Source organism: Drosophila hydei, unplaced genomic scaffold, assembly GCF_003285905.1.
Source record: "Drosophila hydei strain 15085-1641.00,03,60 unplaced genomic scaffold, DhydRS2 tig00008114-arrow-pilon, whole genome shotgun sequence".
Lineage (NCBI taxonomy): Eukaryota > Metazoa > Arthropoda > Insecta > Diptera > Drosophilidae > Drosophila > Drosophila hydei.
In genome coordinates, this window is record NW_022045827.1 from 7030962 (window position 1) to 7103050 (window position 72089).

The 72089-nt window shown below is 41.9% G+C and overlaps 4 protein-coding genes across 11 annotated transcripts; 1 reads left to right on the plus strand and 3 right to left on the minus strand.

The window, feature by feature from the left end:
• Positions 1-9912: 9912 nt before the first annotated feature.
• On the minus strand, positions 9913-11026 carry LOC111601193. 8 transcript variants are annotated; one of them, XR_002751527.1, is made up of 6 exons: positions 10822-11025; positions 10543-10693; positions 10393-10487; positions 10197-10335; positions 10042-10145; positions 9913-9939 (listed from the first exon to the last, which is right to left on the minus strand). XR_002751527.1 is itself a non-coding variant. In XM_023317674.1 (6 exons), the coding sequence occupies exons 1-5, from the start codon at positions 10888-10890 to the stop codon at positions 10070-10072; spliced, it is 534 nt and encodes a 177-aa protein (XP_023173442.1). In that variant the 5' UTR covers positions 10891-11026; the 3' UTR covers positions 9913-9939; positions 10042-10069. The 8 variants fall into 8 exon arrangements, 7 of the variants coding, with proteins under 7 accessions (XP_023173442.1, XP_023173444.1, XP_023173447.1 ...); XM_023317674.1 differs by having other exon boundaries at positions 10042-10149; positions 10822-11026; XM_023317676.1 differs by having other exon boundaries at positions 10042-10141.
• Positions 11027-11595: 569 nt separating this feature from the next.
• LOC111601134 (serine palmitoyltransferase 2) lies at positions 11596-16673 on the minus strand. Its single transcript, XM_023317601.2, has 4 exons — positions 16286-16673; positions 12494-13612; positions 12166-12428; positions 11596-12106 (listed from the first exon to the last, which is right to left on the minus strand). The coding sequence occupies exons 1-4, from the start codon at positions 16541-16543 to the stop codon at positions 11890-11892; spliced, it is 1857 nt and encodes a 618-aa protein (XP_023173369.1). The 5' UTR covers positions 16544-16673; the 3' UTR covers positions 11596-11889.
• Positions 16674-33149: 16476 nt separating this feature from the next.
• LOC111601165 (mitochondrial import inner membrane translocase subunit Tim17-B) lies at positions 33150-34145 on the minus strand. Its single transcript, XM_023317643.2, has one exon. It carries the CDS (start codon positions 33942-33944, stop codon positions 33411-33413), a length of 534 nt encoding a protein of 177 aa, XP_023173411.1. The 5' UTR covers positions 33945-34145; the 3' UTR covers positions 33150-33410.
• A 7630-nt stretch (positions 34146-41775) lies between these two features.
• On the plus strand, positions 41776-42984 carry LOC111601196 (protein snail). Its single transcript, XM_023317683.2, has one exon. The coding sequence runs from the start codon at positions 41776-41778 to the stop codon at positions 42982-42984; it is 1209 nt and encodes a 402-aa protein (XP_023173451.2).
• Positions 42985-72089: the final 29105 nt, after the last annotated feature.

The following is a 72089-nucleotide window of genomic DNA, read 5'->3' on the forward strand; positions in this document are numbered from 1 at the left end:
CCAAGGCACAGCGCGAACAAGAGCAGAGTGTGCTCGGATCGGGAGTCCTAGTCCTGGCCTGGTCTAGAAACATTGCTAGCAGACGGCGCGCCGCATAAAAATTTATGATTATGTTAAAATGCAAAAGTGCCAACAGCGCCGAGCGCGGCAGACATAGCAGCGCAGCAGGTGAGCGAATTTGTGTTAATGCTCCGACACTGCGAAAGGAATCGTCCTGCCCTAAGGCGTTGCAGATGTCTTGGCCCAGGCAGTCGGTGTCAAAGAAATGGATCGCTCGGCTCCGTCGCTCCGTCGCTCGTTTGCCTTGGCACAGAACATAAAATATGATTTTTGTGCTCAACGAAAAATGCGACAAAACTGATGACGACAACGTCGCGGGTATTATGGCAAATAATGACACAACAACACTAGCAACAACAAAGCTGCTAAAACAGCTGACAACAGTTTGCTGCAATTTGCTATTTCACATATTTTTTTTCTATACCTCACACCTTGGCAGCGTGTGATAACGGGTTTGATCAACTTATTTACAGCTAATTTGGGAGCAGTTTAAGTGTTCTAAATGGCGAGGTAGGGATACATATATATACATATGCCTATACTGTACACTTATGAATAGGCTGAGGTATAGGAAGTATAGAAATTCCTCTATCAACATACAGGGTATTTCCTAGTGACATCAATGCACTGCGCTAAATTTCTCTAATATTTGCTTTCCTCTGTACCACGTGACTATCATCTTATAATAAAAAAAAAGTAAGAATGACAGCCGAGACTAAGAAAGAGTGCTAGAGAGCAAGACATTGCAGTTTTGTTTAACTTTTAACTTGGATGGATTTGTGTCACTTGATGTTCTTGAAGGAGAGGAAACTGGAAAAGCTCTGGGCATAAACTTTGCCAAATGACGCTGCCAGCAGATGTGCCATCAAAAGTCTAGACAGCTTTGAGTCTGATTTGTCTACGGTTGTAAATTACATATCTGTTTGCATTATCTATGACAAATTGTGGCTCTCGCTGCAAAGCTGCACAAACGAAAAGTCCCCACCCCAGGCCTGTAGCTGCAGAGCTAAGTAACCGAATTCAGGTTCACACAGCCAGGGCCATAGCTCATAGCTCAGTTATGACTCCATGTGCTGTGCTTGTATTGTGCGTTCATTAAAACTTCGTTGAGTGCATTTCATAGACGCCTTGAGGGCAGTATGGGCGGACCTAGAGAGAGAGCGATGGAGACAAAGAGCAAAAGAGAGATTGAAAAAGAGAAAGAGAGAGGGATAGAGAAAGAGAGAATCTATAATTTATTTATTTATAATTTCCGACTTGAGGGTTACCACAAAGTCATTAATTAAGTCTTGCTTACAAAATGCAATCAAATTTAGTTTGTCTATCCAATTCTGAGCTAAGTTTACTTTGATTTAGTAAAAACTCGACTCCGAGCCAAGATTCCGTAATCAAACTCAGTCTGTCCCACCCATAGCCAACGCATAACTTCAGCTTGGACTGGCTATAAGTTTCCTTTGGCCATTATCTGCTGCTGCTGAGTGGGTTCTTAGTGCAGAGCTATAAAATTCCGTTTGTATTAAGATTTTGAGCTTGGCTAGAGTTTGCTATCTTACATATTGCTATGTGACTGTTGCAAAATGACTTCCTGCTGAGTGTTACATTCGTATCCGTATCCGCATCCGCATCCGCGTCCTCATCCGCATGCTCATCCGCATGCGTCATCCACCATCGTCCTAGCCGCATCGCCTTGCCAGCCAGCGGCATCCGGCCGTAAACTGCAGCAGTGGCAGCATCAAATCGATTATGTTGCTATTACTTCCGGCAGTTGTCGCTGCCAGATGCACATATCTTCTCACTGTGCTCGAGCCAGCAGCTGCGAGTTGACTTAGTTCTGCATCAAGTAGAAAAAGAAACCTTCTTCAACTTGCTGCTGAATTTCCATGCTTATTTTATGATTTAGTTTTTCGCTAGCTGTGTGACATTCGCAGGCTCACAGGCAACAGCTGTGGCAAGCAGCATGCGGCATGCTGGCATTCGGCATTCGGCATTCGGCATGTGTTGCCCCGTTTTGAGGCAACTGCGTTCAATTGTCGGCTTGGCACATTTTGCCCCAAATGCTATTAACAGTCATCAACATTATCATCAGCGCCTGTTATGCCTGTTGTTGGCCACTTTATGGCAGCCTGAGCCGACGGCCTGGCAGGTGGCAGCTGCATCAGTGCGCATCTGTAACGCATGTTGCCCCATTGGTGGCATGGCTGTAAAACAGGTCAGCGCGGGGCATCGGGAGTGTCGAGCATAGTTGGCTGGGCAATTCGATTGCCAACGCAATTGGCACTGGCCACAAAACTGCGCTACATGCTGCATGCGGCTGTTGCATGCCACGTTACCCAGCGGCTAATTAGCAGCCAATGCTCTAAGCACTCGCACATAATTGGCCCAATACGATGGACGTACTAACGTACCGAATCGACACAGTCGACAGCCGCGACAGCCTTTTGATTGATAACAAATTTTGTGCCCTAACTATGCCAAACGATGTACTCAACACCGCCGAAGGGGCGTGGCCAGTGCGACGAAACTGGAACGTGTGCCTAATGAGGCAACTTAATTAGGCAGCATTTTCCTTTTGCCCAAGTCCTAAGGCCTGAAGTCTCGTGCGTGCCATCTTACACTCAATTGATTTAATAGACTTGGGTCACGGCTCATTGTCTGGGCTTGGGGCCACAGTAGAGGCCCAAGGCCCCATCCCCACCTTCCAGTCACTTTCCATGGCGATTGTCCTTATTTTATGCGTGTCACATAATAAATCTTATTTGATTTGTTTACTTCCGTTGACCAAGTTAGCTTGGCCGGCCCAACAGACCTCATCTAACGCATTGTCCTTGTCATTAGGACACAGCCATTGTTTTGCTGTCCCTCTAAGTGTGTGTGTGTGTATAGGTGTGTGCGTATGTGTTGGTTTGTCACAGCATCCCAACCAGCTAATTCGATTGAGTATTGGCCCATTTAAGTGCCGAGGTTCAACGCACGCCAGTTGCTCATTTAATTAATAATCAAATTACGCATACGCCCAGTTGACGTGCGCCACTGTCATCAATACACAGTCCATTCAATTAAATATGCACTGACACACGCATATATATCCATATACACAAAGTAGATATTTATATAATACACATTTATTATATTCCCACACACAAACTAATTTAATTCAATTAGGGTCGCAGCATCTGTGCGACAGTTGCATTAGAAATCCAATTAGCTCAGATTATACATAAGTTAATTTTGCAATTTGATTCGTATAAATTCTGGCATCGATTTCAGCCCAATGCAAGTGTCCTCCAGCTTTGGGGCCTCTCGTCTGCAATTAAGAATTGCAGCAACCGGGCGACTCTAGGCGCCATCAAAGACGGCTTTTCCATGATGCTCAATTGAGAAGACTTTAATTTGTGTTAAGTTGTTAAAGCTGTTAAAGCTTTATTTATTTATGGTTATTATATAATTGTTCAATATTATTTACGCTTGTTTGGCGAAAACTCAGTGATAGTTGTTGACATCTGGAAGAAGTTTCATTCATCGTTGATGCTGAGTGGGTTTCTTAGTGCAGAGCTATAAAATTCCGTTTGTATTAAGATTTTGAGCTTGGCTAGAGTTTGCTATCTTACATATTGCTATGTGACTGTTGCAAAAATGACTTCCTGCTGAGTGTTTACATTCGTATCCGTATCCGCATCCGCATCCGCGTCCTCATCCGCATGCTCATCCGCATGCGTCATCCACCATCGTCCTAGCCGCATCGCCTTGCCAGCCAGCGGCATCCGGCCGTAACTGCAGCAGTGGCAGCATCAAATCGATTATGTTGCTATTACTTCCGGCAGTTGTCGCTGCCAGATGCACATATCTTCTCACTGTGCTCGAGCCAGCAGCTGCGAGTTGACTTAGTTCTGCATCAAGTAGAAAAAGAAACCTTCTTCAACTTGCTGCTGAATTTCCATGCTTATTTTATGATTTAGTTTTTCGCTAGCTGTGTGACATTCGCAGGCTCACAGGCAACAGCTGTGGCAAGCAGCATGCGGCATGCTGGCATTCGGCATTCGGCATTCGGCATGTGTTGCCCCGTTTTGAGGCAACTGCGTTCAATTGTCGGCTTGGCACATTTTGCCCCAAATGCTATTAACAGTCATCAACATTATCATCAGCGCCTGTTATGCCTGTTGTTGGCCACTTTATGGCAGCCTGAGCCGACGGCCTGGCAGGTGGCAGCTGCATCAGTGCGCATCTGTAACGCATGTTGCCCCATTGGTGGCATGGCTGTAAAACAGGTCAGCGCGGGGCATCGGGAGTGTCGAGCATAGTTGGCTGGGCAATTCGATTGCCAACGCAATTGGCACTGGCCACAAAACTGCGCTACATGCTGCATGCGGCTGTTGCATGCCACGTTACCCAGCGGCTAATTAGCAGCCAATGCTCTAAGCACTCGCACATAATTGGCCCAATACGATGGACGTACTAACGTACCGAATCGACACAGTCGACAGCCGCGACAGCCTTTTGATTGATAACAAATTTTGTGCCCTAACTATGCCAAACGATGTACTCAACACCGCCGAAGGGGCGTGGCCAGTGCGACGAAACTGGAACGTGTGCCTAATGAGGCAACTTAATTAGGCAGCATTTTCCTTTTGCCCAAGTCCTAAGGCCTGAAGTCTCGTGCGTGCCATCTTACACTCAATTGATTTAATAGACTTGGGTCACGGCTCATTGTCTGGGCTTGGGGCCACAGTAGAGGCCCAAGGCCCCATCCCCACCTTCCAGTCACTTTCCATGGCGATTGTCCTTATTTTATGCGTGTCACATAATAAATCTTATTTGATTTGTTTACTTCCGTTGACCAAGTTAGCTTGGCCGGCCCAACAGACCTCATCTAACGCATTGTCCTTGTCATTAGGACACAGCCATTGTTTTGCTGTCCCTCTAAGTGTGTGTGTGTGTATAGGTGTGTGCGTATGTGTTGGTTTGTCACAGCATCCCAACCAGCTAATTCGATTGAGTATTGGCCCATTTAAGTGCCGAGGTTCAACGCACGCCAGTTGCTCATTTAATTAATAATCAAATTACGCATACGCCCAGTTGACGTGCGCCACTGTCATCAATACACAGTCCATTCAATTAAATATGCACTGACACACGCATATATATCCATATACACAAAGTAGATATTTATATAATACACATTTATTATATTCCCACACACAAACTAATTTAATTCAATTAGGGTCGCAGCATCTGTGCGACAGTTGCATTAGAAATCCAATTAGCTCAGATTATACATAAGTTAATTTTGCAATTTGATTCGTATAAATTCTGGCATCGATTTCAGCCCAATGCAAGTGTCCTCCAGCTTTGGGGCCTCTCGTCTGCAATTAAGAATTGCAGCAACCGGGCGACTCTAGGCGCCATCAAAGACGGCTTTTCCATGATGCTCAATTGAGAAGACTTTAATTTGTGTTAAGTTGTTAAAGCTGTTAAAGCTTTATTTATTTATGGTTATTATATAATTGTTCAATATTATTTACGCTTGTTTGGCGAAAACTCAGTGATAGTTGTTGACATCTGGAAGAAGTTTCATTCATCGTTTGGGATTGCAACTTGGTATCTCAAAGGCAAAAGGCGTGGCTTTCCTCGCAAGATTTTATATTCTATATTATAGACTTGAAATATGCGAGATATCAACAGACATTACTATCTACTGCTAGTTCGTCTTTGCCATGTGAGAATTGTGTGGTTGTAGAGATCAAACGTGAGCTGAAGCCAGCATTGAGTGGTTGTGGGTTTACTCAACATTCTGTAAAGGGAAGGAGCAACAGCTAAGCAGAGTTCAAATTTACTAAAGAATGCTAACTCAGTTACAGTTCCTCTCTCTCTCTCTCTGTCTCATATATATCACTCTAATATCAAGGTTTCAGAGTAATGCTAACACTTTTTGATTTGAATAAGTTGGGTTGGGTATGATTTGATGATTTCTTATTGCTTCACTCGCAGCATCAGGACGCTGGCATTAAATTAATCTTCACCCTTTGCCAGGCACTCGGGCAATCTGTTACATGACACGAGGCGTCAAGTCAAACACTTCAGTTGGCTGCTATTACTTAAGCACATGTTTTATAATAAGATTCGAGGCCAACGGAAACAATTTTTCATGTGCCTGCTCGAACGTGTCGCTAGGGCAAACTTCTGCTGCTCTCTCTCCATCACTCCCACTCCAACTCTCTCTCTCTTTCTCTGTCTCTATGTTTCGGTTGCATTTATGGATGGTTATCCGACTCGAAGCTGGGCTAGCAGCTACAGCTACCAGGACAATCAGTCATTCGTCGTTGGGCACGCGCTTCAAGCGCGTTGGCAAATGTGTCCAAAGGTTGCCCATGTGTTTGACTTTTGTTGTGTGCGTGTGTGTGTTGATATTTGAAAGTAAACACACACACACACACGCACAGAGACTTTTGCACCTCACTGTTATGTGCGTTACACTTTCGTCAATCCATCAAAGTCGTTGCGTCTCTCAACCGAGACGAATTTAATCAAGGCATTTCGAGCTTTTGATTTTCACTCGCAAATTTAAATGCATAACCTAAGAGCTTTTATAGGCTGCTCCCACTCTTTGTCTCTCTCTAACAAAATGACCGCAAATTAAATTTGCTGGCAAATATTTCATTCGGAAAAGGCAACCACAGTTTTCTAATTAATGCCAGAAACACAGATACAAAAGCAAACCAAGGCATACGACAGGCGACACCTTAACACCTGTCACTACAACACACACACACGTACACACACACACACACGCTCACATTGGAGTCTTAATTTGCTGCCTATGTCTGCTGCTCCCTTTGTTTGCCATCATTAAGTTTTGTGGGCGTCTTGTTAACATTTATGATTATTGTTTTCTGGGCGTGGTCGTCTCTCTGGCTCTCTCTCTCTCTCAGGCCTGCTCTTGTGTATTAAATATGCAAACTATTATTTAAAGCCCATCCTGCCTTTAATTAGTATCTGTTGTTGCCTTGGCCCTTGCAACATCATCATCATCATCAAGCACACTGGCTGCCAGAAGTATGCACATAATCCACAAGCTGACGCGCTCTCGGATGCATCAAATGTACGCAAATCGGATTTGCTCCGCATTGCACTCCAACTCTCCCCAGCTCTCTCCTGTTAGTTAATATTGCTAAGGTATAAGAAAAAAGCCAACTTTGAAACATTTTATCAGATTATGGACACAGAAAATGCAACTTCCTCTGGTTTATACTTTCAGCTTCCTCCCCGTTTCCTTCCCCTGCTGCCCACAAACGAAATCCGTGGCAGCTTTCGTTGTAACCAATACTCGAGTGTGTGCGGCGAAGGCAAGCGGCAAAAGTTGTAAGAAAAACTAGCAGAAAACTCATGCATACATATTTTCCAACAGGTAAACGGAAACATTAAAATTGTATTTGCTGAGCTTTTCGCGCAACGCTGCGCCAACAAAGCCACAGCAATCGAGCATCAAAAGAAACTCGCAAAAGACTCGAGTTAGAGACACGCAAAGTTCCAACTCAATTTTTTATACAATTTATATGAAGCAGATTTATCGATTCAATAATTATTTTTTTATTTCTATTTTATTCACGTTCATATCATCAATCTCTGTGTGTGTTCTTTTAGTTCTAGAATTAAAGTGATTGCGAAGCTCCGAAACATTTGATTGGAAAGGAAAGCTCTTAAATAAAACTATACTTATACAAAAATCTAGAAAGTTTGTATTTGATTGGTTCGAAATATATTTAAAATATACATCCTCGTCTAGAAGTCTCTCATCACTCGCTTAATATTTATCTTTTGATATAGCTCTACTGAGAAAAGATACCTGGCAAGACTGCAAAGCAGCCGTCTTCTAATTTACTTAAGTGACATTTTGCAATATCTGCACAATATAATAGAAGGTTGAGAGGGCATAAGAATGTGCCCAAAAACTGATCTAAAAATTAAAATTTCATTGTACCTATATAAAGGTGTGAATTATTGTATTTAGTTTCCTAAAAAGTTATTGTCCAGCTTTGCCTTCAAGTATCTTCGACTCTTCTCCATTCGATTTCTGTTTGATCTAGTTGGTTACATCTAGAAATATATATATTCGCATGTTTTAGTTAAGTAAATAACTTTGATTTTATTGATCGATCGATTAGTATCGTTCACTCGTATTAATAGGAAACAATTGCATCAAAAGCATTTTGCAGGAAGAGTTTCAGAACTGTTAATGCAGCAAATATTACTAAATAATTATAGTTTCAATGTAGAACATTTTTGTGAACATTTGCGATTATCTGTCAAAAATAGTTCAATTCTGAAAATCAAGTTTTAGCTTCTATTTATTATGAGTACAATAAATATTATAAGTATCTTTTATGAGGCTTTCAGCTTTGCCCCTTTTGCTTAAGCTCACATATTACGCGATTGTAGAGTAAACTTCCATAAACAGAAACAATAACATATTCACAATTATGCTAAAAGGAAATATTCTGGTACTATATTGGCTAGATTCAGTGATGCAAATGTAGCTTAGTAAATTTAGTATCTCAATGCTCCTGGCTGCTGCTTATCCTTATCAATCTCTATTAAACTGCGCTTCAGGCTGAGATCACGAGTTGCAGCTAGGCTCGAGCTGCTTGGGACTGAGCAAAAAAGCCATGACAAATGGCCAGTATAGTGCATATTTATGAGAGCACACACACACACCCACACACACACTCAAGGCCAGCTGCACTCGCTGGGCACTCGACGCTCGGTAAAATGCCAGCACAAAGTTTATACGCACGTAGTCAATTACTCACACCAGCAATGCGAGGCAATGCAGCTAAAGGGCCATGCCCAGCCGCCCATGCGATGCACATACACACAAATACACGCCCCCCACGTTATGCATATGTGTGTAGTTATATATTTGGCATCTGGCGAGAGCCGAGTCCCAAAATTCTTTAAAATCGATTTTTGAAATAATTTTGAAGTAATGATTTCAAAGGGGAGTTGTGGCATTGAAATTTCAGCTTGCAGGCTGCCCGCATCTGCACATGCAACAATTCCATAAATATTGAATGTGCAATAAAATTGAAAGTAATTTCTATGCAACAACACTTGGCCACGTTCGTCGCCCACTTTGGGTATCTGGAAATCTATGACAATTACAATTGGAATTTATTTGGCATTATGGTCGAGTGCCAGACGCTCTTGAGTTACTGTTGATTAGAAAATTGTTAAGCTTCGACTCATTCGATTGCAATACAATGCCAAAAATTGCCAAAATGCCATTTGGAAGTTTTTGCTCGAATGTGGCCAAAGAAGCTGTAGAAGAAATGCACAGTTCAGCAGAAAATAAATATATTAAAATTGGTTGACTTCACGAAAACAAGACGTAGCTGACATTGCAAGTTTCCTAGAAATTGTAATTATATATATATATATATATAAATATATTTATATATATAAATTAAAGAATTTTCAGCTTAAGCTTGAGTAGCTTACTATATTCTCTTTCATTTATTACATTAATATGTAAAACGACATATAAGTAGAGCAAATATTATGAACAATATCTGACTAATTATATTTTATGATTTTTTAATATAAATTTAAATTCAATTAATAATTTATTTTGAAAAGCGCGCGCTCTTTTGATGGGCTCTGCAAACTTTGAACTGCTTGCTGTAAGTTGCTAAACACAACTGCTTTGTGTACTGCCGTCTTATACACTTACACTTACGACGTACTTGAACTTTAACACAGAAAATGCAACTTTATCATTTATTTAAAAATATATAAAATAAAATGAATTTTATTAAACGAAATCCAAATGAGTCCACAGACCTTTGCTTATATTCCAATTTACGTCCAATTAGATACACGCACAAGCTAAAAAAATACACATATAAAACTTATATAAAAATATATTTGGTTGAATTGACTGACTACAAGGAGCACTAGTTACTTCATACTTAAAACAAATTTCATTACTTTTTTCTCGTAATTTCCGTGGCATTCGTTAAGCTGAATCTTCACTATCGGAACTTACTATCATGTGAAGGAAGGATAATACCACCAGCATGGCATAACACTTGCTAACTGTTGAAATAAGCAACATAGTAAAGTATTACCAAAATTCTACTCACTTAATGTGCCGAGGAAGATTCCGAAAAATAGAGCTATGGATATTACTTTTGTTTTGATTAGGATCATAAAGAAAATACTCAAGAATATTGTTGAAAAGATGCCCCACATTAGATACGTGAAAATAATACCCGATGATTCCTAGATGTGTAAGATTAAACAGAGATAGCTTATGATTTTCAACAACTTTGAACTCACATGGTCCTGGAGCGTGGAAATCATCATTAGAATGGTCAGGAGACAGGAAGTGCCCAAAGTTATGATAACCATAGACTCTAGCATTTCGGAGAAGCCTAAGAAAATGCCTTTTAAATTAGCATCGGATATAGCACAATTTCAATATATTACCATATGTGTTTATCAAATAATAGAATCCGTAGCCATATAGAGCAATCTCTACAAATCCTATTAGTCGACAACCAAAACGTAGGCCAAATATGAAAAGAAAGTTGTGTAAATAAAACATTTTCATCCTGCCGAAACCGTTTTGCGCAGCTGACTAGAATAAACGATACATTATTATATGGTATGTTTAAGTGTAATCTTCACTAGTCAACGATTGTGCAGTAACTAATGTGAACTGCTTTTAAATATACATTCCACTGCTTTGTGTACTGCTTTACTTACATGAATTGCAATGCTTGCGAAAGTTGGCATACAGAGAGTAGGGTCACCTGCTTTGAGCCCTGTTTCCATTTGTCACGTTTTTGGTTGATTCTATCGGAATATTCTTCTCTACGTTCGTGTTTATACGTAAGACAATCATTAAAATTAACACAAAAACTAAATTATTCAAAACATTCCCAAAAAGTCAATGATTACTAAATAATAAATGTTTTAACCCATAGAATATTTGGACTACAATCAATGAAAACAATCTGTCAAGAATTGCTTGAATATAACCCACAATAGTCGGGAACTCTGACGATTCAATATAGTTGTTTATATACAGTTCTTTTTATTTCATTATATTTATTTTTATTAGAAAAATAACGTGTTTACATACAATTACGTAGAAGCTTAATGCTTATATATCTGGAACTGTTACGCGTTTAAATCTGTACTTTTTTTACTTTCATTTATTTGTTTCTTCACATTTTGTTGGACTTAGCATTGAAAACTTTAGAAGCGAGGTAATGTTATATCTGGGCATAATTTATATTGTATAAATGTATAATTAGATCTGCCTAGCTTAGACTATTGTGTATAGCCGAAAAAACCTGATGATCGTAATACATTTCTGATTTCCTTATAACAAGAATATTTATATATATAAATATATATATGTATACGTATGTGCAGCAGCTGGAGACGTCCGAAAGTTTACAAAATACAATAACAACTACGCAGAAGATTTAAATGCTAAATACAAATTATTTATAAAATTGTTGTATTATTAGTATTATTATTAGTATTATTATTATAAAGCTATGCATGTTGCTGTTGTGTTGTTTCATTTCATTTCTTTAGTATTAGTTTAGGCAGAGTCCCTTGGGGATTAGTCAAAAATAAAGCCACAGCAACATGACGACTATATTTATGTATATAGAGCTTCATCATATCATTATGAACGACTGTCGCCCTAAGCTCGACTTGTGTTGGGTCACACAACTGAGGACAACTTTCAGCTTAAAGTGCTATGTGTGTGTGTGTGTGCGGATATTACGTATACGTATACGTGCATTTCTTTCGAGCTTAGTACTCAATCGGTTGGGGATCACGTGACTTGCGTGAATACTTTAGGCCCAAATTCTCGCTGACATCGTCGATGACGTCAAGCGCATAGTCCAGCTGTTCTTTAGTGTGCGCGGCCGACAGACAGAATCGTATGCGACCCTCCATAATGGGTGTGGCCGGAAAACCAGCGCCCACAACGGCGATATGACGCGTGGTCAGCGTGCGAATGACAGCGCTAAGCATAGAATAGGATATATAAAATATTTACGACTTAATAACATGAAAGTTGCCTACCCAATCTTGGAGAAGAGATAGACCAGCATGGGCACCACCGGCGAGTCCTCGTGGCCATAGGTAATGACGCCCATTTGGGCCAAACGCCTGCGGAAGTAACGCGTGTTCCTGGCCAGCTGCTGCACTTTGTTGCGGCCCGTGTCTGTGTTGTCCTCGCCCATTATAATGCTCATCGAGGTATAGATCTGTTGCACAATAGGCGGCGAGATGGAGCTGGCATAGCAGTGAGCGTGACTGTTTGTGCGCAAGAAGTCAATCAGTTTCTGTGCGAAGCGAAGAGAAGACAAGGTGAATGATGTGTCAAGTAGAAGCCATTAAGTACGTTTACCTTGGAGCCCGCTATGTAGCCGCCGGCGCTGCCAAAGCTCTTGGTAAAGGTGCCCATTAGAATGTCTACATCATTGGGATCGGCTCCGAAGTACTCGACCACACCACGACCAGTTGGACCCATGGATCCAATGCTGTGCGCCTCGTCGAGATACAGATACGCCTTGTACTTCTTCTTTAGGGCAATTATCTCGGGCAGGCGAACAATGGAGCCTTCCATGCTGAAGATGCCTTCCACAAGAATCATTATCTTATTCCAGGGCTTGCCACCGTTCTTCGGGTTGCCATAGCAGATGCCGTTGCGTAGCACACGCTCCAGATCGCGCATATTGTTGTGCTTGAACACACGTGTCGTAGCGCCCGACAAACGCAGACCGAGAATGATGGAGGCGTGATTCTTCTCATCGCTCACAACCAAACAGTTCGGACCCAGAAGCGATGGCAAATTGAGGGCGTTCGTAGCGAAGCCCATGCCAAAGACTATGGCATCCTCGACGCCAAGGTAGCGGGCTGTCAGCCGCTCCAGATCAATGTGCAGCTGCGTGTTGCCCAGCTCAGATCGGGGACTGCAGTAGGCAAGCCCCTTCTGGCGCGCACGCTGCTCTGATTCATCCGCACAGGTGCCGGTGGCGGCAGCAAAGCCCAGGTAATTATATGAGCCCAAATTGAGGCAGCGCGTCTCGGTGCCCGTAAATCTAAAGCTCCAACCGTAGTCGTCCGTGACGCGATCCTTCAGCACCAGCTCGTCACCCGGCACACTGCAAATGGGTCGATTCCAGCAGTCGCGCACACGACGGTAAACATAGCGAGAGTAGAAGCTCTCGAAAGCATCGTAGAGGGTCACATAGCCCTCGCGGCCCTTCTCCGTGGCCACCTTGGGTACGAACAGCAGCTGGTTGATGTAGCCCAGTATCATGAGCAGATAGAATCCCAGATAGGTCAGGCAGGCCGTGTGCAGAGGCACATCCTCAAAGGACGTCTTCTGGTAGTGCTCCTGCTCCGCCGACAGCACGCCGTCCGCCCGACTCGGCTTGAACTTATCGCATTTGCTGCCCGTCTGGCTAACATAGCCATTGGCCTCCGCCTGCTTTTCCGGGTGATAGCTGCCTTCGTTGACGCCCTGCGTGGATATAGATTAGATAGAGAGATTAGACGGGCGACTATGCATAATTGATTAAATAACATGTCTTCACTAATACGGCTGGAATTTCGCCTATCGACAGGGCGTTATCACAGCCGGCAGAGAACAGGTGTTTGACAGTAATTAACCCAGCCGGTGAGCTGATTAATTAGCACTTTTCAATGGCTGAACTATATGTTTAGCAGAGAGTGAAACCGAGATCTTTAACAATCCTAATCTGAATTGTTTGATTCGTGAATTGCAAATTGTTATCTTAGCGAAATTTCAGCCCGCAAGTCTCTAGATAAACATACTACGAATCATCATGCATTCAGCTGAAATATGTTTAAGGTCTATTAGCTAGTTGAGTGACCTTTCGGCAATCAAGGCATGACCTGCAGCTCAAAAATCATTTCATCGGACGCTCATTTGAGACACCTTCATTTCTATACCCTGCGCGCAATGCATATGGGTGCAAAGGGTATGATGACTTCAGCATATGCGCTCAGGAGAGAGCTTCGTTATGTTTATCTGCTCAGCACTAGAAAAAAGATAAGATAAAATCAAATTTAATATAAGATTTGTCGCAGCTCGAGTTTATCGTATCTTCAGTTAGATAACACTTTCCATTTCCTCTATATTATTAAATAATTAATATAATATAATACAGAGACTATGTGTAGCTCATAAATCATAGCCAAAGTTAGCACTTATCCAGCTGGCTTTCAGTCTTTGCACCCATTCACAAAGTCCCATTCGAATAGTTTCTCTTTAGCTTATCTGCTAGTCAGGCACTCCCCACTTAAGCACTCTTCGTCGTCGTCGTTGTCGTTGTCGTGTCGTCAATCAGCCAATTAACATTTAACTACCAGAATAAAAGAAGAAGAAAAACTGCGTTCAGCATGGCCCCTCGGCCACTCGTTCGCTCGCCCTCATTGTGCAGCAAAGTCATTCCGAAGCCGTAAAAATACTCTAACATTACAGTACATCTGTATTTGTGTACGTGTAGGTATAACTAAGTGGAGCATTACGCAACACGGCACACAACCAGCGCACTGCGTGAAGTTATTTGATAGCCTACGACCAGATATTCGTCAATTGTCGAAGACCGGCTCGCCTCATCTCTGAAGCACATCTCATTAAACAGTGTTCTCCACATATATATACATATGCATTCATATAATCAGATATATAACACAATTGTATAACAATAAATCGTAGACGGCGACAATATGTCGTGTTTATGATCATTTGGCTTGTTTGCAAAATTTTCCTCTTATGCGAGAAATTGGACACGCAACTGCAATTTTTAAGCGACGGATCGTGAATTAGTTACATACTATATATATATATACCTAAATACCGCATGTACCAGTACTATATGGGCACATTAAGTCCACGTGCACTTCAGGCCACATAAATAAGTATTTACTATTATTAGCCGCTTGTAAAGCTGGACTACAACTAAAAAACATTGCAACTATCTGATTACGGCAAAATACACTACACAACAAAGTTTAAGTTGAAGGCATGACACTGGAGCGCAATGTGATCTAAATGGTTCTGTTTATTTATCAAGTAAATATATATTTTTAATTATTTATTTACTGATTTACGAATTGAGCTTTAGTTGACATATATTTTTCTTGGGAAATCTTTGAACAATTGTAAATAAATTCAAAATTCAGCCAATCGATTTGTATTAAAACATTCCGAACAAGCAGTTGAAAAGAAATTCGATATTTTATACATAAATATAAACATTATGTGTATATATTTAACTTTTGCTATTATTAAATAAATATTTGAATATCACAAACAAAAAAATACCTGCAGAACTAATTTTCTGTGCTTTCTCTTTAAATGAGCTCATAATGAACTAAGAACTTTATCAACAAAAAAAAAAACACAACAAAAAAACATTGATTCCGATCGGACTAACTGTGAATCACCCCACAACAGCCAATGGCAGTGCGACTGAGCGCATTTTATTGGAAAGCTTTACGTAAAATTCTTGTGTGCTGAATGAGTGTTAGCTGATAAGAAGGTGGAATGACGATTGTCCAAAACCACAGGCCAAGCTGTCTAAACGAATTGAGTTGGGTGCGGGGGTCATAAACAAACAGGTCAGAGGTGGCGATAGGGCCAGGACACGTGTCCTCTTGTTGTCAGGGCAACCAGCGCAAACATTTGCGCCGCCCAAAACAAACGCGGCGAAGAAAAGTCAAAAGATAACGAAGGAGAGAGAGAGTGAGGGAGAGAGAGCGAAAACACTGCATTTCGCAGTGCATTCGCGTCGGGATAAAATACGGCGAACAGCTGGAAATTGACCCACAAATAGCGCCAGTGTAAGTGGCGCCAGCTGCACTCATTTCCCAACATTTCCCCGTAGCACCAGCTGACTAAGGCAACTCACTCACACACTCATACATTCTCACACGTACGTATGGATTACTCTTGTTTTTTTTTTTTGGCGCGTTGCTCTCTTCGTACACGCGCCCGCTTATTCATAGGTTTACTCTCTTGCACACACACACTTGCAGGCAAAATCAATGAAGCGCCGGCACGAGGAGAACAAGAAGCAGAAACTGAAGCAAAAGCGTGAAAAAAACATTCGAAATTTGCCTCGCCCGCTTGTTTTCAATTTTTTTTTTGGTTTTTCGGCCAGCTCACCTTGAGTTTTAGGCCTCCAGTCCGTGTGCGGATTTCGGTGTAGGCCGGTGCAGAGAATTTAAGCTGTTTGTTCAGCAGCAGCTGCAGCTCCTGCTCCTGGTCATTGTGCTGCTCCTCCTGCTGCTCATCTCTCCACTGTTCAACCGAGTGGTTGGGAATGTGTCCATTGCTAATTGGAGTGGAAGCCTTTGCAGTGCCGTTGCTGCACTTTACATAGTTCTGCTGAAAGGTAGCGCCGTCATCGTCCACGTTGCCCATTGTGGCTAATAAGCGAATTTAAATGGCAGTATTATTAACACCGACAAATCGAATTTCGTTGGCCCCAAAACTGTCAACCAGCGCGTTCGAACTAAAAGTATTTTACGGTGATTGAGGGTTTGCAGCAAATAGTGAGAGTCCCCACACTCTGTTAGATATGTAAGGGCGTGTGGTGAGTTTCGCTCAGCTGATATCGAATTTTCGTGCTGACATGTAAGCAACGGCTATTAGCTATCGAACTTGTGCTAGCAAACAAGCAAAATTCATTTAATTCTAAATATAATAATAATTAAGTAAAAGAAAAAAAGACAGCAGACATTTATAGTGATTATTAAATAAGCTTTTAGTAAAGAATAAATGAAATAAGTGTATAAGTATCGTATGTTATGACTCTGCTTTGCTTATGTTAATGTGGAACTGAATTTATGGAACTGGAACTAACACGAAACACTACACAAGTGCAGTTGGCAACACGCTAACTTTTGATTGGCAACTTTGTTTGTATAAAAACCGTTATATATTCAAATATGTATATTGTAAGTTGTAAAATATCAATTTTGAATTAAATATTTTTTGCATGTATACATTATTTGTGCGATTAAATCAATCAATTTCGTTATCAATTATTTACTGTAAGCAGTGTTTCATTTAAAATGTATAACACACAAAGCAGTTGTTACAAGCAGTTCTATAGCTCAATTCGCCGCGATTTTTTGCAAGCAGTTTTTATGAGGTCTTCATTGCAAGCAGTACGGTTAAGTCCTAAATGTAAGCAGTGTAAATGCATTAAGTAGAGTTTTCTGAGATTCCGAACAACTCTTGAAAATAGATCGTTTTCGGAAATGGCAGATGAGTAGAATATTTCAAAATTGCTCACCTTTTATGTTACCTGAAGAAATGTAAATTCAATTTGAACTATTTAAAAAATTCCTCACATGAATAAATTTCCATAAAAAGTGAGCAAAACTTTAATGAATCGAATTGAATTTCGATTAAATACGTAAAAAGACGAAAAAGTGCGTAAAGCGGCAATTGTAGTAAAATTCATGAGGCCCCCGCAAAGTGCGTTGACTTGGGCAATAGGCCTATAGCCTAACGGAATAATAAGACGCGTCTGACAGATCCCCAAGAAGAATTCAAAGCAAAGAAAACGAAACTCTTTTTTTCTTATGTTTCGCGGAAGAATTTGAGCAATTTGTAAATGAGTTGAGCTTTGGATGATAGAGACTATTGACTCATTTCAAGGATTTTGTAGACGAAAAATAGTTTTCGGGGGAAAAAAACATTGAACTCAACATTATGCGTCGAATTTGTTAAAGTAAACAAGATAAAGACAACAGCACCAACAGCTACTGAAGACGTCATCGAAGTGAAAACAAACAACAACAATCCATTCCACATGCAATTCAATTGTAATTAAGTTGAAGTTTCGATTTGCGCTTCTTTATCGTAGGCCGCATATGCAAAATGCCAACACGTTCCCTTCCGAACTCGCAACGATCATTGCAACGATATGCAAATGATTGCCAAATTGTTGCTGCTGCTGCTGTAACTGCTGCTGCCACTGTCTAGCCCTAGCCCTTTGCTGCCTTGCGCCCAGAAACCGGGTCACGTTGAGCTGCGCTTGCAGAGTGCAGAGCGTGGCGGCACCCTGAAAAGCCAGCCAACAACTGAAGCTCAACTCGAATTTGATATGCTCTATTTTTTGACCTTTGCTTTAACTCAGCAAACGCTCTGCCTGGCCGCTGCATAGGACCCACGCTCTCTACTTGCAGTTACGTTACTTTTGTCCACTCTCTGCTTTTCTCCATCTCTCTCTCTCTCTCTATGACGGGCTTCAAGTGCGACCAAAGCTCCGTTATATATTATTTTTAGCCTATGTGCGCCTTGCGCTGCCATATGAATTCCAACAGCAGACAATGTATTTTGTGCTCCTTTCAATAGTTCCAGTTCCAGCTTATAGTTGCTTCAGCAGATGCTAAACTAACAGCTTAACATAGCTGTTATACCCCACTGTTAAATGCAAGCTGCGCTTCGTGTTAGCCAATAGCTGGCAAAGATTCTGAATCTGGCTTATCGACAGACACCAAACGACAAAATCAGCGACTTATTGCAACTTATTGTCAATGGAATTGAATGCCAAAATTTGTGTTTGTTGCAGCAATTTTTATCCGTTTTATTTTTATTTTTTTTCTTTTGTTATCGATTACATCGTTTGCCCACGGTTCAAGTACATTCGATTTGTTTTCCATTTTGGCAATTAAAATTTTGCCAAATTGTGTAAGCAACACAGGCATTAAAAGTGTCGCACTGTGTCGCAACAACAACGGTAACAACAACAACAACAACAAATGCCAACAACCCATCAGCAGCAGCAACAATAGTTTGGCCCATAAACTTTTGTCGCTTTGCATAATTACGACTTTGTGCGCTTAATAAATAAGAAAGGCGCAGACTTTACAGTTGTTGTCTCTACTCCTCGCTCTTTCGCTCTCTCTCTCTCCTTCTGCAATCTCCACCCAATTTGAAGCCGACGCGGGCGTTGCTCTAACAAGCATAAAACTCGCTGAAATGAGCTTCGTCTAACGGCAACAGCAACAACAACTGCAGCAGCATTTGCATATGTGTGTGTGGGTGTTTCTTTTTTCTTGCAGCTATTGTTGCTGTTGTTGTCGCCGATGAATCACGCGTGATATTTGCGTTACATTTACTGCTGCTGCAGCGCAACTGAACTTCTGTGCCTTTATCTATGCACTTGAGCATGAAGTACATCAATTTTATCATTTACTTTGCAACAGATGAGTGAAACTCTACGTACATATATACTGGTAAAGGAGATATGTGTTATTATTAGTATTGGTATTGGTAGTGGTGGTGGTATTAGTATCATATTTGTATTAGTATTAACATTAGTGGTATCATATATGATTATTATTAATTATTATTATTTTTACTTACTTTATCATTATTAGGATTATAAGAATATAAGTGGTAGTGTATCTAATAGTGGTTGCCCGCCTGCACTTATTTTAGCCTTATTTATTTGCCTGAATGGCGGCGACTCGCCTGACTCTCCAAGTGGACTTTGCGCCTGGCTGGCAGCGTAGTTGACATTTTCATTATGCGAGCCGTGGCTGGGGGCCAAGTGTCGTTCGCCATTGCCACCGGCAACGACAACAACAGCAACACATCACAATGGGGCGTGGCCTGGCACTCAGTCAACTGATTTTCAAATGCGTTGACAGCTTTGGCTGTCAATCGTTTTGTGTGGCTGAAGTCAGATCTCGCCGTAGGTGTTGCAACTGCTGTAGAACATGTGATTAAGCTGTGAACTGTAGCAGCCCAATGAGCGCATAAACAATTATCAACTATTCAATGTGTCATTAATGAATAAGGCCCATCCCCTCAAACTTAGTGGAAACAATCCATTCAAGCTTGTTTAAAAAAATAAAAAATACTTTTTGTGCAGTTGCAGATCTTGATGATCTCGATTAAGGCTAATTGATTAATAATAATCAAGTTTTTTAATTTAATAATTAAAATAACTATCTTTTATTATAATTATGTAATAGCGTTTTAGTTAGTTTTAACATACATTTCTTGAAAGTTGATTAAGTGAGAAATGCTTTCTTTTTTTATTTGAAAATAATTAATTGAATAAATATCAATCATCTCTTGTAGAGCCTTAAGAAGCTTAACAATAAATATACTTCTTATGTTCTCAAAATGGTTGTATATAGTGACTATTAGAATCATATTACTAGTTTTAGTTGTATTAAAAGTTTGTTGTTCTATGGGTTACAGAGGTGTTCATAAAAATAGTACTGCTCATCTATAAAATTTAAACCACTTAAAAAGATATTTTTCCCCATTGTATTGTTGTTTGTATTGTGTTTACTACTAAGTTTTGTTTTCCAACATTTATTACTGAGTCGCACTACTATTTTGCTGAACACAGCTGTACACAGAAATAAAAGTTTGCCAAAAACCTCTAAACATGCCTTATAGATGTCATATATGAAAAGAGATTATATAAGTATTGGTGAAATGTTCGATTTATTTTTATTTTAAAGGCAAGTTGTGTTATTATTTAATAACAGTATTAGAGATAGAAAAATATCCGTTTAATTCTCTTTCAACATTTATATATTTTCGTCCTTTTAGCTAATTATGTTAAATTAAAACATAGACCTTGGCAGTTTTTTCTTAATTATTTTCCCTTTCTTTTGTCTGTTGTTTAACAAGTTATAAATTTCGTAAGTCACTTAAAATTCGCTTAAGATCACAAATTACACACACACCCATATATATACACCCTGAGCACACCCTCACCTAGGCATACGAAGAAAACATCAAATTTCAATTATCGCAATGGCAAAAGGAAGCAAAAACTAAGCAAATAGGCGACGACCCCAACGAAAGCAACAGCAAAAACAAATAAAAAACTTAAACAAGTGTCTCAGCAACACGAGAGGGAGAAAATGCAAATGCGAATAGCAGCAGCAGCAGCAACAACAACAACCGCAGCTGCTGCTGCTGCTGCTGCCTGAAATGTTGTTGAACTATTCGAAAGTGATTTCCACAAGGGCAATTAATGTTTCAATAAACGATATTCTAGCTCAGAGCACAGCAACAACAGCAATCGAGAGGCATCAACAAATTTGTTGCAACTGTTGCCAACAACATATTGCTGACTGCTGCCGTTGCGCCTCATGTTGCAGTTGGGTGCAGGAAAAAAATGTTATTGAAATTGGCTTTTTATGTTTATGAAAACGGGCGCTGAACTGCACATGTGTTGGGGGCAGGGGCAGCGGCAGCGGCAGGAGGCGTGGTGATGGTCAAAGCAAGGAGTCCAGCGAAGCTGGGCTAAAAGTATTTCAGTCTTCAGATCGGTTGCGGGATCGAATTCGCAGCTCGGCGTTAATTGCTGCCATTTGCAATCGTATTTATGGCTCACGCCTCGCTCACGTTTTGGCCATCAACAGCGGCAGCAACAGCTTCAACAAAACATTTGCAGTGCGTACAAATGTTTAGCTAATTGCCAATTTTATTGGCCAGCTAATTTGTGGGCGGCAGCCATCTAAAAAGTCAAGAGTCGACTCGACTCCAAATGCATTTGTATGCACTGTGGAGGGGCGGTTGGGGGACTTGGGGCAGCGCTGATCTTTGATTCTATGAAATCGTAAAACGAACTCTTTACATGAATGGAATCGTATTACACAGGGAAGAACGTTAATGTTGGCTGAGCACGACTGCATAATACTCGTTCATAGCTCTGTTGATTCAGCTCTGCCTTCTACCCTCTAATTTTCCCTGCGTGAGAGAGAGGCAAATATAGCCATTGCAGAGTGAGAGTGGGATGACTATTGAGGCCATTCAGACAGATTGAATGAAGCGAAGCGACTAGAAATTGTAGGTAAACATCGAATTATAATGAAAACTGATCAATAGGAACACATATGTGTATATTATATATGTTTATACCAAAGCAACATAGTATTAAGTATATCTTCCAAAGTAAAGTGCTTAGCTAACGCATTTGACGCATAAATAATTAATCTATAATAATAATAATAATAAATTTTAATAATAAAATAAATAATAGCTTTTACTTGGCAGCAGATATAGATATCATTCTCAATTTATAAGACTTTATAAGACTAAACTATATTTCAAATATTAAGGACATACAACAAGCCCAATATACCTCTTTTCACTCCATGAACGAGTATAAAAAGAAATCATTTAAATGATTATTAATTATGTTGTAATTATTAATGTTAACAATAGATTTTACCTAATTCTTTCATACTCGAAGAGAAATAATATCAAAATAATATTTGTATTACAATCCACTTAGAGTCCACAGCATAAACACACATTCCACATGCTGTTGGGGCTCAATTAAGTTGTCTAGTTTGATGGGGGCAGCGAGTAGGAGCAGCTCGTTTGACCCATGGTAGCTAGGCTGCCAAGGCTATACAGCAGCAGAGCGCTCTGAGTGAAGTATATTTATATGGACTCAGGTCGGTTCTCTCTCTCGCTCTATCTATCTCTATAATTTGGCTGCATACCAAAGTTTGGCACATGCAAATCGCCCAAAGACATGGACCCTTTTTCTAACACTTGAAGGTGGTTTGGTGGTTTGGTGGCTTGGTGCGGCGTTTGGTAATCGCCAAAAAAGCCAACCGCAACTAGCACTTAACTTGGCTTTGATTTGAAGTTCGTGTCCCTATGCGAACAGCTCTAACACCTTGCCACAGATGCCACAAATGGGCAGAAGAGAGAGAGAAAGAGAGAGGTGGAGTGAGATGGCATCTGCTGTTTGAGTGAGTGATTACCGTTGTTATGGCCGTGGGGCTCAAGTGGAAGTCGGTCGCAACAGGTTACCCATGGGAAAACCTGCACAGGCAGACCAATTACCCGAGACCAGAGACCAGAGACCGGAGACCGGAGACCGGAGACCTGAGACTCGGCTGCCTGATTTTTTTGATTTTCAAATTTGAACTTGAGGCTAAAGGTAAAAATTGTTTTGCCAAGTAATTGGCACATAACGAGGCTGCGAATTGTGTTGCGCTCAAATGCCAGCGGCCGGTGAGACTTGCCCTGGCTCGCTGCTATTGCCATTGCAATCACATTTTTAGGCCAAGTGTGCGTTAGAACATCGAACCAACGCCCCAGCTACAGTTACACTAGCCAGCCAGAGAGTCGTGCAACAACTGCAGCAACAAATCAAGCGTCAGGTGCATTTCCATCAGCGATAATTCCCTGTTGCTGTTGCTGTTGCATCGATTGCGCAGCCTCAGCCACAGCCGCAGCTCGTGTAGCTATCGCAGCGCATTGATCAGTTGCAGCAACAATTGTTGTCTTTGGCTGCAACTGCAACTGCAACTGCAACTGAGGCATATTATTTGCACTTTATTATCACGTTAGTAAAATGAGCAAAACGTGCAGCAATCGTCTAGGAGCGGAGGAGTGGACCAATGCGCCCACCCACCCAACAACAAAGCAGCTAAGGCAACAGCAATAACAACAACAGCAGCAACAACAACGGCAGCAAAAGCTCGTTTGCTTGCCACATGTTGGCGGCTGTGCTGTGGCAGGCGGCCGCTGCACCATTTGGCCGGCTGCTTGGCCAGTGGCTGACTTCACCTTTGACCTTTGCCTTTGCCAAATTTAACGTCTAATTTCATATTTTTAATGCAATGCTATCAATGAGCGAAGCTGACTAAACATTTTCATTTTTATTAAAAGCATTTTTCATAGCTCTTCAAGCCATTCGCACAGGTGAAAAGGGGAGGCCAAGGAGGCTGTCCCAATCTTAATGGAATTTCCATTTTTTATTGATTACACATAATTTGCAACTTCAGTGAGAGACTGCAATTGTTGTGGTAAGTTATTATTGTAATACTTAATAATATTTTAGTCTAAAATATATTTCCCTTTGAGATATAAAAATAAATAAAATAAATATTAAATAAATTAAATCTGCACATAATTTTACAAAAATAAATAAGTAATTGTTCAGTTCTATGTCTCATTAAAACAATTCTTATATATATATATTCTTATATATATATATATATATATATATACATATATATATATATATTTATATATATATATACATATATATATATATATTTATATATATATATATATCCAATAAAAGAGGATGCTAAATTCGACTGCCTGCCCATATACAGTTCCTGCCATATTCACATAGAATATAATATTTGATATTTTTCTCTCGCTTTCTATCCCACTCTTTAGACTTCCACGAAACCAAAAAGTCAAGTCTAACCCAAATCTGGCAGCATTTACCGACTACAAAGTTATTTACAGCAAGCAGATTGGCCTTAACAGACACTAACAGTTGCAGCGACTGTTAGTTAACAGCCAACTGTTAAGCGCTAACATTTGCGCCCCTAAAAGCACGCACTGAAATTTTCACTTGCTCTCGCCTTGTCGCGTTTGCTGCTCGCCTGACAATTCAATCGAATTTTTGTCTAAAACACGCAAACGAGCTGACGCCAGCGGCTGCCCTTACGGTTACGCTATGACTAGATGAATTTAGAGATATTTTAGTTTTAAAATTTATTGATTGATATAGAATAAATTTTAGAAATTAACTGTGGCATAAAGGTAAAGACAAATTTAGGGCAAAGGAAGACTAATTGTGGTTAAATTATGAGGTAGACTAGAACCTGAAATTTGTTTCTAATATAGAAAGTATTGCTTTCTAATCTGTTCTTTCTCTTAAGGAATCCAGGTAATAAATTATTAAATTGTTGTGACTGAAGTTTCAGTTATGTATATTTGTATACATTATACTATATTATAGTTCAACATCTGATCAATCAGTACATCTCCATATCAATAGCTCTCACGCCTTTAGGCAAGACATAACTTACCCTTCTTTTTCTGTATCGAAAGTGAATATTGCTTAGCTTCGTCAGCTGTTTCTCAATTTAGATTCCGATGCTCCCTCCTTCTGCAGAGCTATGACGCAAGTGCCCCATGCTCTGCCTGATGCTCCCTTTTCCTTTCGCGCTCAGCTGTTGCATGGCATACGTTCCTGTTAGTCCACACTCTATTACGCGCAATGTTAAGAGCATTTTTGCCATAGCAACCGTTTCCATCAATCATTATATTTGTCCCTGAAATCAAACGCAAAAAGCATCCTGCGTCACAGGCGAACAGCGGCGCGTGACAAGTGCCACTTCCGGCGGCAACATTCCAGCAAAATTCAATTGCCAGCTGAGCACAAAAATACATACCAAACCAGACGCACGTAATATAGAAAAGGAGAGCGAGTGGTAGAGAGAAACGAGGTCAGGATATGCGCCAGTTACAAAAAAAATTTGGCACGAGCAGCGGCTGCTGAGTCCTTGAGCCAAAAACGTGGCAAGGACACAAACCAGTTAATGGATACACACACCGAGAGCAACATGCCAAAAATAAGGGTAGAGAGAGCGAGAGAGAGTGCGAGCGAGAGTGTGAAAGAGAGTAAGTGCTGCTGGCTGTCATGGCAACAGCTGAAACGCATTTGACTCTCACCGCCGGCTGCTGGCATTTGCTGCTCGCCTGGTCGACGAAGGCGCCAAAATTCAACATTTTCGAATGTGTGCGTGCAACGCGGCGTCGCCGTCAGCGCCACGCCCGACGCATCGGTCATCAGCGGCCGCCGGCACCGCCTCTTACCCGTCGAGAGTGGTGGATTTTTGGAGTTGGGCTCACTTGAGCTTCGGCTGCTGCGGAGCAGCAGTTCGCCAGGATAATCCCATTTTCCAGCGCCTGTTGTTGTTGCTGGCTCAAAGCAACATTTTTAGGATTTGACATCTATGGCGAGATGTTTTTTCCATTTATATATTATATTTCATTTATAAATTGAGAGAGATTTTGGCTCAAGTGCGCGACATGGCGTAGATTTTACTTCTCAAATGTATTGGGCGTGCAGCAAACGCAGCAGCCCCCCGTTCTCTCTGTGACAGTGTGTGTGAGTGTGTTGAGTTCTGGGGATGTTAGTCACAACTCGCACTGGCACGCACACAACTAGCCCGGGCCGCACATTATCACAGCTACACGCATTTTAGTTGAACAGGCAACCAAAGCAACGAGCAGCGTCACGCGTACTAAGCTCAGTTGGTTCTGTTGGCTGTGTGCTGTGTGTTGCAGCAGCAGCATCCCCCACTTGTCGCAGCCAAAAAAACACGCCCACAATTCACGCATACAACGGAGCGACAAACTTGCGGTTCGCGACAGGCGACAAACAGAGGCGCAGAGCAGAGCAGGCAGCTGCTCCGGGAATACCGAATAGATACAGCTGCTGTACGCGCTCTCCTTCTCTCTCTCTCGCTCTGCTGGCATCAACTATCAGTTTTGAGCTGCTGCTGCTGCTGCTGCTGCCGCCAGATAAGTTTTCTAAACGCAACTGTTGCGCCAGCTGCTAACTGCTGCTCCAGCATTTGCATCTGGCTCGTTTTGCTGTTTTTTCCACTGACATCGATTTTCACACGCCTCTCTTGGGAAATGATAAGAATGCCAAAAGTTACAGGCAAACATAAAGCGTGTGTAGCTCGATGCCTGCGTATCCCAAATGGCACGCACACACACACACATACACACTCCCGCATCCCAGTTGAATGTGTGTTAACGGAGGTGCCACCCGCTCGTATATGGATACACACTAAAGTCGATCGATGGAAATTTCTTTATACATTTTTGATAAGAAAGCATACGAGCTGACGAGTTAGACGCATGTGTGTATCACACTGAGTGTGTGTGTGTGCGAGTGTGTGTATATAGCGGCATAAATATTGACAGTTGAGTCAAGCCACGGCGCTATCAGTACAGTAGGCGGCATGAAGTGCCCACTTCAGATATGTCAAGTGCTTTTCATTGTTTTGATTTCTTAAATAGCAGTTAGGTGTAATGTGTAATATGCTTCATAAATATTGGTTAAGATTGATAATGCCTTTTAAGATAACGAACAATGACTTTTTGATTTGCCCCATTAGAAAACATAGTAATGGTAGCCCTAAACTGAATAATAGATTTTGGATATGACTTCAACATAATGTAAACAAATTAGCCACATATTTTAAGTATGAAACATTTGCATACAGAAACAAAGAGCAGAAACAAGAAAGTGAAGCCTGTGCACTCGAGCATGTTTGCGTTAGGGTTTTATATGTTCTATAGCAACTTGCAATCAAGAGTAGAGGCTGACTAAAGTTACTTTCTCCTCTGGACTATGTATGCATTACGACATTTATGGTGAATTCATTTAACATAAGTAACAATTGTGCATAAATATGGGTATCTACATACATATATACATTTTTAAAACCTTCTTGAAAGACAAAAGTCCATGAAATTAAATAATAAAATATATGCATATTAAAATAATAAAGAATAAAACAGAAATGAGTATTAATATTGATAGACAAATAAAAAATAAAACAAAAATAAAAAACTAAAATATAATAAAAATAAAGATATAAAATTACATTAAAATAAAAATAGATAATTTAAATTAAAATAAACAGAAAAAATATAATTAAATTTAATTTGAATATAAATGGAATTTAAAAGTCATATAAAAATTTCCTAACTAAAAATCAAATAAAATTAACAAACATATCTTAAGACTAAGTTGTTAGTTAAATGTGTATAAAATATATTAAGAAGTTAAGTGTTATAATAAACAAAATGTATATAATTATATATCTATACATATATAACACGTCATATATATAACAACTCTTGCAGCTCTTTATCATAATGCATTTGTAAAATCAGTTAAAATATAGTTTCTCTAACAACTTGAACGCCCATTAACTAATCTTGAGGTAACTTGAATCACTTGCAATTTGTTGCTAACGCAGCTGCTGTTCTTTGTTTGAATGGGGCAAGGGCTGGAAGCGTTTTGATTTGCGCTTTTCAAAGTCATTAAAGCGAATTAAATGGCCAAAATCAACGCAGCAGAGCGAACCCAAACGCGAACGCTAAGCGAAACTCAACTGAACTCAAATGGCAAATTATTCACTGTCAGGCAGAGCAAAACGCGAATGCAAATCCGAATGTTTCAAGCACAAGCAAACAATTGCAGCTAGAAAAATATTATTGCCAAATTGCAGACCCGGCACCCACTGTCGAATCGATGCAGTTGCTGATAAGACGATGGCGTTCAGGCGCAGTTCAAGTTAAAGCATGAATATCAGACAGACAGAGAGAGAGACAGAGGGATAGAGCGAGACTCAATCGAACAGTCAATTCAAGGCGAGTAGCTTCAGGTCCTAACTGCCGTCAATTGTTGACTTTAATTTGTTTTATTGGCGCAGACTCTGAACGATGCAGATAACGCTAACTAAGCGGGTCAGGGCCCGACTGCTAGCCTAACAGACTAACTGACGGACAGAGTGTTCGTATCAGCAGCACCAGCAGCCACCTCTATTGTCTACAGACTAGAGCTCAGGCTAAGGGTTGCCTGTCTGTCTATCTGTCTAGAGTTCACACATGTTATGGGCACAGCACACATGGCGTATACGCAACCTGAGCAAAGCTCATATGCATAACAATTGATACGGCAACAAGTAGCTAAATATTCAATTTTTCCCGCTTTTTTATTTTTTCCCATTTAATATTTTTAATACCTTTAGGAAGTCTGAGCAGCTGCTCCACAAAAAAAAAACTATGACAGACAAAAGCCAAAAAGTCACAGTGTATTTACGTACAACAAAAGGCGCCTTTCGTGGCGAGGTTTTTCCATTGCTAGCACTACAATAGACAGGTCTCTCTGGCTAATCAGAATTGTAAGTAGTGCTGCTCCGGCTCTTCGTATTCCACTTATTTTTATGTAAATTACCTGCCATAACAATTTCAACCGACTCCTCGACTCTGGCCACTGTCTACGGTTACAATTCGGGAAGTCGGCGTAGAAAATGCGAATAAAAAATGAAATACAAATACACTTAAGTGTGCATATAAATACGAGCACAAAGCAAATTATTGTCGAAATGTTTAATGACAAACTGTTGATGCCATGTCACGAACTTTTCTCCTCAACTCTCAACTGTTCGCCCTGCCCGTCTCGCCCCCTCCCCCCTCCCCCTCGCTCTCTAGCCCTTTCTCCTTTCAGTGCAGTAGCTGCGTCTGTGTCTCTTGGCGGTTCACGAGTTTGTAACGGATTCACACAGACAGTATCAGGTTCATGGCGCGACTTTAGATTGTTGCCTCCATTGTGACTAGAGACAAAGTGCTGCCTGATGAGCAATGGGCAGGCATCAACGGATTGTCTTCGGCAAATATATTTAGGAAAGTGCAACTGCCAAGATAAATTGCGACTTTCAACTTGTGATTGAAATCGGTTATTCAACTTTTGGCTAGTCAAGGCAGTGTTAGGGCTATAGAATATATAAAATGTAAGGTGAGTTGTCAGGAAGATTGTAAAGTGAGTATATGGAATGCTTTTAATTCATTTTTATGATATCAGATTTGATTTTTATGCTGGCTAGACTAGAGTTCAAGGAATTCATAAAATTGAAGACATTTGACTTTAATCATTTTTTCTCTGTGTATTCTACATATTATTATATTTATTGTATTATTTTTTCATTTTATATTATTATTATTATACAGAATAATTATTATTATTGCAGAATAAGCACGAACCATAATTTACTTTACTATTTACCTAAGCTCTTAACCAACTTCGAAAGTCTGTAATTTATTGATACTATTATATATTCCAGTCGAAAGTCTCCGAATAAGCAGAGACTTTCTTAGCTGATTTTCTAGTGTTATATTATGCTTCGAAATTCTTATGATCATATTAAAAATACTCTCAGTTAAAGTAGATATCTATGAAATATTTCCTAGCCAATGTGGTATCAGACAGTGTCGTTCACTCTGCTGGTAAAGCATCACAAGCCCCTCAAGAAGTTCAAGCTTTCATATCAAGGCTAAATTTCAGCTTAGGGTACGTATAGTAATTATATGCCTGCGTCAATTTACTTTGGATGCCTTTGTGGGTTATTCCAAATTGAAAGAGCTTCACTTTCATTTAGCGAGGAAAGTCCCCAGACAATGCTTTGGCATTGGAAACGTCGCAATTTCCAAGAAATCGTTTGGTTATGCAGCCGAACACACCTGAAGCTGACTGCGTGGTATTTACATTTTCTTGATGTCGAGTAAAAATAATGTTATATTGATGAGTTCAATGGAACTGCCCCACAAATGATGGCTGTAATACTGGGCTAAGGTCAAAGTAAGCTCGCTTCAATCTTTAACTAAGAAGACTAAAAGAGAGAGAGAGAGCGGGGCTGAGAGTGACAGAGTGAAAGATACATGATTTCATTGGTTTCATCAGCCAAAAAAACGCAAATTAGCTTTTGGATGGCACATTGCATGCATATGAAGCGGCAGTCGAAAATTGAGAAACGATTATCGATGCGATCAGATCAGATGCAAATTAGAAGTCGCCATGCGGACGAGTATTTTGTCACAAAAAGTCATTGCGCCGCAAAACTATTGCAATGCGAATACTACTCCCTGGCTGACCACTGGCCAGCGCTCGGTATGGCTCCAATATAGGGTGCATTGCACCGAGCGCTATTTCAGGGCCAGCTCGTGCTGTGGGGAGGCATTGTGTAGTACAGTAGTCGCCATAGCGAGCAGCACAGCATAGCAGAGATCGGATCAGGCTACAGCACCTTGAACTTCCACTGACCGACTGCTGGATAGAAGTCGGTTAATTTATGCGCTAAGCTTTTAAGATATTCTAAATGCCCAAATACACAATACTCGAATACGCGTAATCAATGCATTCCGCTTGCAGATCTCCCACATCTCAGAACTCTAAAAGCCCGAACTCGCAGCTCAGAACTCTGGAGCTATTCGAAATGTGTGTCATATATGCATGAGATATTTGGCGCCGAAACTCGAGCATACGAAATGCGTACAAAATGCAAACACAATTCTAATGCAAGCCACATCGAAAGGTGCCATCAAGTCGGCGAAATTCCTTTAATGCGCATCGTTCGATTCGAATGCGGTTCAATGTTTGACATTGACATGTGCCAAGGCTGGCTGCGGGCTCGCCCATCCACAGACCAACGCAGCTCGGCAATCGCTCAGCCAAATCTCTAAGTAAAACAAGCAAAAACAATTCCCAAGCCTTTTGTCCATGCCAAATGGCTAGCATTTAGCGCCATGCGGGCGCAGCATGCAAAAAATCAATTCCATTTCACACGGAGAGAGACTCAGTCCAAACCCATTACCAATCCCATTTCTAGTTGCCGTTCCAGCATCTTCCACATAATGTTGTTGGCCAGCCCATGGCATATGTCCAACATGTGTACTTATGCACTCTGTGCCTGCCCTGACGTCCTGCCCTGCCCTGCTCTGCCCTGCCTCACCAGGCGTTGGCATAGGTGTGAGAATTGAGCCGACAGTGTAATGTGTACCTCTTCTGGATCTATACTTGATAAATTCTAGTTGAATCTAAATGCATGTTTATTGTGTAAAGATAAAGCTGGAAGCATCTCTGTTCATCTTGCGCATTTGCCTGGCTATTGTCTAACAAAGCTTAGTTTTTCAGTTATCATTTTTAGTATTCTAGTATTTCTATTTATCTATATCTTTCAGTCAACTTTAATAATATTTTTTTGCCATCTTCTAGACTTTAGATGCTACCCAAATGAAACATCGTTTTCGTTAAGATACTGAATGATTTGCATTATAAAAATTTCTTGTTGGCTTTCAGTTTATAAAGTGAGCTTCAAATCGATTAGAGAGAGAATTTTTATGAAATACAAAAGTATATAGCTAAATTTGAGATATGTCTCTAGTTAGTATACGCATTGAATAGACTTGTTTTTTTTTTGTTTGCTGTTCTACCTTCGACTTCTCAGGCTGGTTCCCATGGCTGATGAAATGTGAATTTCCAACAAATGTAAACTCCGGCAGGGCCTTGGTAAACAAATTCTAGCGCCTCTACCTTTTTGGCCAGCGTATGCTCAGATAATTGGGAAAACAAGCGCAACGCCACATGGCACAGGACGTAGAACGTGGCACATATATGAACATGGACTCGTCCTATGCCAGGCCAAGTTGAGCACGTACCAATGTGACAAGCATGTAGGTGCGATCTGTTGTTGTGCCACATGATAATGTGAATTTCAACGGTAGATTCTCGCTTTGTGCTTTTCCCGTAGCGCCGGTTCCAGGCGTGTACCATGGCCAAGGGATTTCTCAAGGAACACAAATTTCACACATTACGCGAACACCGGCGCTTGGATAGAAAATGAGAACGAAATGCGCAAAAAAAGAAACTGGAGAAAAGAAGAAAAACACACGAGTCACAGTTGCATATGTTGCGCCGTTGGTTCGCTGGTTCGTGCTATAGGATCTTCCCACAGTCGGCGGGCACCAAGCTGTCTGCTGGCTATTCAAAAAATTTCCATGTGGTAATTCCTGGCGTCGCTGCCTCTCGATATTAGCAACATTATAATAAAGAGCGATTTTATAACTGGGCTGGGCAAAGGCGACTTTTTCCCACCGTTGTCCATGTGTGAGGGAAATCCTTGCTATTGGTTTTTTGCACAGCCCCTGGGAAAACTGTGACTCGCATAGTACCTGAGGCGTCAAACGAGGCTGAGCCGAGCCACAACGGCGACTGAAGACAGTAGCCGCTGGGCCGCCGATCACTATTAGCAGCTCACGCAGCATCAGCTAGCTCAACTGTGGTCATTTCGAGTGCACAGGTTGTAAAGGCAAATGCCACACCCACCACCATCACCAGCACCGGCCAGCCAATGAGCGACACTTGACTCTATGCGCCGGCGCAGGCGCATGCCCTTAGACTCGCATGCAGAGCGACAGGTAAACACGGCGACAGCAGCAGCAGCAACAGGTAAACAGTTGCCAATACAGCCTGTTGCTGCTGACGCGTGGCAAGTGTGTGCGCGTGTGTCCAGTTAACTACCTGTTGAATTGACTAGGCGTTTGCATACTAAAAGGACCTCTTGAGAAGCTGTCGAGTCAAATGAAAGATACTTCAGCGGCATCAATTGATAGTAAAATTGAAGATAACTTATCTAATTTACAGAGATCTTAAGGTTTCTGTTTAATTGCGGCTTTTCGTTCGATTTTTAAGAGCACCTTGAAATCTCTTATAGTCGAAGTCTAGAATTAACTATCTCAATCAATATAGTCTCTAGTAAATATAATTTACGTCTGATGTTCATATCATCATGTACCATACGTTAACCAAATGGGCTTAAGGGTTAAAAATAATTTTGATACGATTCGATCGCATATATCGGATAAAGGTCCAAGGTTTATAACTGTCAACAAATTTAATTTAGGAATTAACATTCTGTGTTCGGGTGCCAAAACCAAATGCTTTAGGTGAGTCCGGTTCCAAAATGTTAACACCGGCATCTTGCGGTTCAATAGGTGGCGCTGGATTTCGAAATTGTTCTGCGGAGATTCGAGTCAGGAGGATGCCAACGCCCTCAATTAATGAGAGCAGAATGCCGCCAATGATGGCACTACCTGCCATGGAGGCGAGACCATTACGTGCCGCCAAAATGCCACCTGTGGCCGCTCCGCTGATTATTGAGTTCCACGGATCCTCCTTCTGCCTAAAGTGCACCAAGGTGCAGTCAATGGTGCTGAACATACCTCCCCAGGCAGCAAAGTTGCCAGCTATCACAGGCGAGCGAGATTTCACAGCTATCATGCTGCCCACTAGGCGACGGCTGAGTCCCTGCGGAGCGTTTCTGAATCCTTTTAGCGCTTGAAAGATGCCACCACCAATCGAGCCCATGGCAAACGCACCGCCAGAGTCATCCACGATGCGATAGGGGCAGGGTTCACGAGAATATTCCTCCATGTTCAGATAGCCTAAACTTCGTCTATAATCCGCTCGATCAAACTTTCCAACGTGAAATTGAATTTATATGAATTTTCTTTTGTTTTATGTGTTTAATGATTTTGAGGGGCTTCAAAGCAGGACGTGCATGTAAATTAAATGCTAAAGACTAAATAAATGAGAAAAACTTCCAAGCCTGCCCAACTGAGAACTAATAACTAGATACATCAGTCCACAACCATATATATAGAAAATCTTTAACTGATTTTTTTCTCAATGAAGTCTATTTAAGAACAAAAAGAATGAAACATTTTATGACAATGTTGCATTCTATGATTATTGAGCAGGTTTTAGTGTATCTAAAATCTTAGAAGAACTATGTTCCAAATATAAGATGATCAATATAGTTTGTTAGAGTTCGGTCTATAGTCTAGACCGTTTACATATATGGGAAACACATAGATTATTAAGCCAATTAACTCTGAAAAGAAGCGTTTCTCTTATATTAATATATATATATTTTATATACGCTATATGTGAACCTCAAGTTATTTTAAAAGTTATTTTTAATAGAATAAAGTCTTTGATAAGTATAAATTATATTTTTAAGATTCTCATTCTTAAAATATATTTAAATATATTATCATATATTATAATATAAAATGTGTTTCTTAACATTGCGTAGGCAACATTGCTTTATTTGATAAGCTTTTTCACAGCTGATAGTGGCTATTTATTAAGTTTGGCTTGACATTTTATAAGACTAGGCTAACACCAGAGCAACGCTTGCAAATTGTTAAAATTTTGTGTCAAATATCCTTCAGAAAAGTGAAGTCAATTTTTGGTGGACGACGTGTCTCGGCTTGATGTAAATAGAGATAGCAAATGAGGTAGTAAAAACTAGTGTTGCACATAGCACCTCATGGCTAAAATCATAACAAAGCATTAATGTCATACAACTTCCTATCTAATAAACACAATTTTACTGCTACTTAAAAAATCTTTCATTATTTCCCTATGATTTAAACTTGTACAACTCAAAACAATCTTCAACTAATGCATTAAAAGTCTCCTTTCAACAACTACTGACTCAAGCTGCAGCATTTCGCTCTTGAGTAATACTTGATGTTGTGATTTAAAGACTATGTGAACCTTATCATAATATTATGAACGGTGATCAGCTTTACCCTCAATAGTGAGGTCGGTTTTGAGAAATGGACTCGCTTATTTATTATCGGAACACTTGGCATGAATTAACATATACACAGATTCACGACAAACAGGGCCAGACTCGAGTCAACAAAACGCACGTGGGGCAATCGTTTATGGCTAGCGGCAGGGGGATCTATGCGGAAAGGTTTCGTTAGAGCTTCGATAAGCGTTGCACAAAAGGTTAAATAGCAGAACTGTCGAGTGTAGTTAAACCATCAAATTTACTGCCAGCCGCACGGTCTGCCATGCAGCTGACTGTCTGGGCTGGCTGATCCGGTTGTCGACGTAGACGAGGGGACGAGGGGGTTCTGTGGGGCTGCCAAAGGTATACAAGAAGGCCAGACCCATTTCCAAAGACGCAATTTATACAGAACCGAGTGGTGGGAAACGGAAACAATGAAACCGATTGTCATCGGCAGTCCAGAAGCTTGTGATGCGATTGCCCCATAAGTTGCCATGCATAATTATCACGCGAGCATAATCGAAATTTTGTGGATTGCTCACAAAGCAGAGGAGCAGGAGCAGTTGAAGGGAAACTTTGAAAGCCGACACAACTGTGTTTGCACAGCACTGAGAGCCAGTCACAATGCGGCTAGGCATGGCCCAGTCTACCCTTTAGATGGGTATCTCAACTTGCAATGGCTGTACGACAAGGTGTCAAACGCCACTGACAAATGAAAGTGAAATGCATGCAGGGACACCTGGACACACACGCTGCGCCAGCACATTAACTATCTACATATATATATATATATATGTGTGTATATGTAGCGCCAGTCTCCAAATTCCTGACCATTGTCTCAGAGGCTTGTCCATCTGTTTGTCTGTCAAGTTGACATGTAAATCGTTAGAACGCGCTGGATTGATTGTTCTCACTTTAACGCGTTTGTATTGATTATTCGACCCATCCCAGCGCAGGCGTTGATCATTTGTCAGGCAACTAATGCTCGATAAACTTGTGTAATTTGTAATTGTAAATACGCGAGTTTGTCAACTGGGCTCATTGTTGTATTATTATAATTTTCTCTCGAAATCCAGCATTTTCATGTTTTCTTTTTGGTTTTTGTAAATGTCCAGTTTGTTAATGTGGGCACATTATGTTAACAATTCAAAGGATTGGCAATTTCTACGAAGGATTTTATTTGGGTTTCGGTGGTTTTTCCCACGAATTAAGTTGGTTTTTTCATGAGAACGCTTAGATTTGATCTCTGTTGCAGCCTTTAATTACTCTAAGCGACACGGAAATAAATTTAAATTGATTTAAATATATATTTTTTATATCTCAAAATTTTATTCTTCGCGCTGAAGCCACCTGCAAAAATATTTTGCAAATGCCGATGGGGCAGCTGCTGTTATGCAATTTGTGTGCATCTGCATAACAAGAACAAGAGCAAATCGGAACGAAACTCATTTACCTACCTTTGTGCACATGCCAAAAGGAAAAAAAACGCGAGCCGAGCCAAACAATTGCGGTTGCATTTGCCTAGCGGGGGCTTATGTTGTATGAAATTCAACAAATGCAAAATCAAAAGGCAGCCCGGGCACAACAAAGGGCTCTGGCTCAGGTACCACGTTAAGGATGCCTTCGTGGATGATGGCGGCATGCCGCCAAAAACCTCGCAAGGAAGCGCAGGCGCTGGCGACTGCCGAAGCTGATGCTGCTGATGATGATGAGGATGGTGGTGGCGGTGGTGCACTATTGTTTGTCACATGCTCGTAGCAGCAAGGCAATGACGCTCCCCTGCTCTGGCTGTGATTATTTTGATGACGATCCTGATGCTTTGTTCCTTTTTGCTTGAATTATACTCGGTGTGCCCATTGTGCGTCTGCAGATGCAAGTCAACGTCCGAGTTCAGCCTCGCTCTCTTCCTCTCTCTCTCTCTCAGTCTAGCTGTTGGCTGTGCAAACAGATGCACGTCTTGCCAAAAAAAGGAAGAAATCCCTGGCCAAGACGCTGACGAGACGCGCCAAAGGAGCAGCTGTCAATGCCAAGCCACCAACGCGCCAGCCAACACCCTCAACAGCATTAGCCGAGCATCTACATCGGCATCAGCATCAGCATCCGACTCGACCCGGTTGACAGAAACTGATTTGTGCTGCCTGCCCGAGCGACAACGCAGATGCAATCCTTGTGCCGTTTCCTTGGTTTCCCGCTTGCATTGTTGGGCCCGGCCCGACCGGTGTAATGAGTTTTTTCTCTTTATTTTTGCTTTAACGTACTTTTGTTTTGGGTATTTCTGTTTTTTTTTTCCTCAGCGCAGCTCTGATTTGGCATAAGGTCCTGCTGCAGACGACGAAAGGTGCTAAAAATTCTCTTAATAGGGGCGTAATACTCTGTTTATAATAACTTTGTGATTGCATCAGCTGCGGTTTGGTAGATTTACTTCTGTAAGCGAGACAATGCTGCAATTTTTGATTGGAATTTCTTAGACTAGATAAAGTTTTATATATTTTAAGGGTTTAACTATGCAAATTTGAATGAGTAGAGGGGTAAGCTAAAAGCATTCAAAGCTTAGCATACTCTATTAGTAATTTCAATAACATTTTATATATATAAGGAATAAAGAATGTATTTTTATGACTGAATTAGTTATATTTTGATATACATTTTTTTCAGCATATTTCGAATTATGTTTTTAATTGATTTTAGTTTCTTCTAGCATAAGATACTCTAAAAATCACATACATTTAACTTATACTACAATATATGGGGTTCCCTTGAACTATATCGAGTCCTTTTCTCATTTCAATTGAAGTTGAAGTTTCACTTAAAGTTGTGGGTTATCCTCTAGACATATCTTTCTGCCAGCAATCATATTTTTCTATCTTCTAATCACATTTCAGTCAGATAAAAAATGTTGAAATTTTTCAAAATTCTGAATGTCATCTCAAAAGTTGTCTATAATTTTTCTACAAGTATTGCTTTAGCTAAGGAAACGTCAAATTTGTAAGATTATATAATATAATGTCCAGTTAAATACTTTCACTAACTTGTCTCAGCCTGTTTTATTCTTCCTTCCTTTCCTTTCTTCCTTATTTCCTACTGTTTGCCTTTAGGACCTCCTAGAGCATTGCTCAAGTCCTAATGACCGCAACATAATTATAAAATATTTATACACTTCATTTAGGAGACACATTTAATAGGCTAAACAGCACGCTTAGTAGAGGCCGTAGCATGAACGCTGTACAAAATCAGCTTACTAATAAGACAGAGGTAAAGAAGAAGACGTAGCTGGGGAATCGGGCGACTGAGTTCGATTTAAGGACGTCAAGGACAACGCGTTGACACACAATGCGCATAATGCCGACGCATTGACAGGATAACGAAGCGTGAATAGGCACGAAACCTGCGCGAATGTGTCTCGGCATCGGGAGTCAAGGCAGATGGCAGGTGACAGGTAGGGAAGCTTCTTTGGGGGTTGGCGTCCTTTGCGGGGTCATTCACAATTCACAATTTGGCGAGAACAATGGATCACAGGTAGCAGCTAAACATTAAGCGGCACCCGCACATAATCGCAGACAAACGGACTGGCGGACGGACAACTCGATGCGGCCAGGTGATCCAACTTTTTGATTTCTTCTGGCTAAGGACATTGATACGCCGCCGGCAGCGATAGTAGATTCCTGGAAGCAATTCCTTTCGCTGGCTTTTCAAAACATTTACTCCAATGTGTGTGCGCAGTCGGTCGATCTTTTGCCGTCTCTCAGTCTGTCTGTCCGTCTTTTATTGTGTCATGATGTCCTAAGGCCTATTGATTGTGCAATGCACCCGGTCCTAGGCCCGTGGCAGTGATTTTCTTCGTTCTCTATTTCTTACATTCCAATGCTCAGTTGTTGTTGGCTTCGATTTCGATTTATGGATTGGAAGTTCTTTTGTCTGTGCAAAAAAAAAAATGAAAAACAAAAACAGCAACAACAACGACTGGCATCAGGCCAGCAGTTGCTCCGAGGATCTGGCCTGGGGGTAGTAATCAACCATTCATTGTCAACGACATCACACATCGTATATCTTGGGCCATAGTTTGTATTCTTTGGTGGTTTTTCTTCCCTTCTTTATTTTCTTTCGCTTTTCTGATATTTTTTTTGGCAAAAGGTGCGCCAGTGCACCGGGCCAGGCTGCACTAACCGAAAGAGAGACGATGCCTGAGAGCGAGATAAACTCTGAGTGAGTGCGAAAGGGCGCCAAATCTAAGCTAACGGAATTTCATATGAAAAGACATGAAACTTTCAGAAGATAAAATATAGAGCAAAATATACTCTTCTCTTAAGGCACTTCACCCCATGCATCTCCATGCTCCATTTTCGCTCTATTTACGCTGTTCATCTGCCGATCTTTAGTCTTCCAACAATACAGAGCAATACCCTATAGAATGCATTGTGCACTGCAATAATGCAGAGAAGACAAGGTGCAAAAATGGGACGGGCTCATTGTCTGCAAAAAAGAAGAAAACACAACAGGGTCAGGAAAACCGTAGGCGCACCTGCGTACATTCTAACGGAATCAGGCAAAGATCGTCGTCGGGGAAAGGGGTTTTTCCAGCCGCGCTGCCTGATGAATGAAGTGCGGTTGGCGGAAACATCGCGATACAATAATCCCAAGCTAATGCTAATGAGCGGACTAGCCCCGGCACAAATCCCAGCAGGTACTTGACAATTGCAGGACGACAAGTGCTAGGGTCTACGAACAACGCAAAAGGTTCCTGGGTTTCTCCGCCTGATGAATGAATCGCGGTCGAGCGCGGGTTATTTCGCGTTGTCCTGCTGGCAATTCCGCGTCGATATTAGAATAGTGATCATTAGGTAGTTGCCTGTGGATGCCATGGTTGGTAATTGTGCGGAATAACACACGTAATAACCGAAATGGTCGGAAACGCCCGTCAGGTAGGATCGGGAGGCATCATCTCTGGGCGAGAAAATTCCCGCGATGCGTCTTGGCTTGGCCACTGGCCAATCGTGGCTTGTTTTGCTTGAGTTTCGCTGACTGCGTAATTGGATAACCTGGGAAATTACTTTAAATCCAATGCTGATCCATATCCGGACGCTTGTTCGCGTATATGATTGCCTGTCCAAGGAGGAAAATCCATCATAGGGAAAATACAAAATGGAAATACATTTTGCTTACTTGCCGCATCTTCCATCACACCCATGGTCCAGGCGAGAGTCGAACGCTGCGATTGGTCAGTCTCAGCCTGGGAATGCGATCGCGTTTGGGAATTGGAATTTTAGCACTTGGAAATTTGTACTTTTTGTCATCGCTTGGGTTTATCAAAACTTTTGGGTTTGCTACATTTGCTTCGGTTTTTTCTTTGCTCTTCACACATTGCCCTGGGAAACGGCAAGGAATGGGGAAAAATGCGTGTGATTTGGTTTTTTTGATGGCTGGGAAATCAGTTTGGGAACTTGGCTATGCGGGCTGAACTGTTTTCCCAACCAGGAAGTCTCTAGGATGTGCGACTCTCATATGTGCAGAGCGTGATCTGAGGAGATGTGGGTTCGTTGTTTACGTCGTATAATGAGGTAAGCTCAAGTCAAAGGTGGCACATACACAGCACCATTTCCCAACTGGAGTGTTGCCAAGTAATCGCTGCAACTTGAGCGATAATAAGTTAGCATAAAGTGCACCCAAGAGCTAACATACTCGATGAGGCGTCGCATCTATTTATATATCTATGCCTAGGTGCAATGTCAATTGTAATGCCGGCACAGCTCAGGTTCAATTTGCCTCCCCACCAGCACAGTGGCAGGCAGATGTGCCTCAAAAACTACCCCAACGGATAGTTCGGGCATCCAATTTGACTCGTGAAAAATGCCAACGCCTAAAAATAGAAACTCAACGCACGGAGCTGGCGAAACGAGGCGAGTGAAAGCGAAACTCAAATTCCATGGATGCTAACAATACCTGCAAGAGCGATTGACGCAACGTTCCAAGTGCTGCAGGGACTGGGTGGGACAGTGCCTAGGGTTTGACGAGTTATTACAGCACGTCTGTGCGGGGTAACAGGAGAAGCTCGAGAAACGTCGATGAGGTCGAGAGAGACAGCGAGCGCACTGTAAGTGAGAAGCTGTCATAAGTTATCGAGTGCTGATCGTAGCGCCTGCCAGGGAGCTTGACACCAAAACTGAGGGTGCGCCTGCGATGGATGCTCCGAGTTCCAAAGGAGCTCTGTCGAGTGCCTCGCTGAGAGCGCAGTCAGGTAAGCGTAGCCAGGCAGAGCGAGCGAGAGAGCAAGCGAATGAGAGAACAGCAAATGGGAAACACGCAATAAGGGTATGGGAAAAGTGTCGCTGTATGTGTGCGTGTGTCGCCGTCGACGTTGTTATTGTTGTTGTTGCTGCTACCTAGCGACGTACACGTGCGCCCTGCGTCGGCACATGAGTGAGTGTGCGTGTATGAGTGTGTGAACTGAAGAAGAACCACCACCAAATGTCAGGCAGGCAGCAGAAGCAGCAGCAGCAGCCCCGAGCATATAAAAGAGCTCGCTCGGCCCTCGACCTGTCACAGCAACCTCATCGTTCGTTGAGTAAGCAACTCGCTCGATCTCGTATCAATCTCTAGTGCTGCGGAACTACGCGTTACCGAAAACGATCATTTCCACAAACTAAAATATTAACATTAAAAACAACTCACACAACTATCGACATGGCCGCCAACTACAAGAGCTGCCCGCTAAAGAAGCGCCCCATTGTCTTCGTGGAGGAGCTGCCGCAAACGGAGGCCTTGGCATTGACCAAGAGCTCACAGTTTGCACCAGTGCAGCAACAACAACAATACCAGGAGGAGCAGCCACAGGATCTGTCGCTCAAGCGTAAAGCTTGTGATATTGATTTTGAGGATTATGAGCTGCCCGCCAAGCGTGAATATGTGCTGAATCTGTCGAAGACGCCACTGACACCACGGCGCGCCAGCTCGCCGCTCAGCTCCGCTCTGCTCTCGCCGCCCGCAGAGCCCAACAGCCAGGATTACCAGCCCACTGATATACACATGCGCGGTCTGACAGCAGCCACTGCCGGCTACACAACGAATCCGTATCAATCGGCCTTTGTGCTGGCCGCTGGCTGCAATCCGATCTCGGCGCTATGGAATAGCTATCAGCCACATCTGAATGCCGCCGCATTCCCATCGCCTGCCAGTTCATTGGCCTCGCCGCATTCGGTCTACAGCTATCAGCAGATGACGCCGCCATCGAGCCCTGGCTCGGATGCCAGCTCCGAGCCAGAGGATCTCTCTGTGCGCAATGACATTCCGCTGCCAGCGCTGTTCCACCTCTTCGACGAGGCACGCAGCAGCACAGGCAGCCAGAACAGCAGCAGCAGCAACAGCGTCGCCAACTACTCCTATGCCGCCAGCATCAGCTCCGGCTCGAGCAGCAACAACACCAGTGTCTCAGCCGCTGCTAAAAACTATCGCTACAAATGCGATAACTGCCAGAAGATGTACTCAACCTCGATGGGATTGTCCAAGCATCGCCAGTTCCATTGCCCAGCCGCCGAGTGCAACCAGGAGAAGAAGCAGCATTCGTGCGAAGAGTGCGGCAAGCTCTATACCACAGTGGGCGCCCTCAAGATGCACATACGCACCCACACGCTGCCCTGCAAGTGCCCCATCTGCGGCAAGGCCTTCTCGCGACCATGGCTGCTGCAGGGACACATCCGCACGCACACGGGCGAGAAGCCCTTCCAGTGCCCCGACTGTCCGCGCTCCTTTGCCGATCGCTCCAATCTGCGTGCCCACCAGCAGACGCACGTCGACGTGAAGAAGTACGCCTGCCAGGTGTGCCACAAGTCCTTCTCGCGCATGTCGCTGCTCAACAAGCACACCAGCTCCAATTGCACTATTACAATTGTCTAGACTGGTGTCAGACTCAACACACACCACACACATTCCGCTGGCGAGGACTAAACCTAACCAAACCAAACTAGACAATAATCGAGCTCCAACTCATAGTTAACTTAAGGTCCTATCGGTTCTGGTGCTATACCTTAAGACTCTAGATCTAGCATATCATATTTATTTCATTTGTAGCTGCTAAGTTCTTGTAAATTTGCCACAATTATCAGACAGCATTTGACCAAATTTAAGCGTTTAGCTCATAGATTTTATTGATCTTATATAATTTATGAACCATTTTTATTATGTTTAGCCAATGTTAATGTTAAGATCTTTTGATACTTTTTAAGGCACATATATATATTTTTATTAAAATAAAATTTCAAACATGACAAAAGAAATTTCATTGTGTTTCATAATTTTCCTCAGATCTTTCTAGAGGAAATCGCTCTTGCTTCCGCTGCGTCGATCATATTTCAACATCATTGGAATTTGCACTATATTTGTGTATTTGATTTCAAAATCCCCAACTATACAATATAACAATATCGAATTCGGAATACACCTTTCCATAGGTAAACAACGAGTCGAAGGTTCCACTTTCGTTTTCAAAGGACTTCCTCTTAACCCGCCCCTAATATTTCATCAATTCGTGGCAAGGAAAATTTTGCACCTTTGGCAAACGCAAATATTTAATTAGCTGCCAGAGGACATTATCGAAGCACGTTTCCTGCTATTCGTCCTTTTTTGTCGCTGGCAGCAATCCTTTTGGCTCAATTGTTTGCTCAAAGGATCTCGGCGCATGCGTCCTGTCGCAGGTGATAGACGTAGCAGCGACAACGGCTGCTTATCGAAAACTGTTTGAATTAGCTGATTGACATGACAGACGGTAGAATCTACAGTAAACACTCGACAGCAGACACTAGACGGTAGTTTGTAGTGCATTTAAGCCATATCAATGGCAACAATAGGCGCTTTGGCTCTTATCTGGGCACATTTCAACAACATTTGCTGTGTACCTTCTGCTCCGCATGCTCGATAATGCAAATGGTACCAAATCGTCTAATATAATTACCTGTCTGTGTTGATAAGCAAATGGTGCCCTATCGCATACAGGTTACAGTCACGTTTCCACTGCGATACTAACTACAAGCCAACAACGTAGGGAATCAAACTAAAGACCATTTCTTTGGGTTATCATATTAGTGGCACTGGCAACACCTTTTGGCCATAAATAATACACAATAAAAAATAAAAAATAAAATCGCATTCCTAGAACGACACTTTAGGCCAAAACAAAGGACTATCATTGCAAGTACACTCTTTTCTTCTTTTCGCGGTAATCAGAGCGCGTCGCTTGTGCAACTGCAAAAAGTAAAAAAATATTGTAGAAAACTGCAGGACATAGAGTTTGAGGCTGTGAGAAAAACACCTTGCTTACCTTTTTCGCACACAGAGACTGACCCGAAGTCAGCTGTAGAAGCTGCACTGAAAAAAATGTAAGCCTAAACAAGAGTGTTCATCCTAATTTATGCCCATCCCATATCGGGCTTAGAATTTAGCTATTTAAGACGAGCTATGAGTATTCATATATAGTTCATATTTGTATTTTATATAATTTAAATAAAATGTAAAATATCAAATCAATATTTCATATTTTTAATATTTATATATAAATATATTTTATATCTGTATTATATAAATGTGAAGAAGATCTCCCTTACAAGTAGACAGGTACTTAAAAAAACGAATATCTGAAGTAAAATGGCACTTATTTGCTGTACTGTATATATATTTTAAATATAATATATTCAGGCTTGCCTTTTTAAATTTGCATGCATAGAATATTAATAAAAGATCTCGAAAAATATATATGAAACATGAAATGAAATGAAATGCTCTAGAAATCATAGCAAGAGGAAGTGCTGTGATGATGAAGACTTCAACAGCTTTTCTATCAATATCTTTCTATACAAATTTTAATTAATATTTTTGTCATAATCAATATGAACTTTAATTATTTATAGCAAAATTATTTTATTTAAGAAACGAACTTTATTTTTTCAAGTGTATTATACCTGTCGCCCAGTTGTCTGCCTTGTTGCCGTGTCACCTAGTGACCTACAAGCGACTGCATAATTCTTTTGGCTTCTGGCCGTAAGATCTGTGCCGCCTTTGTGTTGTCTTATTGTTGCGGCATCCTTTTGCCAGGCTACAGGCTTGCCATTGTCCTGCCGCCGCAAAACTCGTAGCTAATCATTGCTGAGCCATCGCAGCACACTCACACACACACACGCAAATCCTTTGATTGAATGACTAACAATAACAGCAACAGCAGCAGCAGCAACAACAACAACAACGACGAGAAAAGCCACCTGAAGCAGCAGCAACTTTGTGGCGCAGATCCATTCGGATTGGAGTCTCAGCTCGAAGCGGAGCAGATAACAAATTACAATTGACAAAGCAACCCGAGTCGAGTCAATCGGGTACAAGATGCGATCGAATTTGCAAGCAACATACGAGTCGCTGCCATACAAATCGATGGCTGGCCATGATACAAGTCGCAGCATTTGTAATTGCCTGCCATGGAAAGGAGGAGGAGATCGAAGGAGGCTTTTTGGCCATCACGGGATCGGAAGACAAAGTCGGGGCAAATCAGTGAGCGGCGGCGCATGTCACACAACAGCAACAGCAACAACAACAACAACAGAGAAGCAAAACAAAGCTCATGCAAAACAAACATTAGGAAATGCAATACGAATCCGAGTCAGAGCCACAGCAGCCACTTAGGCAGTCACTCAGAGCGGGGCAAGCCAAGCCAGGCCAGGCTAGGCCAGGCCGGGCTAGGCCGAGTTGGAGCTGGGAGTCGTGGTTGTCGTCGTTTAGGACGTCTGAGATTACGACGATTACGTTTTACTCCAAATTTGTATGCTGCCAGAGTTGTAATTGAAAAAGCATCAACATTAATCTTGGTAACTCTCGCGCAAGTCAGCGCCGCGATTCGCATTCGCATTCGCGTTCGATTTCGATTTGGATTCAGATTTCGTAACCCCCACCGTTGCAGATCACATAGATAAGACAAACCAGTGAAGCGGGTGTCTCATGTGGGGGCTGCTGTTGCCGCTGCTGCCGTTGGTAGTGGTGGTGCTGCTGCTGCCGCCAAATGCCAAATGCAGCCATGTTAAGGCCAAAAACATATTGCTTAATCGCTGCGCGGATGTGGAGCAACAGATATGATCTGGGTCTCGCTCGACAAGTGAGCGAGCGATGATGATCGTCAACGATTGCAGCGCATAAATCAAATGCCTGCGGAGAAATTGCAGCTGACAGAGCAGCCACGACGCTTGACGCTCTACGCTCTAAGCTCGATGCTCGACAGTCGTGGACAACTGCCCCGATATTGCGCGGCTCATCAGAGCGGCGAGCATGTAAACTTTATGGCTTTGGCATATGCAAAATGTGAGCGATCGTGGCCAGCATGCGACACCCAATGCCCCTACCGCAACGTCCTCATATGGTTAACAGTCTCTGCCAACCTGTCAGCGATCTTAGCCAGTGTCAGTCAGTCAGCCAGCCAGCCAGCCTCGCAGTGTGAGCGACCTTAACTGTAAAATCCATCCACAGACCGCATTCAGTTCTAGGCCCATGACTCGATCAAGTTCTGCGCCTCAAGTAACATGACCCAACAACAAGCGTGGCGTTAGTTGTCGCTAAGTGCAACTCGTTGAGTCAGTTGCAGTCTCGTCACAGTCCTGCCGCATCAACTTGTTGCCAGCTTGCTGGCAATAGAGATGAACGCGTGCTAGCAGAAAGAGTACTAAATATTTTGAAGAGCTTACTTATTAGATCATTATCTTTATTATGACTCTACCATTATGTATAGTCAGTTAAGAAGTGTAGAGCGCATATGTTTTTTTAGACAAAATTACTTTAGTTTACTAGTGTGAAAGGTAGATCATCTTCTTCAATATCTTAATATAATTATTATGAATTTAATTATGCATTAGTATTGAGTTTCATTTGAGTTTAATCTGAAGTTATAAATATTTATATATTTTTATTTATTTTTAAAAGAACTTCATGTAAAATTATATATGAGTTGACAGGCACTTGAGCTAGGCAGATGCCCTTGCTCATCTCTAGTAAGCTCTCTAGTCTTATGCATTCCTTTCTCTCTTTATTTTTCTATCTATCGCTGCCCCTCTCTATCTTTCGCTCTGCCTCTATCTCTTTCTATATCTTAGCTGCTCTGTTAAAACTGAGCATCGTGCCTTTTGCCTTTGCTGTAGATCGCCAAGCGTTGATAAATGTTGTTACTTGTCGTTGCTAGTTGTTGTTGCTGGCCAAAGTCGTTGCAAACGTCGTCCGATCGATGGGTGGTTATAGTTGACATGTCGTTTTGTGTTTCCTATGCTCATCATCGTCAGGGACGCGCCGGCTACATGATCAATGAGCCACAAAGCGCAACAACAACAGCAACAGATAGAGCCTAAGGCTGTGCCACAAGAGCAGGCGATCGTGGCCCGGCTTTGCCACACTGATTGCCCTTGACAAGTTGGTATTTCTTCAACGGTTAATTGTGGCTATGATTTTTGTCAGCGGCATCTGCGGCATCAATTTAATTAGTCTTGGCCGCCTCCTATGATGCCCACCCAACAGATATTACTTCCTGCTTGGCCGGAGCGGACGCATCTTCAGCTACAGATTTGAATTTCATAAAGCTCAAAAGTAGAAATAAATATTGCATATATAGTCAAGGGGTAGAAAGTAGCGACCGCTACGATACCCAGTATAGCCGAATCGTTAATTTGCAGGCAAATCGATTCGATTGCTGCCCGGCGCGATTGCATCTACTTGACACACATCGCACGCAAATCGATGCGGTAGCATTTACAGAATATCGTATCGTTTATGGAGTGCTCGCTTACAAGCCGCTAAAAGATGCGATCCGAAGCACTCATCCAAAAATAACTAGCATCATCATCATGATTGCCGGTCCACAGCGCGCACAGCTGACTACCGGCACACAAAGAGCCTACGCCCAAAGGCAAAAAAAAACACAAAAGATTCCAATAAAAAATCCAATTTATGTATGTGACTTTCTTCATGCAATGGAAAACAGGCCTAGCTTTGAAAAGATTTGGTTCTGCTTGGCGACATAGATTCCGCAGCGAGATGATCAGCAGCGACATCTGTTGCTCAATGCAAGAACTGTTCTTTCCATTTGCTGAAAATTGTGTGCAAGTGTTTTGCAATTTGTTTTCAACTTCTGTGTATTTTCACTTTAATCGAAACCCAAAGAAAGTGCATAGAACGGTAGTTCAGGCCATTGCTATGAAAATATATGCTAAAAACTGTTGCAAGACATTCACGTGTTAAACCGAGCACCACAACACCAGAGCACCACCAGAACACCACGTACCACAACATGCAGTGGAAAGCAAAAAGAAAGCATCACATTCGCACCTAGACAATTTACTTACTATTCAAAATAAATCTGGACTCATGTTCGATGAAATCCAATTGGATGACGCGCATAGCTTGCTGGATCTATTGAAATATGCATGAGCCGAAGAAAGACTTTCTTCCGTTTCCGCTGCGGCAATTTCGCAGAGCAATGACGCCCACAGTTTCTATTTTCTTTGAAGTGCATTTCGTGAGCCACACACAACTAAGTCCAGAAGTGTGCGCCACACATCATAAACTAACAGTTTGTAAAATGGTAAAACGGGTCTAATTAACTTTATCGGCCAGACGCACAACTGTTAGCCCGGCTGTTGGCTGTAGCCCGTTTCTATTACCTGTTCTGATTTCAGCGCTGAAAGTGAAACCGTAAATTCAGTCCTGGGCACGATCGGCCTCTCGGCTATCAAATCAAACATCAGGTGTCGGCATCTTTTGGCTAAGGCAACATTTCATTCAGGCCATTGGCTCAGAGCCGGCTCAGGCCGGGCTACGTGTGCGCGCTTGGCCGGCTGTCGGCGGCCTCATCAAATTTTGGTCAGCTTGTAATTAATTTCATTGCAACCAAAATAGATACATCTTCTTTGGCCGGGTCAGCAGCACGCTGTGCGCCATATGGCGCTAGTTTAGGTCCTGGCTTCAGGTCCTGCCCCACGCCTACCAAACAATGCAGTTAGGGTTTGCTCTCCCTCTGTCTCTCTCTCTGCTCACGACCCGCTTAGTTAGTTGCAATTAACACGCCACGCTTCGGTCCTGTGCCACTCGTGCGCCGACTCGTCGGCATCGAAGTGGGAGTACTGCGAGCTTGGCCAAGCATTTGGCCATAGCTCACTTTTCATCAATTTCGAAACGAATAACAGTTGGCCAAATGCCTGAGCCCGTAGTTTTCCCTAATGAATTCATTCGCTTCACTTTTCGGTTGTAAAGCGGAGTTCATTATCCCCGCGATACACAATTTGATGTGGGCAGTTGTTAGCCCCTGTCCGTTCGTTGGAATTGTTAAAAGGATTGTGCATTCTACAGAATTTATTGGGTGTGTCCGACATATATTAGTGGCCACTCGACTTTCTCTCTGTCCTCTCTATCTCTCTCTAACTTTCTGTATTTATTATTTTTTTGTTGGTATATTTTGATGGTGTTTTGATAAGCGGTCGAATGTTGTTGGGGTCCTGCCCTCTGCATAATATTTAATTAAAGGGTTCAGAACGAGAGAACAAAAATGGTAAAAACTATTTCAAAACTGCTGCCATTATGCTGGATAATTTATAAAATATACAATTTGGAAAAATCATTTAGAAGCAGAAAGTTATCTAGGCTGATCTAATGTTGTGACATTATCATTCTCATCCCTTAGAAATATATATATATTGACTTAGTACAGGACATTTACTTACGCTTCGAAATTGTCGACAAAGCTAAAAGCTTAGAAAGTTTTTCTTTTATATAAAACTCAACTGAAAGTATCTTAAGCTCTTTTTAAAAAAAAATGTATATTACATATATATTATATATTATATAAATATTTAAATTTTCATAAATTTTTTCTAAAAAAATTAAAAAAAAAAATACAAAAAAATGTTAATAATTATAAATTAAATATATATTATATTCCTATATGAAAATATTCTCATGTTTCTTATTCATCAACCATAAAATCAAAACTCAAATTTGTTTTATCTGTAAGCTTTAACAACTTTGCTAGTTTGTTGTTCTAATTATGATTTGTGTCGACAATGATTTGCATAGCAAAGGTGAAGGCAATTAATTATCAAACAAAATAGAAAAATTAACATTTTCACAAATGGAAACAAACGCAAATTAACACCTTAAATGCGATTGTAACCTGTGGCAAAGCGGAACTGGCAATCGAATATTGTAGCATATATCGAGCTATATCGCTGCTATATATCCAATTGCACCCACATGCCGCTGCAGCACGCCACAAAAGCTGGCGCCAGATTCCGGGGCGAGTTGCTGTTGTTGCTACAGTTGTTGTTGCATGCATTCGACAGACTTTTCAATTAAAATTCAAATTGATGCAAACAAGTGGCCAAGCCCCATTCCAGTACCCAATCCCCAGTTACAATTGTTGTTGCTGCTGTTGCATTTGCAGTACCAGGCCAAGTCCAGGTTCAAGCCCCGCATTAACAAATTGAAATTTGCTCGCGCCGCTTTGACAATGCTAACGCCCCCGAGCCAAAGCTCACAGCTGAATTGCCTGATTTCTTTATTTCAATAATTTTGCATAGATTGCCCATAGAGCCATAAACATTATGTGAATGAGAATGAGACTGAGAATGAGTCTCGCCTTAGCCAAGCGAGCACCAAGAACCGTCAAACTGTCATTTGATGGCGTCGCCACTGACGCCCGATTATATCGCCAATAATTGGAATTGCCTTTTGGCAAAGCTTGTCCAAAACCTTAGATTTTTAGTCGAGTGTCAGCTAAATATATAGTTCAAAGTCAAAGTTACCATATCGCTTCCACTGATCTGCTCTTGCTTTTGATTAATTGCCAGGGTGAGTGTCGCATAGCCCGAAGCCAAATGGGAGGGCCTACAAAGTGACTAGCTCTACAAACAAATGTTTTCATGACTTGAAAGTACACTAAGTTTTAATTTATTATAATATATAGAACTATATATATGTGTATATGAAGTAAGCAAATTGTAAATATTGAAGGACAACTGCACGAATGGAATTCAGATTGAAGCTGAACATTTTTAGTCAAATTTTTATTTTATCAATTTAAAAAAAATATAAATATTTTATTTAAATACTCAAAGATGTATAACAAATCTTCTGAAAGACATTAGGAATTTTGAAAGGAGTAATTAGAGCTCAAAATTTGAGTGCAACTTCTGTGAGCAATCTAGTCTAAAAGCCATATTGTGCATTACTTTGATTGATATACAAATCTAACAACTTTATACTGAAATGATAGTCAGCTATAATTTTCATGATCAGCTATAATTAGTCGATGAAACCTTTAAACTACCAAGTTTACCCTTTCCATAGGTGCTGCCTCAGAACTGCCCCAGAGCTCCTCTCACAGCTTTTCATTCCTCTTATCGCTCCTTTTACAACCAACCTATAGCTACTTATAATATATATTATATATATATTTATTTAACACTTTCCCTTTGTCAGCTTCCCCGCAATTTGATCTTCAAACAAAATTGAGCTAGATATCCAGCCGAATCGCTTAGTTGCTTTCTGTTCTAGTTACTGCTCGCTTTTTGGAAAGTTCTGTCACTTCCGCTTAGTCTTTGTCAAGCGTTCCACACGCAGTTGCGACATGCCACACATATTTGCATGCCACACATTTACTGCCTCTTGCAGTTGCTTGCTCCAGCAACATTTCCTAGTTTTGTGGTCGGTCAAAAGTCTTCCTGGAGTAGAGTTACGGCAAGTGCAGAGGCCCCCAGCTCTCACAGAGTGTGCTGCAACAGCAACAGCAGCGGCAACGGCAACAGCAACAACAACAAGCGACTCTTAACTGGCAAGCATAATGCAACATGACATGCGCCGCATGTGCAACACAACAGCCGAGCAAATGCTGCAAATATGAGTTCATTATTTAAAAGTTTACCAAAAACAAATTGACAAGTAAATGCGGCACATGGCTGACTTTTGGTGTCCAGCTGAAGTCTTGGCTTTACGTTCCACTTTGGAGTTTGGCGCTATGGTCATAGTGGTTTCTAGGTGGGTTCGTATTTCTGCTCCAATAGATGCCGCTGATATTGTGCGCATGCGACGCTCTTGTTATTGTTGCACACACACACACACAGAGGCACAGAGAGACATAGAGCGACACAGGCGTCATCAACGCGCACACATTTTGCTCTTAAACGGACGACGCGTTGGCCGCTCCGCGTGCCACTTCAAAGGCCTGAAAACCGACAGAGCGCCAGCACCACGCACCACAAGCTCGATGACTGGCTGGCTGACTGGCTAGCTAGCAGCCAGGCGCCTTCTTTGGTGGCTTGATCTTTGGCCGGGGCCAGGCCGTTGCCCAGTTGAGTTGCGCTTGGACGCACTTCCCACTTGTTTGCTCGCTCATTCGTTTTGCAGTTATGAGATGCCAACAACAGCAACAACAACATCATAGGCCCAACTTGTTAACGCTTTGGCCTACAGTTGAAAACTTGCGCCTCATCCTCTAAACGCCAAATGGCTTGTTGCTGTTGCTGTTGTTGTCGTTGTTAATGATGCCTTATAATGCCAGCGCGCCTGATTTGCCACAATTTATTATGAAAATCGTAATAATCTGCAAGATTTCTGAACCCACAAGACGCATTTGTCTTTGACGTCGGCGTCGTTGGCTTATCTCCTAGTGGCGTCCTAGCCACAGTTCCCATCCGTCAGCGTCGGCGCGTCGATAGCTGGTTAATGTTTTAGCCTGGCCAAGAAACACGATACGCAATGCTAGCCCCGACCTCCTTTTACACCCACCCAGCCAGCAGTTGAAGCTGGAGCTGGACCTGGACCTGGAGCTCTCGCTGCGCGTGTCATATTGGCATTTCCTCTTTTGGCGGGCAACGCCTACGTGACGTTCGACGAGGCTCGAGGTCCAGGGACGCGGCTTGTCTCAAATCGTTTTCGAATTGATTTTTGCCGTCAAATTTGCACAGCCAGAGCTGAGCAACATCCCACTTTTGCCATTGTGGATGTGGTTCATTTCATGTTGCGCTTGTTGTCGTCGCAAAATGTTACTAATAGTTCGAAATTACAAGCCAATAGTCGTTCGGTCCTCGTTGACTACGCAAGCACGAGCTCAGCTGCGAGTAGGTGGTGCCACAACTCCCATTGATAAATGATGGACAGACGTCAGCTAAATGCATCATATATAAGACTTTATTTGGCATACGGGCAATTTAGGCACTCGCAGAATTATGACAAAATAAAACACGTGACAGCGCTTAAAGCTAATAACAACTTGCACTGGCATTTAGTGCACCCAATGAATGTAATTTCAAGTCAAAACGATATGCATTGCGCTGGTTTTTTTACAAATCTGTCAATTTAAAGATAGATTTGCTGGCATTTTTTGCTTTACTTTTATTTCTAGAGAAAATACTCTTAAAATATAGATTAATCAATTTTATGCTGACAGAAATTTAAGTAAGTATTTTATTATAATAATACAGCTTAAAAAGATTTACTAATGAAGAGTCAGAGAATGCATACCGAAGGCTGTTGAGGGTTTGGAACTAGAATGAACCTATCACATAAGGATTTCGTTATGTTTTAATATAAAAAACTCGTTAATTTGAGGCTGCTTTACATTTATATTTCTTAGATTTTTTTAATTCTAAATATTCTTAAGATATCTTTGTTCAGTAGCAACAGCTCCACAACCTTCAGTAGCAAAGTTTGATTGAATATTTCTGAAATTCATCAAAATTTATTGGACTATAATTTAACCTTTTATAAATCTAAGCAGGAAAGATTTGATCACATGGTAATAAGATGCTTTGCTTACAGCTGCTGCAAAGCTGTTGAGTTTGATAGTGATAAATAAGCATTTGAGTTGTTTCTTCATAGTTGACTAAAACTTTCTCAGGCTGATGTAGCGCCCAAAACATTTGATCTCTCCTGGTTGACAATAAATAGCAAAACAGTCAATTAATAAAATTCTTTTAGCATTTCCCTCTCCCGCAAAAAAGTTGTAGTCACAGAAATTGACGACTTCTCTCATAGACAACGCAATTAAGACTAGCTTAATATCTATCTACATCTAAAACTATCGCCAATATAGCTTTCAGCTATTGAATTTCCCATAAACAATACTCCAAATACAATTTAATCGATTTAAGACAAATTGAAATGCCAACAAGCACACGATAAATAAAAGAGAAACACTTGAGGTTCGAGCAACTGATAGATAACTGGAAAACGCAGTTAAAGCGCGCGTATAAAATACCAGACTGCAAAATGTTTATCTCTACAAATGCAACAAAGGTGTTTGCACATGTCCAAGCAAATGAAAAGCAAAAAAAAAAAAAATGTATGCAACAAGCTGCTCCAGAGACCCGCAGCCAACATCGCTTTATACAGGATAATGCAAATAAATTCAGCGGCCAAAAAACTTTGGCAAACAAATTGCCAGCCAGACAAGTCTTAGCAGACACACACACACCCATACACACACACACACACTCACACACACGCAAAGCACATGGAAAATCAAGATAAACGCTCTAATTGAGATTAAATTCATAATTACGATCGCACGGGCGACACTTTTATGGTGTTCTTTAATTAAAGTTTTTTTTGCGCAGCACCGCAAACGAACCACCAAGCACCACCGTAGCTGGCTCTGCAGTTGGCGTCGGCTAAGCCAAGAAATTTGAAACGCGCTCGGACGGCAACAACGGCCAAACGGTTGTAGTCCACTCCACACTCCACACAGTCTCTCGGTTCTCTCTTGGAGAGCGGGCCAAGAAGGTGTTGAGTAATTTTCTGGAAAAGTGTGCACCTACCTACCAGCTGGCCTCCGCCCTCCTCCGTGGCCCCTTGGGTTACTTAAGTGCTGATTGAAATCACAGACGCTGATCACATAAATTGCCAGATTTTCGGTATACATGACAGAGACCCAGTTGCTGTTCCGCGAACTGGTATAGCCACAGATACGAAGTTCAGTATCAGCTCTATGACGAATCCGCCTTTGGGCCCCCTCCGCCCCGCTGCGCCTGCAGCTAAAATAACGCATAATTGCATTGTATGCTGTGTGTAATTGAAATTAATACGAGTGTATTACACCGAGCGAAATGACTTATTTCATATGGGTTAATTTGACGCCCGTGCATGTACGATAATTAAGCAATTTAAGCGGCTTGTATATTGATTTACGATATAGCGATAACGACAACGATAACTGTTAGCTTACTGTGGGTCTCAGCTCGCGCTGATACAAGCAAAGAAATAATAAAAGTTCGCCAAGATTGGAGTCTGACTCGGACTCTGACATAAGAGTTGAGCGTGAATCGTGACACGAGCAGGCACGACTACAGACGATCGTGCGTGTTTGGTGGGACTTATCTTGCAGGCTAGTCTATGCTTAATAGGGTCATCGAGGCTATGAGTATATCCTCAGCTTCCCATTTATAAATGCTTTATATTTGAGCACATATATATATATATATAATTGAATATATTCTCAAAATTGTGCTCAATATATAGTTGACTTCAAAGACAGCAATTCTCACATTAGCATAGGTAACTCAGCTTATCAGTTCAGCTGGCTTGCATCATAGACATTTGCTACCAAAACATTGGGATAAATCTGTGCGCATGTCAAATGTTATACATACACATACATACACTCACACACTCCTACCTCCCACCATTACCAACAGCTTCACACGCGCCTTGGACAAAAGCCACCATAGCCGATAGCATCGATGATGGCGCATTAATCGAATGCGTAAATTCGTTGAGATCGTTGATAAAACGGCAGCTGTAGCTAGGTCCCAAAGAGCATCGATTCACGATGCTATCCAAAGCTCATTGAAACAAATAAAAGGCGCGCGTCTAATAATGATGCGACATCATTCCCTGCCCCTTTCCACTCAGGCTGTGCTGCCTCAGATCCAACTCAAGCCCAGGCAGCCTGTCCCGGCTGCAGATAGATAAGGCATTAAAAAGCAATTATGACGACAAATCTGTAAACATACGGCAAATCGTTTTAATGGCGGACTTAACGCAACATTTAGAAGGTAATAAAAACAAGGCGGGCGCCACAGGCCCAGTCGATGTTGCATTAACATAAAAATGTCATAAGGTTTATGGCAGATGCGCTTAGCCAGATCGATCGCCCAGATATATCTGTCTATATATATAGGAGGGCAGACAGATCATTTTGCAATTGTAAGTGTGGGTGGGGGTGAGCTCTATGCATGATAATTGCGTAGGTATTTGGGAAAAGCGACGACGCGACGAAAATGTCTCATAAATTATAAAATTCGATCGTTAATCTTTGACTCGAATCATGGATCATTGGGCTGCTGTGGCAGAGCAAACATAAAATACTTAAATACGAGTTTTGAAATAGAATTGTCTCGAGTGAAGATCGTATATGGAAAATAAATGTAAGCTTAACTGAGATTCAGGCAGGCTTCACTTGATTCAATCAAAGACGATTTCAAATGCAGTAAATGTAAATGATCTAAAACCACTTGATATCAACTCATTACCAGGCACCGGAAGTGTGAGTAGCTGCATTAATTATGTCTCCGGTTCGCGGAAATTGAACTTCCAACCGCCGCGGCAAGACACATGTTGCACAAACAAACACAGCCACGACATACAACTGACCCAGAGACAAACTGAATGCGACCCGCCGCGTAGCGATGATTCAAGGCGCTGGTCAGAGGCAGCAATAATTCAAGGTAGAACCTACAGAACTCGCTGCTCCTCTATAGAGAAGATCCACAGAATGAACAGCAAGAACGAGCGCAGACACACAGATCGCTCATTGAGCGTAACAAAGGTGCACCTTCAATGAAGCCTAACCAAATAAGGCAGGCCACGCAGAGTTGTGGATGACGACGGCTATCCACGTAAGGAATGCTGGCACTTTTGGGGTGTGCTCCATGCGACTACGGGCAGCGGGGCCAAAGAGGCAGCGGGCCAGGCAGGAGCACCCATTTTACCTGCAACGCGTTCTCTGGGTGACTAAACACTTGTTTCGCTTCAATAACGCACCGGCCGAGCCGCCGGCGAGCGTCCAACGTTTGCCGTCGCTGTCATCTTTCGCGCAAGAGGGCGACAGATCGAGGAGCTTGAACGAAAACATATTTTAACAACAACTACGCAATGCCACATACGAAACGCTGACAGTACGGCCCCAAATCCAAATAAAACACAGTTGTTTTTTTTTAAGGCGCTGTCCGTTCAATTCGTTGACTTAAGGTGAGGATCGGCGATCTTGCTATGGGCATAAGGTTTTGAGGTTAGGCGAGCGGTGCGGACTCTATAGCAGGGCGGCGGCAATGAGGCATAACGGTGCTGGTTGCTCGTGTGCCAGCCCCGTGAGTCCCGGAAGCGTCGCCGTCATCGTCCGGTTCTTATGGGCTGTGCCCAAGACAAGTCGCAGGTTAGTCTCGATTGCGTATGCCTTTCATCATCATCATCGATATCGTGTGTGTGCATAATTTGTTTTTGTATTCACGTTCGTTTCTTATGTATTTATATACATATATGTGTGTGTTATGCGTCTCGCTCTCGAAATTATGGGAAATTAAAAAATGTGTATATATGTTTTATTTATGAGCAGCAGGCAGCAAGTCAAGTAAATCGCCTTCGTTGATTCTGAGGTGTGGTTTTTGGGTGCACAGCGTAACAGATATGGAAATTATAATTGTGCTTTATGAGCTTTTAATGCATCTATCAAATGGAGCGGGGGGCTTTAGCGCAGCAGTGCTTCGAGTGCTTGCTGCGGCTTTATGATCCGCATCAACGGAAAGTCAATCAAATTTAACACAGGTTGTGAGATAACTCGTAATTCTAGGCCTATGCTTATATGTATATCCACTCAATCAAAATCAAATGCAACTGCAAAAGCAAAAGCAAATGCTATTTCCAACCCACCCGCCCGATGCATATGTGCAAAAGCAACTTTCCAACATTAATGACAATTTGTATTGTAATTGAAATCGAAATGCCGTGAATAAATGCCGCTTTGCACTAAGTCTTGCAGCAGTAGGGGAAGCGGGAGGGGGAGGGACTGGCACCTCTTAAAAACCAGAACCAGTTGAGGCAGTTCAAGCGGCACAGGTGCCAGGCCAAAGCAAAAGCAAAAGCCTGGCCCGGCCTGGGCCTGGGCGAAAGCGCAGGCAGGCAGCAGCTTTTCAGTCAGTGTGTAATCCATTTTAATGCCAACACCATTACGAACAGTAGCCTCAGTGTCACATTTAGCAAAAGCAACGCAACCAAAAAATGCAAACCTGCCATCCGCTTCAATGGACACTCGCGACAGCGACAGCGACAGCCCAAAAATGTTTCCGTTCAAAAGATTTCATCTGCTGTTAACGGAATTTTGAACATTTTCTTATAAATAATTATATATTTGTCAAAGATATTAGAGTGCCTAAAGAGCTTATGAAAAAATGCAATTAAAGATAATGTTTACAACAGAAAATGCTATAAAATATTTAGCTATAAGTTTTATCAATTTAGATCAGGGATGTAGGAAGGACCAGACCCAAGGACACTAAATTTATTTTAATGCTGTTTCGCTTAATATATAAAAGTGTTCTAGCGACTTAAAAGATTAAGATTTAATTTTAGATTTCGATTAAATTTTGTTTTAAATTTTGATTAACATTTAGATTTAAATTTAGATTCAGACTTAGACTTAATTTTTTCGATTAAAATTTATTTTAAATTTAATTTTAATTTAGACTTAGATTCAGACATTTATAAAAAAGAATAGAAAAATATTGAAAAATATAAAATTATTGTATATATATATATTGTATATAAACACTAAATGGAAAATGACCAGAAAATTATATTTAAAAGTAAATAAATCATTAATTGGAAGCAATGGAGGCAAGCACAGGCAGATGGACTTAAACACAGAATGAAGAGAAATATATAGATATATAGACTGACGGATATGATTCGGCTAGGGGCTCTCAATAATATATGAATTAAGGAAAGCCTTATTTTCCATATTATATAAACATTGCGAATAGCTTTTGAGTCATATTTCAATTCATATATTTATTGCTACATTATGTATGCACGTTTTAATGTTCAGCCTTTATTTCATACTCTTATCCACTACCAAAACCCCTGGCCAGAAGGGAACGCGTCTCCAGCAACACTAAATACTGTAAAGCCAATTAGAACGTTCAATGACTATATACATCTGCTATATATACTAAAGTAGACTCATGCTTAAGCCTTGTTCCTGTTCGCATTTATATTCTTAAAGATTTCACATTGTCCACTCACGTATCAAATAGTTAATTTGATACATAATATTTAAAATCACTTTTTCAGCATATATTGATTAAGCAATAATAAATTGCATCGAACTAACCACTTAATTAAAGCCAATATATAGCAAGCCACAAGCCCAAGTTGGGCAAAAGCAACGCTTCATATGCAGAAGCTGGCGACCTTAATACGGCGACAATTGATTAGCGAGCGACAGAGCAAGGCGCGTATGCGTTAAATGAGTCGAGAATGCGTTGTGTCCAGGCCAAGATTGGGGTATCAGGCGCCAAGTGCTGGCAAACAGGTTAGCCAGGCAGAGAGGGGGTGAGAGGGAGCGGGAGAGGCAGAACGAGAACGGAGAGAGGAGGAATGGAATGATGCTGATGAACCATCGCTGCTCTGGCCAGCTTATTAATCACGCCGATTGTCCGATATTGCAGCGATATGTTTGGAGCAGCGGAGTCTGCACTTTGCTTCGGCCCGATAGCAGGGCGCATAATTTATCAAATGGCTGAGCCTCGCCTGAGCAGAACTGATTCAGTGCTTCGGCATGCCATAATGAACCTTAGCCTACTTATAAAGGCCGCTGGTTGTTTCCCACAATTATGCAAAGCAGGAGAAAAATTGTGGAAAAATGCACAGTGAGCGGTGCTCAAGAAACAAACATGCCTCTCAATTCGACTTTGGATAAGGTGCATCTCGACTGGCCAATTGCGGGGCCAAATTATAATGCATTACTTCATAACTCCCCGCCAGCAACTTGTTTGAACTGAGCCAAAAGAAAAAAGATTCCCTGGGCCGGTGGGCAGTGGGCAGTGGGCAGCAATCAAATCACTTGTTGCCCCAAAGCTAGCCACAAGATTGTTAGACAACCAGCAAGCAGCTAAGCACTAACAATTGTTGCTGTGGCCTACATAGTCCTGACTTAAGCCTGCCCCTCGACATTCGATGCTCGCCCCTCGCTCCTACACTCGGTTGTCCGCTGTGTCCCCTCTGGTGCTCTTCTCTGTGGCAGTTAATTTGATTATGTTTTGGCTGCATTGATTAACTGCCGCCTGACATGACAGCTCAATTCCAAGTCCCTACACCCACCCCCTGCAGGGTCCATGATTATCGATTGCGCAATGTCCCCGTCGCGTCGTCGTCATCGACAACATCTTTGGCTTGGTCTTGTCTTTGGCAAACAACGAAACGGATTGGCCCTTCAGCCACTTTTCCTGGCCACCACTGTACTGACAACGATCGCGTAATCGCCCTTAATCCATCAATAAAACGGGGCCATCACGATATCGTTGCTCCCCAATTGTTGCCAGTTGCCACCGTTGCCAAAAACCAAAAACCAAAAACCCAAAACTCGTGGCGACTGTTGTCGACAACATCAACATTCAAATTTGCCAATTGCAACCTAGAAGCAGCCCAGCAGAGCACATTGCAGCCTCGAACACCATCAGTCAACACAATCAATCTTTGGGTCCACAGACTCGACTCTGGATTGCGACTTCAAGTAGTTGGCAGTTTGCAGTTTGTTGTGAAAATATTTGAGCTCTTTTTCCCCCTTTTTTTATTCATTAAGTGCTTTATTGGAGCTTAACGAGCTGCGCGATCGATCAAGTGCCCTAAAACCTTTCACTAATGATTTGATTATGCAGCATAAATGCGAATTCCCCCGCTCCATTGTTTTCCACGGCTGCCACAATTGCTATATGCAGCTAAGCAGCTACTACAAATTTGTGAAAATCTAGGAAAATTTGTTAAAGAAAAAATTGTTGTTGACAGTCACAAAAATTGCCTTCAATTAGTATTTAAAGTAAATTGTTGTTTGGCAAGATAAAGACTCGGCTTAATATTTTCATTTTTGCATCATTTTTGAGTAGTTAAAACTCAATTTATGTTGCCAAAGTCGAAATGATGCATGATGTAGACTGATAGATACATCATTCATATTTAACTATTCTAGTTGCAGCTGTTGCTTGATCTTCTTACATTCCATTTCTGGTTTTTCTGGCTCAAAAGAAAGTTTAATTTGCAGCAAAAATATATTGAATAAATCCAGATGTAGTTAACGCCCAACTGCATAGCTCTAACAATAACCCTCATCAAGTGCTAAGCCTTATGCACACTCGTTCATTTTCGGAATCGCCTTGGCATGTCAGTTCTCGCCTGAAATTCAGCGAATGATCCGAGTGGGGATAACAAATGTCCTACAGACCCAAAACAAACGATGCGCATTCACTTTTATGCCTTTGCATATGCTATAAATAAACAAATTAACTGATGATCAGTGTCAATGGAATGCAACCATGTAAACTGCAAACGCACACACACAACAGCAACTTGGCCGTAAGTTAAGCACGGGCTCAGAGCCAGAGATATTGGTAACGGTGACTGGTTGAATTGTGTCGTGATTACAGGTTGTTTGGAGGATTGGCCACGAGGCCAGAACTATGCGAGTGTTGTCGCTTTTTAAGCGATGAATTAAGCGATATTTGCAATTAATAACTGTCATGCTGAAATCTGTTCGAATATAAAAATTTGTTTAGCTCAAATCAAAGCGCAGCGACTGAACGCGACTGAGCGACCAACTGGCACACCTCCTCCACCTCGTTCAACTCTTCGTCTTGGCACTTCCTTGACGATGGCCCAGAGATTCCGCAAACGACTTTCGTGTTAATGGTATGCAGGCAGTGCCATTGATTTCACTTCGATTATGGGGCACATAAAGAAACGCTTATGGCCCCATAGTCGAGGTCGTTGCTGGCCCGCCACGTGCGCGCTGAAGGCGGCAAAAGTTATTGACTGATTATGAGATTTGGCACGCCATGAGCCACAGCCTGCTCCTGCACAGCCCAACACGGGAAGGTAACACCGGCGCAGGCATGGCTACAAGTTCCAAGTGAATGCAACTTTTTGGCGTCGTCTTTGCGACGCGTCGGCAGATTATGTTTTGAAAGTGCAGCCAGCGAGTGATTTCTTTATGAATTCATTAAACTTTAAATTGGTTTTAAATTGGCCACAGTTGTACGCTGTGTGTGTGTGCGAGTGTGTGTGTGGAATTTGGCACGACCTGCTTGCCAAAAAATTATCTGGCAGCACACATCTGCATTGAGCGCCTGCCTGCCGGACTGCCTGCCACACTGCCACTCGTGTGTGGCCATAAGGAAGCAGCCTTTGGGCCTGGCCAATAATATTAATAACACGCACTTTGTGCTGCCTCCCAACTGCAACTGCTGCTGCTGCTGCTGTTGCTGGACAGCTGCCTGCTTGCCAACGCCATCGCATCTTTTGTTTGTTTTCATTAAGAAAATATTGCAGCGTCAACATGAAATCAATACCGAGGCCAAGGTCCACACCCGCACTCGCACCCGCAGCAATGCAGCCAGCATCAGTTGCAGATACAACAGCAGCAACAACAACACACACACGCCACGCCTTTTGTTTCACGGCTGCCTTTCTGATGGGGGTGACTGATTGCGATTGTGCAGCAGGCAGCCAACGAGTCCGTCAGTCCGTCAGCCCGGCAGCCCGTCAGCTCGTCAGGCAGTGCGTCCAACAGTCGCCCAGTTTCAGTTGTTGTTGCAGGACATGTGCAATGTGCCGTTTGTCAGTGGCGCATAAAAGAAAGGAGTTTTGCTTGGGCTCATTGTCGTGGCTGGTGGCTGCTGCTGGTGGTGTTGGTGGTGTTGCTGCAGCCTTCTACAGAAATCCGATACTTTCTGCTCTGCTCGTAATTGTGCAGATGCATTGGCTAAAGGTGTCACTTGAGTTGTTGTTCTTCGGCTTCTTCTACTTCATCATCGTATTGTTGTTGTTGCTGTGTTCGTGTCGCACAGCTATTTTTGACTAACGACTGAGGCACAAGTTGGACACGCGTATGAGATTTGAGACAGGGGTAAGGCATAAAAGGCAAATATATGCGTTTACTTTGAGCGCCTGTACAGCTCACACCTGTTTTTAAACGACTGAGGAAGTATTTGACCTGGGGCAGAGCCAGCCTACAAACTAGTATCGGAAGTATATCTAAGAAAGTGTTGCCCCAGCTGCTGCAGTGTCTTGAAGCTGGCTTTGACAAGACATGCATAGACTGGGGAATGGATGTGTGGGTTGGTTTATAGTGGAAATATATAAATATGGTTTTTACTTCAGAATCTCTTGAACGATCTGCATCTAACTGTTGTCTGTCTTTAGATTCATTAAACTAATCGACTAGATTAATATTCCTTACACCTAACGTTATATTCAGCTAATGTTAACTATATTGAACTAGATGAACTCTTAAGGCAGCTTCAAGTCAAGTTGTTTGTACTAGAAATCGACTCATTTTGTTTGACTTTCAGTTAATTCAGAAATTCGTTTTCGTTTCTCACGTTGGCCAAGGCAAAGCAGGCAATTAAAATGATCGAATAATCAATAATCGATTGCATTTAGCAGCAGGCACAAAACGTGCATTTAATTGCGGCTAGCAGCAGCAGCGGCAGCGGCAGCAGCCGGCAACAGGCCCACTTCATGATTACATAAAATTATAATTTAAATCAAATGGCGCAAAAAGCAAACAACAAATAATAAATAAGAAAACCAGCCAAAAATCAAGCTAAAAGCTAGCAAAACAAAAACATAACCACCCACTCGCCACGAAGGACGTGGCGTTTGCGAATGCGCCGCTGCGGCGCCTTCGGCCAAATTATAACGATCTCTTTGGAGTCTCTTTGCGGCTGCCAGTTCTATGCAGACAGTTGGCCAAAAACAATGCCAAAACAATACCAACAATTGCGAGTCGATCAAATGCGGCAACAAAGACAACAACAACAGCAACTGGCTATCTCGCTGCGACAATCGACAATCGATAGTCGACATTCGACATAACCCGCAGGCACCTCAGACTTAAATGAAATTGAAATGGACACACAATTATTAGCAAGCACAAGAGTTGATTGTTCTACATAGCATAGCGCAGACTAAATACGCTTTTATATGATTAAAATTGATCAGATATAAACGTAGAACACAAGAAGCAATCGAGCCCAACTGCTTAGTGACTTAATTCTTCAACTTTATCATAGACGAAAATATACTTTTAACTACTTCTTAAAATTGTTCATATGTAAAAATATATACTTTTAACTATTATCAAGTCTTTGGCTTCGGTGGCAGACAGATAGGTTATCTACTAACTTAAAGAGTTTTGTTTAGAGTATGCCATTAGCATCCTTCATATTTTCATATTTTATCCCTCCCAAGATAGACTCGTATTATTATATATACTTTATAATCTTTCAAGCAAAACAAATGCATATTTCAACATTTTTTGATATTTTGAATAAGGAAGTCTCAATTTTCATTTCAGCTAACATATTTTATTTTATGTGAAGGCATTTTGTTGCGAGAAAGCATGCTTGAAATGTTTCATATAATTAATATCTAATGTTATAATTTATAATGTATAATTTCCAATCCTTACCTAAATCCTACCAAAACTTCCGCTAACTCAAAAGACCAAACGCATTTGATTTGTCATCCCATTGAGCCTAATTGTGGATTATGCAACTGCAATGCGCGAAGACAATGGCAGAGCTGAGCTGAGTTGAGCTGAGCACGTGCAGCCGCTCAGTCGGTTAGTCGAGCGAACAAAACTCTTCAATAGATGCAACTGCAATGTTTGGCAACTCTTGAAATGCATCGCGTATCTGGTTTGCAGCATCTGCGCAACATTTTTGTTTTTGTTAGCGATTATTATTATTAGTTTTATGTATTTGCAGCTTGCAGTTGGCTGTTTCTAGAGCCGTGGTCAGACGAGTGTCAGAGTTCAATCAAATGAATGGCACCCACAACATTTAATGTCTTTGATGGTTTTATTAGCCGAATGCCGACAGACACGGGCCAGCAGATATATAGATATGTATTCGAATACTTATTCGATCACTCGTACTCGTACTCGTACCTCTATTCCACTGACTCATTAGCCATTGTTGTGTTGATGAAGTTGTTTGGGCATTGTTTTTCCATTTTATTATATTTTGCCCAGCCGGCTGGTGATTTTTGTAGCTGATTACTGATATTTGCAGCCAGACTATTTCATTTTTTTTTTCTATTACAAATATTATTTTTTGCAGTATGCAATTTGCAAGAAGAAAAAAGTTCAAGGTTCCGAAATTAAAAAGTAGCGCAGCCAGCCAAACGAGTCAATGGCGATAATGCTGACAATGATGATGAGGCTGCAAATGATAATGGTAATGGCAGAGAGCTCCACTCAAGGTTAGAAAACATCTCGAGGCCCAGACTTAAACTGTTGGGTGGAGTAGCTAACAAATAGTAGTTAAGTTTTACTTCTTTATCAAATCAAGAGTTCTAGTATTGGTAACAATTGATAAGTAGATATTTTGATAGATAAATAATATATATAAAAAATTCTTTTATTAAACTCAAAAATAAATTTTTTCAGCTCTTATTTTTCATATATTAATTTATTAATAAATTTAAATTATTATTAAATTTATGTAAATTTTATATTTTGTGTTTCTCTTATTTATCAACTTTTTTCTTTTCAGATTTTTATATTTTCTCAAAATATGTTTTCTTTTTGTCAGTCAAACTTCTTTTTCTTTTCTTTTATCTGGCTCATTTGCTGCTGGTGAGCCTTGTCTGTTGCGACTCCCCACGCACACTGGCAGCCCCAGTCGAGTGCTCAGATTCTCCCCTCTCGCTCTGTGCATACATATATTATTAGCTTGGCCCTGGCAATGATCGCTGGCAACAAGTGTTACGCCCAGCGAGATGACAATAGCTTTCAAATGTTTCTAATTAAAAAACGTCGAATAGACAAGGAAGGGAGAAGCTGATGCCAAGGTATGCGTTTGCGTACTACAAGACCTGTACTATATATAGAAGATGCATTATCTTCATATACGTATAGCTACAGCTGCCTCTTAACTCGCCGCGCGGTGTAATGTGACCGACACCAGCAACAACAACAACACGGTGTATAACATTGAAAACAACATGAGAGCCCGCATAAAGCGAGCGTGTCGAGCCAATGGGACGCTAATCATAAGCATTTGCCGATGATTTAGTGTCGCCAGCCTGCTAGACACGTGTGTCTCTCTCTCTCTCTCTCTCGCGCTCTGAGCATGTGTAGGTGTGCTTGTGTGGAGCTATTGTCGCAAAATGCAATCAGGCGACCTCAGCGTGGTGTGTCGGCATCCTTTTAAGCTGTTTTTTCACACGCCGCACGTTGTTTATGCGACGTCAAAGTCTCCAATGAGCCACACACACACAACTCAAAAAGTGATTACCGGTTGCTGGGGCTCAAACACCACCCCTTGCGTGTGTGCGTGTGTGTGGAGCTTTGTCAGTTTCTTATTTAGGGCCCTGCCCAAATAACTGGCAGTCAACAGGCGCGTCATTAATTAACGTCCTGTAGCCCCTGAGCCAAGTTGAGCATTTAATGCTATTTGCTTTAGACGGCGCCGTGGCACCACAATGCACCCACCCAATTGGACAGGCAGGCCGTAGATAGACCACCCCTTCACCCACTCTCTCTCTCTTTCTCAATTGTTGTTTTTCAATTTCAAATTGCTCGCTTCGACTGAATATACCCTGTAATTACCCTTGCACTTCCACTTTACACTGCTTAATTGCGTCACCCTTTCTCTGCGCCTTAACCTTCACCCTACCCCTATTAGTAGTGCAGCGACTATTTATTACTTCCATTTGGCTGCAAGCGGGTTTATTAGTGTTTCACTCCAGCCACTCGCCTCTCATCCTCCAGTTGGCTGCTGTTTGTTGATTTTGCCAACTTTATTGACGTTTAACACATTGCGCGTTTCACCCGAAGGGTTTTAACAGCCCTCGAAATGGATGTTAACAATACCAGATGGTTACATCGTTATTTTATTATGTTTATTAATGTCGATAGCTAAACATAACATAATGCTTGCTAATTTTTAGATTCAATAAAGATTTTAAATTTATAAAATATATTTCTATTCAATTTTAGCTATGGAAACTAATTCGACTGCTCGAACTGCCTTGAAAGATAATTCTAAAATCACATGTTGAAAGAAATATCAAGAGTTTCCTTTGAACTTATTGAAATATCCCCAAAAACTTTATCTTGCTTTAGTCTAATGCAAGACTATAATACTTTGTATTGAATATTTCAATTTGCATTATGCCTTGGACTCTCAAAAAGTTTTCCCACCTTAAAATATGATCCCCCGCTTTATAGCTCACTTCAATTTCTTGACCACCTAAAACTATATTATTATTGATAGATTTTAAATTTGTTCTTCAGGCTTTAAGCTGCCTATCGCGCCTCAGAAATCAATTCAGACTTCATATAAAAGATTCTCATGTGATCAAATATAAAGATATTTTTGGAATGCGCTTAGGCTCAGCCCGAAATGAATGTCATGTTTGACGTGCGGCTTATGGCCATAGCTAAGTTTTATGCATATGTGTTTTGTTATGTTTTGTTGGCTGCAAACACACCGATGATGGGCCGTAATCGCTGAAATTGGCTTAGTTGCACATAAAACTTAGTCCGGCCCCCACAATGCCCCACCCCAGTCGGCGCACATACATAATAAAACAATAAAAACAACTTTTACGATAGCTGACGCGATGCTTTGTGCTGCGCTCGAGAAACGCATTCAAGTGCAATAAATGTTGCACGCAACAATCCGTCAATAGGCAACGGAGGCAGTCCGCGCCCTCTGCCCATCCGCCATCCGCCGGTGCCGCAGAAGGTGACAAAGCCCCCAAAGATGAGACGCATATAAAAATCAAAGTCAGATGTCGGCGATTTGATGGCATTTGGAAGAAATCAATTTAATCGCATTTAATGCCAAGCGATAATGCCAATGCCTTCTGCATCAGATCAGCTTCCCTTCTGCCCCTCCCCAGCTCTCTCTCCCACTCTCTCTATCTGTTTAGCTTTTCAGCGTTGATATAAAAATTTCAATAATTTTCTACGGCCAGCCCAAAAATACTCGCAATGTGTGTCAGAAACAGGGAGCGAGTTAAGTGCGACGCCAAGGGAATTGATGCAACATTGTTTTTGCTCTTGTTCTGAACGTGTTCTTGTCAATGGGGCGACACCTTGCCCAGCAGCAGCAGCAGCTAGAACTGGAGTGGTTGGAGCATTAGTATGTCTACCCCATTCGATGGCAGAGATTCACTAATTAGTTGTTGCCTGCCAGATATTTATGCGTCGTTGGTGTCACTTGGCACATAAAACGCCAAAAGGGAGGGAAAAGAGACAGCGAGGGGGAGTTGTGGGCTGTAGCCGTTGCAGCTGCGTGTGATAAAAAGGCCCAAAATTAGGCAAAAGGCGTGTAAAGTGCACACTGGAACGATTAACGGCCTACATTAGTCGGCCGGCCTGATTAATACAGAGAATTAAATGGCACTGCGATGCGATCGTTCCTCGTGCGTGTTCAATAGGCGAACAGAACTAAATGCGTACACAATTTTCAAATGCAATTGGATGTGAAGTTAAATGAGAATTCAGTTCAAAAAAGAACACATTATGTTACTTCTATAGGGCTCTAGATATCTGGTGCCACGCCCCATCTCTAGTTGGTTAGTTGGTTTTTGGCTGTGTGCACTGATAATATGAAAATGAGACTCCGCTGGCGACGGAACTGAGGGAAAACGGCTGCAAATGCAAAGTAAAGGAACAACGAAGACGTGAACGCAAGCGCGCCGTAGCCTCGCCTGATCGCCCCAATGTATCACGATGGATTTATAGTTTAGTATGCACGATCAATCAAAAATCGTGAAGAGAAAGAGACAGAGAGCAAGCGAGAGAGAACTCTTTGCAAGCATCAGCAGCAGCAGCAAAAACGTCTAACAGTAAACAATACGCGGGGCATATTAAAAGAAAGTCGACGTCTCGACTTCCACTTGGAACTGAGTTTGAAGCGTTGCCAATAAGAATTATTACACCTGATTGGAATCTGCAGCCGCAGCAACAGAAATGAACTTGACCAGAAAAAAGCAACAACAACAACAACAACAACAACAGCCACAACGTAGTAGAGAGCAACGCCCACGTACTTGTGGGTGGGTCGCCGTCGTCATCTCGAAGAAATTCAGAATTCTGAATCCCAATACCCGAAACCCCGCCAAGCATCTGCCCACAGTGCTTGGCCCAACTGCATTTATTAACATTTTGACTTTGTGACCAATATACATGGCCGAGCCGAGGCAGAGGAGGCGGGCAGGTTGCAGACAGCAGCTTTTGGCCTGGTAGGCGTACTTAATCGATCGCTTGTTGATAGGCAAATTGGCAAAATGCAAAAAGCAAAAAGCAAAAAGAGAAAAATAAGAAAGAAAACCTGTTTCAGTTTTCGGCGGAGCTTTTCTAACGAACTACTCCCTCAGCGGCTGCTGCTGGAAAATTCGTGATGCGCCACAGCAAAAGCAACAAAAAAAAACATTCATTTGGCCCAACTTTGGTTTAGTTCTTGCGGTCCTCGTCGTCCACTGTGCGATCTTTATCGGCGAGCCAAGAAATTTTTAGGGCTCCATTCCACGTCCCGCCAGTCATTTACATTTGGCTCAAATGGGAATTTGCAGCTCGAAGTTGGGAGTTTGCGGTTGTTTTTCGGGGATTTGGCGACCGCCGCCATCGTCGACGTCGTCTGACAGTTGGAGCATTGCAAAGTGATCGTTAAATCACGAATATTTAATTGTCTTCATCACCTGAGGGTGGTTGAAATTAGTTTGGACTTGGCTCTAAACATTTACCTCTTGTTGCCCGTTTGCTAGTTGCTCCATTTGCTTGTGTCGTTAGTTTCGCCTGGTACCTCTGGACGCTCCACGTAATGGCTTGTAATGGTTTCAACTTTCAGATGGGGCCATTTAGCTCCGTCTAGAGCTAGGGCTTAAGCTAAATCTCTTTCAGGTTTTTAGCCTCAAATTGCATGCATAGATTTGGCCTCTAATGAGCGCCCGGCCAGCGACGTTAAGTGCTAATTTTATGGCCATTGATTGCAAATCGAGCTAAGGTCAAGGGATGCCCAAGCAGCACAACTGAGCGCTGCCAATGCCAACGAGTGATTGATTAACCAATGGACAGCCACGTTTAAGTCTTTCAATACTTTAAGCAGGGCGTTAAATTGAAAAATAATGGCGTTTTATGGGATATAGCTAGGATTTTATAGATTCTGATATAACATATATTAATGAATGTAAGGAGATATATTTAAGTTTATTTTTACGCTGAGTACACACTTCGACATGTTTGTTAGGCTGTTGATTGTAGTCAAAATATATTGATAGCCAATGGATTCTACTATAACATCAGAAATATTCTAATAAGTTACAATATTTATTATTATATATTTTATTTAGCTTGGCATTGCTGCAAAAAGTTTCAAAAGTATTAATTCACATGATTCAAAGTATCCGATGTTAACATATCTTGGGAACGCTTAAATCACACTTCCGCTTACTAGTTCTCAGTCATATGTTGTCAATTTATTTCCCATGTTAGGATCGCACCTTTAGCGCTTCAGCTATTACAAATAACTCATAAATGGTTACGCAACAACAGTTCAATAAACTTCCCACGCCGAGCATAAAATGATTTGTTCCTCGTATTGCCTGTTAGAAGCACTTCAGTTGTAAACTGATCAAATAGAGGCAGTAAAACAATTAAGAAAGCCAAGTGTCATTAGAGACCCGATTGACCCCTCGTTGGGTCGAAAATCAGGCAGTGACTAAACAGTTATCAATTATTACGAGTCGTCGCTGCTAAATGTCAACAATTGGAAAATGTATTTGGGTTGCGGGCTGACTGCCAAAGGCAAACAACAATATGGAGATGGATAGATCATCTAATGGGTTCCCACACATGAGGTCACAGGAAGCAGAGGCTATGCATCATTGCACATGTTTCACAGGCTCTCGGCAGGGTGGGCTACAACTGGGCTGCTCAGTGACATTTACCATATTGTAGAAACAAAGCGACAAAGATTCCCACAATTGTCAAATCACAATCCAGGGAGGGAGGTGGTCGGCAGAAATTTGGCAAACGAAACTCGCGCTGATTGGAAGCTACCCAAATTGCTACCAGCAAAAATTAAATTAGGCCAAATTAAATGGCGGGACTGATAAAAGCCCGAGGGTTGATTCCATTAACGAGTGACAAACGCTGATGATGTTATTCGTACTTGTCGACGTCAGAGCAGTTGCATAATTTGCTGGCTGGCCACACTGGTCGAAAGTCAACGAGCAGGAGAACGTCAAGTCGAGAGGGTTGCAAGTTGCACGCGTCACGGCTGCCTGCACACCCTCATTGACCTGACCCTTGCACCATGCCACCAACGCAGAGCATATAGTTGACATACGTTTTGAGCGGCATTCAATTGTTAATATGCGACACGTGACCCACACTTTGCACGTTCGCTGCGCCACCTTCCTGCGTGCGTGCAGTGCACCCAGTTGCGCTGCAGGTCCTGCTGCTACGACTGCCACGGCCAGCTCGTCTGCTTTCCGGTTTGACTTGTTGTTCCCTGACACGCGTTGCCTATCGCCTGGCTGCCATCTCCAAAAGTTTAGCTCTTCTTCTCTTTTGTGGGCTGACCAGCGCCACGCGTTTGCTGTGCGATTGCCTGATGTGGGTGTGGTGTGTGCCTGTTAGGGGTGTGTGTCCGTGTGTGTGTGTGTGTGCGCATGCATGTGGGTGGCGTCATGTGACCAACTGGGGTTGT

What these genes read in the sequence shown, in the direction of transcription:
- LOC111601193 (XM_023317674.1), bottom strand. Translation starts at nt 10,890, where the DNA reads ATGGAAACAGGGCTCAAAGCAGGTGACCCTACTCTCTGTATGCCAACT. An exon ending in TTTCCACGCTCCAGGACCAT is followed by an intron (nt 10,336 to 10,392) that starts GTGAGTTCAAAG and finishes TTACACATCTAG; the next exon opens with GAATCATCGGGTATTATTTT. An exon ending in AATCTTCCTCGGCACATTAA is followed by an intron (nt 10,150 to 10,196) that starts GTGAGTAGAATT and finishes TTATTTCAACAG; the next exon opens with TTAGCAAGTGTTATGCCATG.
- LOC111601134 (XM_023317601.2), bottom strand. Translation starts at nt 16,543, where the DNA reads ATGGGCAACGTGGACGATGACGGCGCTACCTTTCAGCAGAACTATGTA. An exon ending in CTGGAGGCCTAAAACTCAAG is followed by an intron (nt 13,613 to 16,285) that starts GTGAGCTGGCCG and finishes ATATCCACGCAG; the next exon opens with GGCGTCAACGAAGGCAGCTA. An exon ending in GCTACATAGCGGGCTCCAAG is followed by an intron (nt 12,429 to 12,493) that starts GTAAACGTACTT and finishes CGCTTCGCACAG; the next exon opens with AAACTGATTGACTTCTTGCG.
- LOC111601165 (XM_023317643.2), bottom strand. Translation starts at nt 33,944, where the DNA reads ATGGAGGAATATTCTCGTGAACCCTGCCCCTATCGCATCGTGGATGAC.
- LOC111601196 (XM_023317683.2), top strand. Translation starts at nt 41,776, where the DNA reads ATGGCCGCCAACTACAAGAGCTGCCCGCTAAAGAAGCGCCCCATTGTC.